The sequence below is a fragment of the Malus domestica genome, chromosome 03 (assembly GCF_042453785.1).
Source record: "Malus domestica chromosome 03, GDT2T_hap1".
Taxonomy (NCBI): domain Eukaryota; kingdom Viridiplantae; phylum Streptophyta; class Magnoliopsida; order Rosales; family Rosaceae; genus Malus; species Malus domestica.
Genome location: NC_091663.1, coordinates 20,371,198 through 20,443,286, shown reverse-complemented (window position 1 = coordinate 20,443,286; position 72,089 = coordinate 20,371,198). Strand labels below are relative to the sequence as shown.

General features: G+C 35.9%; 4 protein-coding genes across 11 annotated transcripts; 2 read left to right on the top strand and 2 right to left on the bottom strand.

Moving 5' to 3' along the window:
- Positions 1-345: 345 nt before the first annotated feature.
- LOC103427256 (early nodulin-like protein 18) lies at positions 346-4,498 on the bottom strand. Its single transcript, XM_008365323.4, has 2 exons — positions 3,995-4,498; positions 346-1,136 (listed from the first exon to the last, which is right to left on the bottom strand). The coding sequence occupies exons 1-2, from the start codon at positions 4,203-4,205 to the stop codon at positions 610-612; spliced, it is 738 nt and encodes a 245-aa protein (XP_008363545.3). The 5' UTR covers positions 4,206-4,498; the 3' UTR covers positions 346-609.
- Positions 4,499-26,491: 21,993 nt separating this feature from the next.
- LOC103426331 (stomatal closure-related actin-binding protein 1) lies at positions 26,492-38,059 on the top strand. Of its 4 annotated transcripts, none has more exons than XR_011579327.1 (13): positions 26,492-26,763; positions 27,200-27,497; positions 27,810-27,938; positions 29,414-29,506; positions 30,365-30,505; positions 31,016-31,084; positions 32,878-32,961; positions 34,410-34,590; positions 36,060-36,176; positions 36,344-36,490; positions 36,961-37,095; positions 37,447-37,596; positions 37,687-38,059. XR_011579327.1 is itself a non-coding variant. In XM_070819128.1 (13 exons), exons 2-13 carry the CDS (start codon positions 27,216-27,218, stop codon positions 37,729-37,731), a joined length of 1,485 nt encoding a protein of 494 aa, XP_070675229.1. In that variant the 5' UTR covers positions 26,492-26,763; positions 27,200-27,215; the 3' UTR covers positions 37,732-38,059. The 4 variants fall into 4 exon arrangements, 3 of the variants coding, with proteins under 3 accessions (XP_070675229.1, XP_070675230.1, XP_070675231.1); XM_070819128.1 differs by having other exon boundaries at positions 36,344-36,402; XM_070819129.1 differs by having other exon boundaries at positions 26,560-26,886; positions 36,344-36,402.
- Positions 38,060-40,775: 2,716 nt separating this feature from the next.
- On the top strand, positions 40,776-42,813 carry LOC139194468 (molybdopterin synthase catalytic subunit). Of its 5 annotated transcripts, none has more exons than XM_070819123.1 (2): positions 40,776-41,075; positions 42,040-42,813. In XM_070819123.1, the coding sequence occupies exon 2, from the start codon at positions 42,075-42,077 to the stop codon at positions 42,669-42,671; it is 597 nt and encodes a 198-aa protein (XP_070675224.1). In that variant the 5' UTR covers positions 40,776-41,075; positions 42,040-42,074; the 3' UTR covers positions 42,672-42,813. The 5 variants fall into 5 exon arrangements, with proteins under 5 accessions (XP_070675224.1, XP_070675225.1, XP_070675226.1 ...); XM_070819124.1 differs by having other exon boundaries at positions 40,815-41,060; XM_070819125.1 differs by having other exon boundaries at positions 40,853-41,075; positions 42,000-42,813.
- A 41-nt stretch (positions 42,814-42,854) lies between these two features.
- LOC139194467 (G2/mitotic-specific cyclin S13-7-like) lies at positions 42,855-45,287 on the bottom strand. Its single transcript, XM_070819122.1, has 8 exons — positions 44,851-45,287; positions 44,620-44,729; positions 44,347-44,508; positions 44,140-44,268; positions 43,788-44,036; positions 43,536-43,697; positions 43,245-43,426; positions 42,855-43,163 (listed from the first exon to the last, which is right to left on the bottom strand). The coding sequence occupies exons 1-8, from the start codon at positions 44,912-44,914 to the stop codon at positions 43,019-43,021; spliced, it is 1,203 nt and encodes a 400-aa protein (XP_070675223.1). The 5' UTR covers positions 44,915-45,287; the 3' UTR covers positions 42,855-43,018.
- Positions 45,288-72,089: the final 26,802 nt, after the last annotated feature.

Sequence of the window (72,089 nt, the reverse complement as noted above, 5' to 3'; positions counted from 1 at the left end):
TATTTGATGACTTTTCCAACTTATTTCAATTTTCGTTGAGTCGCACGCTACGTGTAAAATTTATGTAATACATGAGCGTTGACACTTTGATTTATCGGTCAACATTTATTTACTGAAATTTCGATGTCTACAATTATGTTGGAGATAAATCTTAATAATATTAAGCTTGTTATTTTGGTTATGTTAGTTGTTAGTTAGCTAGAGTATTCTGTTTTATATTACAAGTGTGTAAATGAGTTGTCTATATACTCCAGATGTAATCTTATTCATTTGTTCATTCAATGAATCATATTTTCCCAATAAAGATTACTTGTGCTCCAAGTAACAAGTTACTTGAGAACTAAGTGATTCCAACGATAATCCATTTACTTTCACAATAAGATTTTACACAAACCAGATCTAATGGATAGTATGCTCAGAGGCCAATGCTTTAACTTTTACCTACTAATTTGTTACAATAAAATAATCCAATGACTGAACAAAAGAAAGCACGCGCAGTATACAGAGTACACAAACAGCAAAAACGAAAAGGAAATGAAACTGAGAAGCAAAAAATAATCAAGGATATATAAAAAGTTGTTAAAAATTATCAGCTAGCAGCCTAGCAGATCACCAGAGGCAGCAGTAGAGAAACCCTAAAAAAATGAAAACCCTAAATAGCAACCCGTGCTTGTGCTTCACACAAAGTGATCCAGATGAATCTTTATCATGATCGCCAGTGGCAGTGTCATCCTCTTTGGGATGGTCGAAACTGGCGGGAACAATGGTATCTGGGACAGAACCATCATCATTGTCGCCATCACCTGCAGACTGCCGGCCGGGACCGCTTGCTGGGCTTGGGGACTGAACGGCTGGGTTCTGTAAACTCTTTGGCAAACCTTGTCCGTGAGAGACGGTGATCTTAAAGTGCTGTCCGTTCTTGCATTGCTCGCCATCATAATCCCCTGAAAAGAAATAGTTCATCCCTTCTCTTACCAAAGGCACTGCCACTGAGACGTCATGTATGGCCATGTTTGACGGGTCCGCGGCCGACCATTGCATCGTATCGTTTTCTAGAGCATCGTTGTAATCGCACAGCTTGTAGGTTGTCAAGTTATATGTTTGCACAACCGAGTGGTTGGTGTCCGTATTAAAAACTGCAAAACAAGTACGTCTATAATCAACACTTTAGTAACCATATATAAAGCTGAGCGAAGCTATATTAACTAGAATAATGTGCACGCTCTTTTTCATAACCAACGTTCAAATTTTCTCACAGTTAACTATTTTAGATTGAATTAGAATATTGTTCGAATAAAAGAAACACTTCAACAAAATTAATGCATAAACATATTATTTCCCGACCGAATACAATCGAAAGATTTTTGTTCTTGTTGTTCATATTTACCAGAATATAATATTCTTCAGGTATTATATGTTGCAGTTGCAGCCCTTCAGGACACTAATTGAATTATTATATGTTATAAATACGCATACCAAAGTGAACGTGTCAGCTCTGGATTACCAATGACTGTACACTCTATAAAACATCCTGTCTTCGTTTGCATATTCTATGTAACATTTTTACCAATTATGTTTTTGTTGAGTAAACCAATTTTTTTTTTAAATATTTTTTCTACTAAATCAGTTCCAAAAAATTTATACACACACACACACACACATATATATATATATATAGTTTCTACGTAAAGATCATCCTATTTTCAATGCATAGTTCTGAATTGTTCACTTTTTAAACTTCTTTCAAAAATGCCAATAATCGGCTAAACCAACAATTGTTTAGTTGTTAGATTGTCTCGGCATTTTCATTACAATTTTGACTAATGAGTCATGATTTTGTGTACATTTAGGATTTGAATGAGGAAAAATTAGTATCCGGTGTTACTAATGTTCATTGACTGAAACATTATTAGTTTTCAAATTTTGATTGAAATTCCCAGCATTAATGTGATAATTAATTTACATGTTTATTGCATTTTTTTAAATAAAAATTAATAATTGATTTAGGGTTTTAATACTCACACCTCTATTAAACTCCTAATTAATTTTCAATTCAAACATTTCCAAAATAAATAAATAAATTAGAATAAGTTTGTACCCATTAGCTTTTTTATAAAAAGATTCTCAATTTTTTAATATTAAATGTACCCATTCATATAATTTTTAATATAAAATTTTTTAATCTTAAATGTTCCCATTCTTAAATATACCATTTTTTTAATATAAAATGTACAAATTTTTTATATTAAATGTACCCAATTTTTTAATATAAAATCCATGAAAAAAATTTAATCCATTTTTAAATTTATATGTGTACATTCTTTTTTCGTTGATTTGATCTGTATCTATGTCAAGTTTAATCGAAGAAATTTACTAATGTTATTAAGCTTTATATCTTCTTCTTTTTTCTGTGTTTTGAAGAATGTATCCATGTTTTGGTACAATAATTTTTTTTTGTTAATTATGTATACACACACACAATATAATAGAGAGTATAATTTTTATATTTTATTATTTTTAATCCCACAAATTATGGGTTATATTTAAAATCTCATTAATATAAACAAATACAAATTTCAATTTTTAATTTTTAATTTAATAGTAACTTACACTATTACATTAATGTTAGGGACTTCAATCAAAAACTAAAAACAGACAGGGTTTTAGTAAAAAAATATTGATAGCTAAAGACCGCATCTAAAGTGTCCATTTGAATGATTATTTGCGAGACTAACTCTTGCATATGAACTTTAAATATGAACAATTCAATCACTAAAATGCATTATGAAAAATGAAAATAACTTTAATAAATGTATATATATATATATATGCACGAATATAATATATATAGAACTTTAATACTTGATTGGACCAGAATAATTTAATAGGTTTTGACTTGGTTAGTGAGAGATTTTTTACTGTCTCAAGAATACAGTGTGTTATATTACGGTCACTATATAAATTTTGAGATACTTGTTTTAAAAAATTAACAACTTAAAAATAAAATGTTCCTCCACTTATATAATGACATGTGATACCATTTATGTTCACTCACAATGAAAATTTTCTCTTGGTTGGGGGGATAATCAAAAGAACTGAAATCAAAGAGAATAAAATGGTGGTTGTACTAGTACACTAATGCATGTGCCATGTGATGTGTTGGCTAGTTGGTAGGGAACTAAAGGAAGGGCACAGGGGTTTCGGCCAACGTAATTACACAAGGTTTCACAGAAAAGTCTGTGCACTTGATTGCAACTCTAGTTTTGGCCACACGTGGAAGTACGCTACACATGGTAGTTTTGTTTAGGATATGCTTTTCTAAACGTCTCTCTTTGAACTTTGCTTTTTCCACTAACCTCCATGCTATTCTGGGAGAGCAACGTGAGGCAATTCCACTACCATCTTCTAGGGATCCGGTAAAACTTGATGTGGGATTTTAATTACGTTGCCCACCAAAATGGAATTGACTAGTTATTTTCTTAAAATAAAAATGAACTTTTTCAAAGATAAAAAAGATTCACAAAAACATTTCAACCTTCATAGACTTTACTAATTTTGGAGATTAGTAGAATAAATTTCTCAGGAAATAAAAATCCATTAAAAAAAAAAAGAAAAGAAATATTACTGTACAACACCTCAAGTTCTTTAATTTCTTCACACGAAATTTCGACAAACTAAATAAAGAAATATCTCAGAAAAAGAATACTCAAGAAACGATGAACGCATCCATGACTGCCTTTTATTAGTTATTGCAGAGAAATGCAAAAATAAACATAATTTGGGAATGATGAAATACTTTTTGAAGCTTTAACAATAGTTGTTAATATTCTATAATTTTCAATGGTGTTAGAAAAAATAAAATAAAATAAAATAAATCGTAGAGAGTTAGGAAAATTGAGATTAGGTAACAAAGGAGATCCATGGAAAGCAAAACAAGGGTGTCTAATTATGGAAGGAAAGAGAAAAAAAAAAAAGGAAGGAAGGTGGTGCTTACTTAGAAAATCTCCCAAGCTGAATGTCTTGGCGTCAGCCCATTTCTGATAGTTAACAGCTGCGTACCAACCGGAAGAGTCCCCCACTGTGTAATTCTTGTAACCTTCAACAACTGATATTCCTGAAAACGAAAACACAAGAGGAAGAAGAAGAAGAAGAAAACACAAGCTGCTGCAGCTGGACTTTCTCTGTAGGAATATTAATAACTCCATTATCCTTATTGGAGTTTGTGACAACTAACAGAGAGAACCCAACTGATGGATTGATTGGAAGATTGGAAGATTGGAAGCCAAGTGATGACTGACGATCGAGAGAGAGAGAGGCTAAGGTTATATTGAAGAATAAAGGGTATCGATTGTATGTAATGTTTGTCATGTTGCCAGCTAGCTACGGCCAGCAGCTGGTGCGTATAATTGTACGTATATGACCTTAACTTTTCTTGGAACTACCAAAAGGTTTCACTCTCTTGCCTTTCTGTCGGTTCCAAATTCCAATCTCAAGTCTCAAGTAATGCATAGTGCGATCTTGTTTTTGTTTATGGGATGCGTGAATAGCATATCTCATTTTACTTCTCACAAATTCTTTGATAATTGATATCCGTTGATCTTCTTCGATTCACCCGATCCGATGGCCAGAAATTAAAAAGGTGTGTGAGAAGTAAAATAGGGTGTGTGGATATCACATCCCTTATTTATTTGGATTCCAAGTGAAAAATTATGGCATAATTAACATAAACTTATATTTGACTTGTATTGTGTGGTTTTGAAAAGGATCCTCGCCGGATCCTTTTCCTAGGGATCTGCAGATCTTATAATCATGACCGTTTATCGTACATCATGAGATCAGTTTTCGTTAAGTACTATTTAAAATGATTTCTGACCGCACAATGTACGATAAACGGTCATGATCAGGTGATCCCCCGGATCTCCAGGAAAATGATCCTTTTCCTTTACTCAATCATGATAAAACTAGGGGTGTGCTATCCACGCATCCCTTTTTACTTCTCACACCTCTTTTGTTAATTTATATCTTTTGATCTTTTTCAACTCATCCAATCCAACAATCAAAAATTTAAAATGTGTGTAAGAAATAAAAAATAATGTGTGGATAACATATCCCTAAAATTATCCAAAGTTATTGTTGAGTTCATAGTAGTAAAATACAAGTTGAAAGACTATGATGTATTGACAAAAAGTAACTCATTTTTTCCCTCAAATTGTATATAATCGTGTGTGATTAAATAATAATAGGTTTTTATCATAGATGGTCCTTAAAATTGAAATCAATCAATGTAGTCCTTAAAAATAGGTGTCGCAAATCAATGTGGTCGTTCTTTTTATCACAACCTTAACCTTAAAAATAGGTGTCCAAAATTCTATTATGTGCTGATGTGGCACATAAATGGGTCATATAAATCCTTTTTCTTTTTATCACAGATAGTCCTTGAAATTGACACACCATCAATATGGTCCCTGAAATTGATCCACACCATCAAAATGATCCCTAAAATTGAAAATCGATCAATTTAGTTCCTGAAAATAAATATATGAAATCAATGTGGTCATTCCATCGTAATTATGTTAAAAAATTTGTTATGTGCTGATGTGAAACATAAATGGGCTCACAAGTCTAACTAAATAAAAAATAAATTAGAAATATGTCTAATAATTTAATAATTAATTAAAAAAGTTGTCAACCTAGAAACTCAATCCCGCATTCACCTCTGATCCCAACCCGACTATTCTACCTCCATCTATGGTAGCCTTTGTTGTCTCTTCTCTAGAGAAAATAAATAAATAAATCCTTAAGACACTCATTTCCACACTCTTCATCGAATTGAACCTGTATCGAGACTACCCTTGGTGACAACTTGGATTGGTGACAACTTTTGTGACTCTACGGTCAATATTTGGGTGATCGACAACCTCACAACCTTAACCTTGGAGAGCTTGTTAGGCGCTTCCCTGGTGATCTTGGTGACGCGGAGAATGGCAAGCTCTTCCTTAAGATAATCTCATTGTGCAAATAAGTTTTTTGGCAACTTTTTTAATTAATTATTAAACCCACATCAACACACAAAATTTTTGACTGAATTGTAACAGGATGACACATTGATTTGCAAACCTATTTTTAGGGACTACGTTGATTGATTTTCAAGTTCAAAGACCATATTGATGGTGGGTCAATTTCAAGGACCATCTTGATGGTGTGAGTTAATTTCAAGGAGCATTTGTGATACAAACTCTTATATCTTATGGGTCCCATTTATGTGCCATGTCAACACGTAACAGAAGTTTTGACGGAAGGACCACATTAATTTGTGACACCTATTTTCAGGAACTACATTGATTGATTTTTAATTTCAGGGACCATCTTGATGGTGTATGTCAATTTCAAAGACCATTTGTGATATAAATCCTAAATGAAAATGCAAATTCTGTAGTTTGATTAAATAGCTCATGTATATCTGGTCTTGATTCTGATTATATACAACTATGATTAGCTAGCGACTCTTATTTTTCCATTAAACAATTAACAAAGTACTACTGGTAATAATATCTAACTTAAATATTTAAGAGTATTTACTCTTTTAAAATGTGAATATGTCTTTAATATATTGTCCATACTTTAATTCTACAGTTGTTAGTCCATATCATATGTCAACGATAATAAAATAAATAAATCAAATTGAAAGAGTGGGTGGGAGGAGGCCTAGAGTGGTTAGTTCAGAGTGGAGATGTCGACAATGAGTAACTTTTAATATTTGATGGATCTAAATAGGTGGGGGTGGAAGGGTTGGGCTAGTGTAGATTATGGGTGGACGGGTGCTCGGTCGTGCAGGTCCGAATTGTGGAAACAACAGGGTTGAGTTCAAGATAGGGCTAAAATATTACTCTCAAATAGGTATAGGGTAGAAAGTAAACACAGGAGGTTAGATATTTTAGAGACTGTTGGGACCTGAAATCTTGGATTGGGCTGAGTTGGTTAACAACCTGGAAAGGACACTGCGAGTCTCAAACCAATGGTGAAGTGCTCAGTCTAGTAATGAGATGTTGATGGTTCTGTCAAGTCCTAGGTGAATTGGGATTGCTTAAAAAATAAAGATTGGATTATGGCTCAGTCGAGTCCTAAACAAAGTAGGATTGTTGGAGGATCAAGATAGGTTTTGATAAGGTTTGATTAAATTGCTTAATGATCAAAACTTATGTCTAGATAAATGAATGAATTAATCACATAAGAGTACTAGGTTCATAATCTTAGTTCAGGTCGAAGAGGGTGGGACTCAGTGGTGATAGAGTTTAGGTGGAAGAAGGATTTGTGAAGATAATTCTAAGTGTTTTTAGATAATGTGGAAGAATTGCAATACTATATGGACTCTACAACTTGGTTCTCTTGGGCATCAAGTAACTTGTCCCTATAAAATACAAGGGGATTTGCAATGTAGAGAGGACCTTCAACACAACACAAAAATCAACACTCTACGGAAAACAATTTCACACCTGTTTGTGAAAACTAACCATTAGCTCAAATTCTGACTGAATAGACGAGTTTGGGTTAGCAATCGACGGACAACAACTGACTAGACAAAAAAGGTTTTCCAAAAGCAACCATATTGTTGGACATGTATGCCACATCGGCACACTAATAGAAAACTTAACAGATTTTATGGTAGGGATCAAAGTGATGTGCGGTAGTCAATTTCAGGGACCACATTGATCAATTTTGAGATTAAGGGAAAAAATGATGAGTTTTGTAAATTTCAAGACCATTTGTGATTAAAAATACACATACACTCTATTTGGATAAGGTAAAAAAAAACTCGAAATTTGCTTTAGACTTGAAAATTTAGGACGGAAAATAGTTTTCCCTCATTTGGCAAACATGCAATGAGAGAAAAGGCAAATTCTACAAGGAAAAAAACGTGGAAATTGGGGATGAAGTTTCCCGAATTTAGTTTCCGTCTAAATAGGTGTAATTTCACAGTTCCAACTATGACAAGAATCACAAATTTATGGGGTGTAGTCAAATTAGGATTTGATAGAATTTGATAGGATTTTAATAGACTTTAAAATCAAAGTGTAGTCAATTAGGATTTTAAAAGACTTTGAAATTATTGTGTAGTCAAATTAGGATTTGAGAGGATTTTAAAAATACATTCAAATCTATAGGTAGTTAATTGAGATTTTAATGGATATTTTTAGATTGATTATAATATGGGTGTATTAAAAAAATCAAAGATTTGACAGAGTTGTAGATTTTGTTAGATTTGTGAGCAAAAATATATATAAGCAAGACAAAACAGAATCTCACCTCAACCCTAGGATATCATTTCAACCTCTAACCTTCTCTCTTCCTCCATATTTATTTTTTTATTCCCAGTTCTCTATTTTTTTTTACGAAATGAAACCTCCGGAGTTTCAAGCAAAGTTTCAGTAAAATAAGGACATTTGTCGAAACTAGGTTCTTAAGCTCATTTATCAAAACAAAGTGCTCTCTATGGCTATCAAATTTTCCTTGACCTCTCTTCCTCTGTTAGGAAGATAAGGACTAGACCATGACTTGTCTCCATACGTGGCAAATTCATAATGCGTAAAAAATTACGTAGTTTCACAAGCGATGAAACAAACTTAATTACAACTTCAGCATACATGAAAATAATTAAACATCCAAATATTCCCAGATCAAAGCATTTGTAAAGCAAGAGAAAGGATTTCATTCCGTGAAGTATTTGCATATTTAGCCTGATTAAATATCTTAAAGAAATTCATTTTATGTTGAATTGGTGTGTCTATATTGGTTTGGTGATGTTTAGAAATCGTAAGAAATCCAAAAAAATAAAAAATAAAAAATTCTTACAAATTCATAGAAATCTGTAATAGAAATCCATATTAATCTAACAAAATTCATATTGTTGTAGGCATAATTTATTGAACAATTATGGAGGCCAAAGAGAGGGGGTGCAGCAGCATAGAGATAGATGTGTAATTGTGATGTGTGTGTTATCTCATCCATTATGCATTTATTTATAGTAGTAGGGAAAGTAAATTTCTTACCCCAATAGGATTACAACTCTAATAAGATAATCTAGTCTAAGAGATATGGTAGAATCTGTTGGAAGTATGCCCACAAAGCCACTCATTTGATGTAATAGCTTTTTGGAATACTTATTATGTTAAACTTTTATATGTTTAATGGAGGGCAAATCTTATTGTTAATCACTGTTTATTGTATCATGTGTTTAAGCAATAAGTGAATCCAAGGAATGTATTTGTTCTAAGAGATAAGTGATCTAAGTGAGTTAGATTATCGAGACCTTTCTCTTATGTTCATTCCTAAAACGTTCCTAGCCATAGGATTGCCAATTGGGCATTGACAATCCGCTAAGGTTAGTATGTGTTATGTTGACTCAAGCGTGAGTATGACTAGTCTCAAGTGATTTGGTGTTGGACACTAAGACAGACACATAGGTGCTAGAAAGAGTAATCGAGTACACTGAACTACGATCAAATCAGAGTTCGAACATACATGTCATGTAAGAACTCTAAGGTTGCAATATGCAAAGTAGTCCTTTGACCTGAGGCATCATAGATGTCTAATGGTTAGGTCCTTGATCTTTGATCCTGTCAATGGCATTCCCTCGGAGTGTCCACGGCATTGTTGGGGTCAAGCTATCTAGTCATGTAGGCATATGAATGTACAACAAGGGATCTCTAACCTTCCATGGTGGAGGGAGAATACTCTAAGATATGATTCTAAAGTCTTTGGCCAAAGCAAATGAATATGACTAAAGGAAGGATGTTCCAAATCATATTCAAGGGAATCATATAAGAAAGTATCACATTGGATAGTAGACATGAAACAAACTATCACTTAAACTATGTGATTAAGAGTATTGTATTAGAGAAGGACCGTATTGCATTGTAGTTGTAACTGGATAGGTTCTCCAACCAATTCTACTTAGCTTGGGTAACCATGACATGCTGCTAGGCGTCAACCATGGTTTGTGGAAGCCCTAATGGTTAGCAAATACTAATCAATAAAAGGGAGAATTGAAATGTGGTTTCAATTCACAATCGATAGTTAAGAGTAACATCGCCCACTGCCTCGCTAATTAGAACCTAATGGATCGTACACCGAGTAAGGATGTATGTGAAGAAATCAAATGAAATGGATAAGCAATTAAATGGTTTAATTGAAGAATGGTCAAGATTAATTAATTAGTTAATTAATTATACGAAAGGTTCGTATTGGGCTTATATGTTGGTTTTGGGTTTCGGGGCCCAAAAGCGTTTTGGTCCAAAAGGCCCATTATGTTTAAGTTGTATGACAACTAAAACAAAATGGGCAAATAGCCCAATAACACCAAGGAGGCCGGCCATTAGGGTTGGATGGGCAAAGTTTGCTTAATTGCAAGTTTGCCACTCACCAAAGAAATGAAGTATAAATTCAACTTTATAGCTTCAAGGGTTTTCTAGTTGAAATTGGGTGAAAACATGTTCTCCATTTTCTTCCAAGAGGCCGGCCATTAAAGGAAGAAACATCTAGCAATCTCTTCTTCTTTTAATCATCCATATCATCTTCACAAGATACAACTTTGGTGAAGAGACTTAGAGACATCAAGCTTTTGGTGTTTTGGAGAACAAATCCTTTTTCCTCAAATCATCAAAGGAGCACTAAAGGGAGGAAAACACAAGAAGGATTCAAGGAGCTTGGAGGTGACTTGAAGGCCCTCCACTTGGGTGAATCCCTTGTGTAAACAAGGATGAGCTTCAAGGGTAAAGAATCACTAAATTCTTATTTCTCTTTAATGTTGTTAAAGAGTTTATTTTGGTTCACCATATACTAGGCTTTGAAAGTCATGGGTTTTATTGAATTGTTTTTGGATGCATGCCTATATTAATGAGTTAATAGTATGCATATGTATTCAAATGTTCATACTTGTTCTTAGCTAGGACAAAATTTTTCCTTCAAGTGGTATCAGAGCCTAGGCCTAGTTTATGGTGAATCCTTTTGGGTTTTGTGACTTTCATATTTTGTGATTTAAATGTTGTAAATGTTACAAGCTTTGTTCTTGCTTTTGAATTTATAAATTTTGCTAGAAAATTTAGCATCTCAAATGTTGTAGATGTATTTCATTTAAGCATGAATATTAGAACTAAAATTTGGTGCCATGTGTTTTGGGAAATTCGGCCAAATCCAAAGGGTGATTTTTTGGGTTCATGTTTGTCTTGTTAAAATGGTTTTAAAGTAACTTTTGGAACCCCTAAGTACCCTAGGATGTTAGCCATCTTTTGAATGGTGAAAAATTGAGTTTTGGTAAGTGAAAACATTCATGGAGCTATTATGAGTTTTCATGAGTGTTCTTCAATGTTCTTGAAGTTCTTGCCAAGAACATAAAGTTTTGAAGTTTTGATTCAAAAGTTCTATGTTTTTTCATAAAGTTTTGGTTTAAATTTTGATGATTGAGGTTATTGGTGAGATGTGATGAAATGATTTTAATATTTGTCATAATTAGTCATAGACTTTATTTTTTCAAACAAATCATCACTTTCATCCTTTTCCTCACCCACCAAAAACCACTAGCAAAAATTTTAGATTTTTTTTCAAATTTTTCCCAAATGGCCGGCCACCCCAAGTGGGGTTATTTTTGGGGCCTTTTGTGCAATTACATAAAGTTTTAGATACTTTTGTGTATTTGCATTTTAGCCCAAAAAGGTTTACGTTTTTACGTTGTGGCCCAAATGTTGTGGTCATAGTTTCCTTTTGGCCCAAAAGGATGAGAACAAAATTGTTTTGTCTCTTTAAATGAGAATTGGATTTTCATTTCATTTAGTTCCATTTAAATCAATTCTATGGATCCAAAAACCAATTGTTTAAAGTTGTTTTCTTAGTTAATTTGATTGATTAAGAAAAGGGTGATTATGAACCAAAGGCCACTATAATTGAGCTATGTGATTGGCCGATTAACATTATGAATGTTTGGGTTTTAGTAGTGTAGATTTGAATGTAATTTGATTAATTCAAGTTGTTGTAAATGGACATAAGTCCATCATTTGATTTGTGTTGTAAAAGGGCATAAGCCCTTCTTATTATTTCATGTATTCCTTTTTGTTTATATGTATGCAAAATGGAATAGTTGGGTCCAATGCCCAATAGGAAATAACGATTTAATTGGATTAAACGCGTAACTAAAATCAACAACTACCTACCTTAGACCCAAGGTCCAACACAAGGCTCGTGTTGGATCAAATTGAACGGTTCATAATCATCCTTAAACCTAATATGACTATAGAGTCCATATGAGGATGCAATGCATTTGTTAGTAGTTCTATATAGTCTCGCTTGTTTCTTCGAAATAGTGGGAGTATTATAAACTACTAATTCATATTAACTTGGACCAATGGTTGTGATAGGCCCAAGTTCTTTTAATATGATTAAAATGTTTTGATGTAGCCCAAAACTACTCCCTCAAAAACCGGATATTAAGTTGATAAGCGAGAGATGCTTTGAACATCTCTTCGTAGGCCTTCCACCGTGGTGGGCTCCAAGCGTTTGTGACTCATGCACCGGCTTCACCCTATCATGGGGGAGTACAAAGTATGTGCTTACATCCAGGAGGAGTCCATAAACATATGATGAGGTGAGTGTAGGCAACGAGGATAGCCGATATCATATCATTGTGAGGCTATTCTTGAACCCCTTCATGAACTAAGCATAGTGGGAATAACTTAACTAAGTGCAATGGAGCCGATATCGTATCATCGTGAGGCAACATTCTCTAGAGGCCAAACTAGATGGGTAATTACAAGAGCTGTAAATGAATAATGCGTTATTCTCTCATCATTATTTTTGCTAGCCGATATCGTATCATCGTGAGGTGGGCTTGGTAATGGTGAGTCTCCCATAACCCGCTAAGAGTTCAATATAACTCTCGAATTCTATTGAGGGATGTGGAATTTGCCAAAAATAGTGGGTGGTACTATTTGATTCAAAGACCCAATCAAATAGTTTTAACCAAACAATCTAATACGATTTCTGTTATGTTATGTAGTGAACGACATGCCTAAAAATATACCCACCATTATACTTGACAAAAGGGGCCTTAAGGGCCAACGTTTCCTTGCTTGGTATCGCCACATTGAGAATGTCTCAAAGGTGAAAGACATATTGTATGTGCTTAAGCAATCCCCTCCTCATGTACCTCCTATGAAACTAGCTTCAAAGGAGGAGTGTCAAAATTATGTTAGACACTATGAGGATGACTTACAAGCCAAATGCTTAATCCTTACTTCACTTAGTGAGGAGCTTATGAAGCTACATAAGCACATGGACACTTCCTGTGCCATGGTTGAAAGATTGCATAAGATGCATGACATTGAGACTAGTAATGTACGATTCTCAAATGTTTGTAGTCTAATGAATGCCAAGATGGCAAAAGGGACATCAGTCCATAAAAATGGACAAAAGATGGAAAAGATATTTAAAGATCTTAAAAGTTTAGGAACTTCCATCGATGGGAAAATGGCCCAGGACTTTTTCCTTGCATCTCTCTCGGATGATTTCACTAAGTTTATTGTAAACTATAAAGTGAATAGATTCGATCATTCTTTGAAAGAGATGATCGACATGTGCTGTAAATTTGAAAAAGGTTTCAAAAGGGACAGTGGGAGTGAGAATGCAATGATAAGGAAAAGGTTGCATAAGAAGAAGGCAAACAAAGGAACATGCTTTCATTGTGGAAATGATGAACGTTGGAAGAAGAAATACAGGGTGCGCATTGCGAGCCTTATGACAAAAACTTTTGAAGAGACTATTTCTGTCATAGAGAGTGCTCTTACAGTGAGCTCCAGTTCCTGGATATTTGATTCAGGCGCTAGTCAACATATCTGTAATACGATGCAGGGACTAGTGGGGAGCAGATCACTGAGCAATGGGGAGATAGTTGTGCGCGTTGGGAACGGCACTAAAATCTCTGCAAAAGCAATAGGCACCTACATGCTTAACCTACCCTCTGGGGAAGTCCTGGAACTTAAAAATTGTTTATATTTTCCTTCATGTATAAAGAATTTGATTTCCATCTCTAAGCTTTTACGAGATGGGCACTCAGTATTGTTTGACAAAATGAGTTGTACTTTATACTTGAACGGTCGTATTATCTCTCATGGTAATATGATAGAGGGACTTTTTCACCTAGAGACGAATAGTGGGTTGCACTGTATTGAAGGCGGGAATACCTCAAAACCCAAAAGGGCTAGAGAAGAAGTTAACCAAGAAAAGATGTGGCATCTTAAACTTGGACATGTGAACCTTGATAAAATTCGCAAGATGTCGAAAGACGGATATTTCCGCCCATTAGGTGATGACCGGATGGGTACTTGTGAATGTTGCTTGAAAGGGAAAATGACCAAATCTCCATTTACTGGAAAAGGAGAGCGTGCCACTGAAATTTTAGGGTTAATCCACACTGACGTATGTGGACCTATGTCTACTACGTCGAGAGGAGGCTTCTCCTTTTATATCACATTCACCGACGATCACTCTCGGTTTGGCTATGTGTATCTTATGAAGTACAAGTCAGAATCCTTTGAAAGGTTCAAAGAATTCAAGAATGAAGTTGAGAAGCAAACTGGGAAACAGATAAAGATCCTAAGATCAGATCGAGGGGGTGAATATCTGAGTAATGAATTTCTAGATTATCTCAAAGAGTGTGGAATAATATCACAGTGGACTCCACCGGGAACTCCACAGCTTAATGGAGTTTCTGAAAGGAGAAATCGAACCTTGATGAACATGGTTCGTTCTATGATGAGTTCCGCTGATCTACCAGTAACATTCTGGGGATATGCTCTATATACAGCAGCTTACTTGCTTAATAGAGTACCTTCCAAGTCAGTTTCACAAACGCCCTATGAGATATGGCATGGAAGAAAGCCAAGTCTTAATCATGTTAAGATTTGGGGTTGTGAAGCATATGTCAAGAAGCTTGAAGCTACTAAGCTTGAGGCGAGATCAGTAAGGTGTTATTTTGTGGGATATCCTAGAGAAACTATGGGATATGAGTTCTACCATCCTGACGACCAGAAAGTCTTTGTCGCCAGAACTGCTATGTTTCTAGAGGAACAATTCGTTCTCAAAGGAACTATAAGCAAAGAGATGGAAATTAATGAGATTAATAATGAACCACAAACAAGCACACGACATATTGACAACCCTGTTCCTAAACCCCTAGCTCCACGTAGATCTGAACGGGTTAATAAGCCACCTAAGAGGTATGGCTTAGACAATGACTTTGATGAATTGTACCTTCTAGGTGACAATGAAACAAATGAGGACCCTAGAGACTACACTGAAGCAATGTCCGACATTGATTCAAAGAGATGGCAAGAGGCCATGAAATCCGAGATGGATTCCATGTATCAAAATCAGGTCTGAACTCTTGTAGACCCTCCTGAAGGTATTGTACCTGTTGGGAACAAATGGGTCTTCAAGAGGAAGATAGGCGTTGATGGGAACGTGGAGACTTATAAGGCTAGACTCGTAGCCAAGGGTTACAGGCAACGAGAAGGGATTGACTATGAAGAAACCTTCTCTCCTGTAGCCATGATTAAGTCCATTCGGATTTTGCTTGCTATAGCTGCGTACCATGATTATGAAATCTGGCAAATGGACGTGAAGACGGCCTTTCTGAATGGCTACCTAGAGGAAGAGCTCTATATGACTCAACCCGAGGGTTTCGTGTCCAAGTCTGAAAAGACTAAGGTATACAAGCTTCAAAGGTCCATTTATGGACTTAAGCAAGCCTCCAGGAGCTGGAATATTCGTTTCGACACTGAAATCAAAACGTTTGGTTTTGCTCAAAACGAAGACGACAATTGTGTTTATCAAAAGGTCGTTGGGGAAGCAGTAGTATTCCTAGTGTTATATGTAGATGACATATTACTATTCGGGAATGACACTGCAGTACTTTCTTCTGTAAAAGTGTGGTTGTCCAAAACCTTCCACATGAAAGATTTAGGAGATGCATCTTATGTACTTGGGATAAAGCTCTATCGTGATAGATCCAGAAAATTAATTGGATTATCCCAATCTATGTACATTGATAAGGTGTTAAGTAGGTTCCAGATGGAACAATCTAAGAAAGGTTTTCTTCCTGTTGGACATGGAATTCATCTTTCTAAATCCATGGAACCTAAGACTCCTGAAGAGATACGGCAAATGAGTTATATTCCTTATGCTTCTGCCATAGGGAGTCTCATGTATGCCATGATATGCACGAGGCCTGATATCGTATATGCTGTGAGCATTACTAGTCGATATCAATCTAACCCAGGATCAGAACACTGGACAGCTGTCAAGACGGTCCTTAAGTACTTAAGAAGAACAAAGGACATGTTCCTCGTATATGGAGGAGCATCAGAGTTGTGAGTGGAAGGCTATACAGATGCAGATTTCCAATCTGACGTCGATGATAGAAGTTCCAACTCCGGATATGTATTCACTCTGAATGGTGGGGCTGTCAGTTGGAAAAGCAAGAAGCAAAGTGTAATTGCTGATTCCACGACAGAGGCTGAATATGTCGCTGCAGCTGAAGCCGGCAAAGAAGCGTTCTGGATGATGAAGTTCATTACTGAACTTGGAGTGGTTCCAACCATTACATCACCAGTAACTTTGTACTGTGATAATAATGGGGCGATAGCTCAAGCCAAGGAACCCAGGGCACATCAAAAGAACAAGCATATTGACAGACGCTTTAATATCATTAGAAGATATGCTGCCGAGGGGAAAATAAACATCCTCAAAGTTGCTTCAGCCGATAACGTAGCAGATCCACTGACAAAGCCAATGTCTCAAATCCAGCTTGACCGTCATATGGAAAAGATGGGTATAAGATACATGGGAAGGTGGCTTTGAGTGCAAGTGGGAGATTGTTGGAAGTATGCCCACAAAGCCACTCATTTGATGTAATAGCTTTTTGGAATACTTATTATGTTAAACTTTTATATGTTTAATGGAGGGCAAATCTTATTGTTAATCACTGTTTATTGTATCATGTGTTTAAGCAATAAGTGAATCCAAGGAATGTATTTGTTCTAAGAGATAAGTGATCTAAGTGAGTTAGATTATCGAGACCTTTCTCTTATGTTCATTCCTAAAACGTTCCTAGCCATAGGATTGCCAATTGGGCATTGACAATCCGCTAAGGTTAGTATGTGTTATGTTGACTCAAGCGTGAGTATGACTAGTCTCAAGTGATTTGGTGTTGGACACTAAGACAGACACATAGGTGCTCGAAAGAGTAATCGAGTACACTGAACTACGATCAAATCAGAGTTCGAACATACATGTCATGTAAGAACTCTAAGGTTGCAATATGCAAAGTAGTCCTTTGACCTGAGGCATCATAGATGTCTAATGGTTAGGTCCTTGATCTTTGATCCTGTCAATGGCATTCCCTCGGAGTGTCCACGACATTGTTGGGGTCAAGCTATCTAGTCATGTAGGCATATGAATGTACAACAAGGGATCTCTAACCTTCCATGGTGGAGGGAGAATACTCTAAGATATGATTTTAAAGTCTTTGGCCAAAGCAAATGAATATGACTAAAGGAAGGATGTTCCAAATCATATTCAAGGGAATCATATAAGAAAGTATCACATTGGATAGTAGACATGAAACAAACTATCACTTAAACTATGTGATTAAGAGTATTGTATTAGAGAAGGACCGTATTGCATTGTAGTTGTAACTGGATAGGTTCTCCAACCAATTCTACTTAGCTTGGGTAACCATGACATGCTGCTAGGCGTCAACCATGGTTTGTGGAAGCCCTAATGGTTAGCAAATACTAATCAATAAAAGGGAGAATTGAAATGTGGTTTCAATTCACAATCGATAGTTAAGAGTAACATCGCCCACTGCCTCGCTAATTAGAACCTAATGGATCGTACACCGAGTAAGGATGTATGTGAAGAAATCAAATGAAATGGATAAGCAATTAAATGGTTTAATTGAAGAATGGTCAAGATTAATTAATTAGTTAATTAATTATACGAAAGGTTCGTATTGGGCTTATATGTTGGTTTTGGGTTTCGGGGCCCAAAAGCGTTTTGGTCCAAAAGGCCCATTATGTTTAAGTTGTATGACAACTAAAACAAAATGGGCAAATAGCCCAATAACACCAAGGAGGCCGGCCATTAGGGTTGGATGGGCAAAGTTTGCTTAATTGCAAGTTTGCCACTCACCAAAGAAATGAAGTATAAATTCAACTTTATAGCTTCAAGGGTTTTCTAGTTGAAATTGGGTGAAAACATGTTCTCCATTTTCTTCCAAGAGGCCGGCCATTAAAGGAAGAAACATCTAGCAATCTCTTCTTCTTTTAATCATCCATATCATCTTCACAAGATACAACTTTGGTGAAGAGACTTAGAGACATCAAGCTTTTGGTGTTTTGGAGAACAAATCCTTTTTCCTCAAATCATCAAAGGAGCACTAAAGGGAGGAAAACACAAGAAGGATTCAAGGAGCTTGGAGGTGACTTGAAGGCCCTCCACTTGGGTGAATCCCTTGTGTAAACAAGGATGAGCTTCAAGGGTAAAGAATCACTAAATTCTTATTTCTCTTTAATGTTGTTAAAGAGTTTATTTTGGTTCACCATATACTAGGCTTTGAAAGTCATGGGTTTTATTGAATTGTTTTTGGATGCATGCCTATATTAATGAGTTAATAGTATGCATATGTATTCAAATGTTCATACTTGTTCTTAGCTAGGACAAAATTTTTCCTTCAGAATCCCACAAGGATATCCTAGATATGTTAGGATTTACACAATCACATTCTCAATCGTTCGCGCTCTGTTAACTCTCCAATCTACGACAAGATTTTTGGCTCCTGCATCATCTTCTTGCTTTGTTCTAGGCCAACACCTCTATTCTCTTGTTTCTTAAATTATTTTAGCTTTTCGGGTGAGATGCATCATGATAATCATAGATATCTATATGTGATTTGACATAATTTCGTATCACATACTTGATCGGGATATGGATGATAAGTGAACCGAATTTTATTGTACTACAATCAAGGTTGAAAAATTATCATGATTAGTTTATTTATATTTCTACTAATACGGGTAGCCATGATATGTTGCTAAGTGTCACTTATGATTTGTGGAATTAGATTAATTCATTAATTAATTTCTCTGACCACTTTAGTTAGAACCTAATAGGTCACACACCTATGATAAGTTCTAGTAACATCATACAGATGATGATAAGATATAATTAATTGTTAATTATATTGGATTAATTATATGGGCTTATTGCTTTATTTAATTAAAAGGGGTCAAAGTCACAAGTCCAAGAAGGCAAGTGAAAGTGGGCTTGATGCAAGTCACAAGGCCTTAGGCATCAAACCCTAAGGAGGTGCAGCTAGAGGTGTGTATGAATATACCTTGTGTTTCTCTCATATGTACTAATGCAATCACTTTTGTCCCTCAGAGAAAAGAGAGAAAAAATTTAAGCCGAAAACACTTATTTGCCGCCCAAACCCTAGAATTCCACTTTAGAGATATTGCTATCACATTTAAATCAATCACTCTGTCATTTGCTGGTAGTTTTATCATTGTGGTTACTCTTAGAGGCTTAACACTTGAAAGGCTTCATGTGATCAATCATGAAGAGGAAGATCCCAAGCACGAGGATGATCCTATAAAGCAGCACATGCTTGGCTAAGGTTCTTGTAACTAAATCTCTTTTCCTTTGTTCTTTGTTACATTATCAATTACAACCATCAGATACATAATTGGGACAATATATTGTGTGTTATTTACTACTTTCCGCTGCGTATTAATTTTTTTTCAATTACATTTGTCCCATGAATATGCCTGAAAACCCAACAATTCGATTCTAATTTCCCTCTTAATTTGTTATTGTGTTTAAGGATTATTTCTTGTTATTTAATATAGTTTTGATGTGTGTATTAATGTCTCAATTAAAATAATTTTTTTATGTTAGGATCAATGAATAGATCCCAAAGAAAATAAGTATGCGAACAAAATCCAAAGAGAAAGAAAGAGAACCCCCAAGAAATTGAAAATGAAAGGAGAGGAAAATGATTATTTTAAATGGAAAATAGATATGAAACGTGCTTTGGCTGACATACTTCGCTAAGAACGAAGATCAGGAAACAAAGGAAATAGTGTTTGTAATACTCTGAAAATTAAAAATATAGGAATATGTGGAGTAAATCGAGACTAAATAGATTTATGGTTATGAAAATTTGATTAGAGAAATTTTAGAATTTTGTTTCCGGGATTTATTATAATTTTCATTGAAAATTTTATCGATAAGTGGAAAAGACGAAAATGCTCCTTGTTGACTAAATGTTATTTTATGAGGACGTATTTTATCCTCATATATTTTATCTTATTTCTTGATATAATTGGATAGAGCTCGACCCTACGAAAGCATGGGCGAAAACCATTTGTGAATCGGAGTTGAAACACGGAAATTGGAGGCTTTGAAAGAAAAAAAGAAAAAAAAAAGAGGAGTCTAGAAGCTGCCAGATGGCAAGGTGAGAGAGGAGAAAAATGAGAGATGTAGGAGAGAAGAAGGGGGAGGGGGACCAATCAGGAGAAAGAGGAAATGAGGGGAAATGAGGGAGAAAGGGGTGAGGGAACCGGATCCCCTTCAATCCACCGACCTGACCCGGCCATATCTTCTGATTCCGGTCATTGTTGACAATGGGACCGGCGCCAAAATGATCCTTACTTTGAACCCAATCGTTCTCTCTCCCATTTCTACCCGAAAAACTGATGAACTTGGATTGATTTTAAGAGAAACGGCATTGTGGGTGCGATAGCTTTAGCTTCGATTCGTCAAAACCTGAAGCTAACTCTGACCATCACCACCACCAATAGTCTCCCATCAATGTCAGGAACAAACCCAAGCAATGGTTGGGACGTCAAAGTTTGTTTTGAGGTCGAATCGAGAACACCTATATCTAGGGTTTTCGACGGTCCAGGGTTGATTTCATGTGTTTTCCAACTGAATTGGACTTCGCCCAGGTATAAAAGTTGTTCCTCTCATTGAACTCTACTTGCCTGTAAAATTTGGTAATTTTTGTTGTTGTGGTTGTGAACTAAGAGTGAGATGGGTGATGCTTGAATTCAAATTGGTCAACTCTACACAATACAATAACATAAACAAAATAAATTATATTAGTTGTTATAAACTTTAAAAAGCCTAAAAGCCCACAAATACTTTTTTCTATGATGTGGTCCGGTTAGGTTTTAGATATTAGGAACCAAAACCAAACCGTTTTTTAAGCTTGTAGTTTAGTTTCAAATCAAAATCGTTTCAAAACCAAATTGTTCAGTGTGGTTCGGTTCGATCAATATTTTGATTTCGATTTTTGGTTCCAAGCCTTCACCCGGAGTTCTTATGGTTTTATTAGAGCTTAGAAGTCATTTTACAAAAATTTAAATATGTTCTTAAATTTATTTATTAAAAAGTGGACAAGAAAATATGACATGTGATTGGCTTTAGCAGAACTCGAAGTGCATTGGTAGGAACAAGGTCTTAAATATCGATATTATCGGCGATATTTTATTATCGTTTTTTTGAGAGGGGGATATTTTCACATGTACCCACCTTATTTTCGTCAATATATTGGGATAATATCGATAATATCGGGATAATATCGATAAAATAAACATAATACTTCAGTGTGTGTGTGTGTGTTGGTGTGTGTGTGTGTGTCAGTGTGTGTGTGATGGTGTGTGTCTGTGTGTTATGATAAGTTACATAATATAATATATAATATAAATCCCCAAACGGGCCAACTTTTGACAACTTTTGACAAGACAAAAAGTAGTGGTGGTTGGTTTCATACTCAAAACCGTGTGCCACTTCCAACTCTTTCACATTCGAAGTATCAGATCATCACACCTCTATTACACCTTTTCGTTTCTTCTTCTTCCCTTAGCCCTTTCAGAGCCTTTCCAAAGCCCTTTCAGAGCTTCAACACAAAGGGTTCCATATTTAAGGTAAGTTTACAAACTTATATTTATATTATTGTAATTTATACAACAACAAAAAATTTGTGTGGACCCATACATGTGATCTAAGAACCAAATAATACTTGCATGTTAATTTTTTGAAGTAATTAAGTAATGTTGTATAATTATTCCCTAGGATAATTTTAATATGTTTAATGTTATTTATTATTTTATTATTTTATTAATATTAGGTTTTATTATCAAATTGGATTATTATTCATTAATATTAGGTTTTTTTCTTATCAAATTAGATTATTATTCATTAAATTGGATTATTATCAAATTGGATTATTCATTAAATTGGATTATTATTAAATTGGATTATTATCAAATTGGATTATTATTCATTAATATTAGGTTTTATTTCTCCATATTATTTTTATAATTACTTAAATTCTTACAATCATTTTTTTTACTTCGTATTTAATTCTTCTAACTTTATTATTTAGGTTCTCTTATATAACCGTCATCACTACTATATTTTTTGGCCAAAAAATAATTGCCTAATTTCCAAGAAAAATAAATATAGGTACATTTAAGATGTATAGTGGAGTTACTAAACGTGATTCAACTTGGGAACATGGAGACCCAATAGATGGAAACAAACATGGCACAATTTGCAAATATTGTGGTCGGGTAATGAAGAGTGGCGGAGTGACACGACTTAAGTATCATCTTAGTTGATTAGATCCAGGAAATAATGTCTAACGATGCGATAATGTCCCTCCTAGAAGTGAAGGCATTCATCACCACATTATTAAAAAATAAAAAACACCAGAAGGAAAAGAAAACACATGGAATGGAAAATATTCGAGTTGGGCTACGAGAAGAAGTCATTGGCCAAACGGTTAACAGTGATGATGATGACGATGAGGACGAATGTGATGATAACATAGGACCTGAAGAACGACGCAATTTCAAACAAGCATTACGTGCCTCCAAACAGTCAGCATGGGAAAGAGAACACGTTCATAAAATTCCTAATAGAGCACAAGGTTTCGAGACAAGTAGTGGTGCACAAATGAGACGAGGAGCAAGTGTTAGAGAATCACAACCAACACCACCAATAGCCCCAAGTTTATATAAGTCATCCAAAGCACGTCAAAAGAGTGTTTGGAGTTATTTCACTGGAGGTAATGTGAAGGAGGGAATGAGGCGTCTAATTAGCAAGTTCTTTATCTATGAAAATGTCCCTGCTGAGAAGGCATCATCACATCATTTCAAAAATATGGTATTGGGATGTCAACAAGCCGGTGTTGGAGTACAACCTCCCACTCCTTATGAGGTAAGAAACAAATATTTGGAAATGGAGTATAAAGACATTGGCGAGTATGTTAACAGTTGAGGTCAAAGTGGGAAATTAATGGTTGCACAATCATGTGCGACGGATAGACTGGCCCGACCAGATTGTCTATCATAAACTTCATGGTATACTCTAAAGGAAAGACAATTTTTTTGAAGTCCGTTGATGCTTTAGACCATATAAATAACTACAAGTATATTTACAAATTATTGAGGGATGTAATCATGGAGGTGGGAGAGCATAATGTTGTCCAAGTCGTGACCGACAACGGTTTTGCATTTGTCAAAGCTGGAAAAATAGTTAATGAAGCATCATAATGTGTTTTGGACATCATATGCAACACATTGTATTGATCTCATGTTTGAGGCAATGGGGAAGAGAGAGAATATTGCTAATGTCGTAAAAAGAGCTAGAATGATCACAAATTATATTTACAATCACGGTTGGTTGTTGGCAAAAATGCGTGAATTTTGCAAAGGAGAAATTATTCGTCCAGCTACCACTCGATTCGCCACCAACTATATTGCATTAGACAGTATACTTAAGAAGAAAGCAGGGTTGAAGCAACTATTCACTAGTGACAATTGGGCCAACCACAATTTCAGCCGCTTAAATGCAAGTCGTATGGTGGAAAGTATAGTGCTTGATCATGCTTTTTGGACTCAATCAGAACATGTGTGCCAACTGTTTGAACCTCTTTACAAAGTTTTACGAATTGTTGACACAGAAGTGTATCCTACTATGGGGGCAATATAAGAGTTGATGCGTGTAGTGAAGGAGGACTTGGAAAGAAAACATGGTGCAAGGTGGGTCATAAAGATAATTGATAACCGATGGTATAAAACATTATACCACGATTTGCATGCATCAGGTATAAATTATGTCATAATTTGCAATTCATTTCTTTAGTTGCATAAATATTATTTTTCTTATTAGAGTATGTGTTTCTTTGAATAGCATATTATTTGAATCCTTGATACCAATACAGACCTGGTGTTGGAAATTATGGTACCCTTATACGTGCTATACATAATGTATACTCTAAATTAGACCATGCATCACCAGCAGTTGGCCAATTTGTAATGAGGTATACAATTACTTAAATTATAATAATTACATTGTTGGATTAAACTAACACGATTTATTGAATTCAGCTAACATGGTTTAAAGATATAAGAAGAACTTTTGGAGAACCAACATCAGTTGCTGCTCGAACAAAAATGTCTCCTAGTGAGTGTAAACCTAGTTCACTATCAGTTTATAATAGAATTTGTTGGAGTTATTAGACTTATCAACATTGTTTTTCATTATAGCTGAATGGTGGATCATGTATGAGATTGATGCACCAACTATGAGAAAGTTAACAATCAAAGTATTATCACAAACAGCTTCCTCATCTGCTTGTGAAAGAAATTGGAGTACATTTGCACTCGTACACACAAAGCAAAGAAATTGGTTGGCTCATAGTAGGTTGAAAAAATTAGTTTATTGCTACTACAACATGAAGCTTCAAATTCAAAATAAGGAAGTAGAAATAGATCATGTCGACCATGGTGATCCACTAGATGTGTTTGATATTGTTGTTGAAGATGATGACACAGAGGGTAACCAACTTTATCAATGGATTAGACATCTTCATTAGATGATGATGAAGGCAACCTAACTCTAATAGTTGCTGAAGAAGCACATAATGAAGGGATAAATGTAGAAAGAGTATTAGAGGAGGATGTGGGATCTAGCAGCGTTGATTCTTTCGGAGAACTTTTGCGCCCAAGACCAAGAAACACTGGAATTCCACCTTCTTCCAATCCTACCCAACCACAAGATCTTGCTGATACTAATGATAGCTCTAGTACAAGATTAAGAGACTAACTTACCACCGGAGGTGGGAATGATGAAAGATATAGTGGAGCTGAAGGTAGTGATGGATATGGAAACTATGTTGGACCACCTCCTGAATTTATGAGCCCCTTCACTGGTGAGGCAAACTTCACGCATGCAACACAGGATGAGGACCATGGCAGTAGGCGGGCAGGACCAAGAATTGGTGCCATAGGGAAGGACTATACTCATAGAGAAAGAGGCAAGGGGACTTTGTCAAGTCAAGAAGATGACTCGTTATCTATAACTTCGGACTCTGTTGGAGTGAGAAGTAGTAACTATGATTATACTCATAACCAACCATTTCCCTACCCTTCATATCCCATTCCTGTTGGGATGAAATCGAGCGACTTATGGAAAGAATCCAAGACTCAATCTTCAAATGATTTTGCTTATGGACAACGTCAACTAATCTCGAATCCATATGGATGGCATGTTAACAATTGCATGCAAAACTATTTTGGGGATTTATCATTTGATGACTACTCTTCACAATATACTTACTTTACACATAGAGATGATGAAGATAGTGAAAATTTTGAACCTTATAGGAACTCTATGTGGTACTAAGTCACTCATGTATCTTACCATGCAATGTATAAAGTGTAAAATATTGTACTAATTCATTATATATAAATGATTATGGTGTGTTTAAACTTCTTTAATTAATTACTACATATTTTCTACACTCACAATGTTTGCCAACTTGCTATATAATCAACTTAAATCAGTTAAATTCATCATGCAATGCATTTCCTTCAATTTTTTTATGATAAACTAATAGATAATTGACTAAATAAACATCCTGCAAAGTTTCAATAAAAATTTCCAAGTTTTTCTTACAATTTCCGTGGTTTTTATTCAATTTTTATCGATATCGATAATATCCCGATATTTCCATCGAAATTTTCGTGTTTTTAGACTACCGATATTTCTGATATCATCGATATTTTAGACCTTGGGTAGGAAGCACAATAAGTGGCATAGTGATAAGAGCGCAAACTGCGGCTCCCTAATAAACAAAAAATGTGGAAGATCCCGAGTTTGATGCTCTAAGTTGATAAGTCTGCTTGGCTATGATAACGACCAAGATGAAATTCCCGATAACATATTCAGGTCTGAAAAAAATAGATAACCATGATTTATGATCTGTTGTCATCTTTTATTAAAAATAGAAGTGCATTGGTAGGTGATGGATGTAAAAACAGATGAGAACACTATTGTATTTTGAAAAAAGACGGGAAGCCGGTTCAAAAAAGCCGTATATATTTCCCATTATTTTAGTGGGAAAAAATAAAATAAAAAGAAAGCAAACAGGGGACGGCCGTCTCTTTTCTTCGTTTGCTTTTCAAAAAAGCAACAAAAGTAGGCCCCATCCTTTCTATTCACTCTCTCTCTCTCTGTTTTTGTAGATTTTCAATTTGGATAACCAGAACAGGAGCCAAACCTGCATCTGATTCTGAATTCTGATCCAAGAATCTCTCAAAGTGGCTCCTTCCCATTATTTATCCCATTAAAGCTTCATCCTCTGTAAGTCCAAGTTTCCCTCTTTATCTTCATTCTTTTTAACAAACCAAAACCCACAACCAGTAATTAAAGGGTTCGCTAGGGTTTCAGCTGGATTGTCTTTCTCCAGGCACGTTGCTCAATTGGGTAAATCAGGAATGTTTTGTTTTCTGTCTTTGCTCATCCCTTTATCTTGTTTTGGATGCTTCTGGTTTCAAATAAATAGATAGATATTTCTTATATATTTTACTTTTTGGTTCAGGGTTGTGATCAGCTAAGGGTTTTGTTTTTCTTCTACATTTTCTGAGCAACTGAATGCATTATTTAGAAACTGATTACTTGAATTAGGTGGTGTAGGTAGATGGGTTCTGATCCACACTTGGTTTTAGGTAGGCAAAGACATTGTTTTTACAATTTCAGTGTGTAAATGTTAATGTGTAGCTTTTGGTGGTTGACACAGTAATTGGTCTGGAGAAATGACGAGGGTAGGCCGAGATTTTGGGGACACAATGCAAAAGGATGCTGTTCCGGCGGTGTCTGCTGATGTGGTTTTTGCTTCAAGTCGGTTTCCTAATTACAGAATTGGAGCTAACAATCAGATTGTAGAGGGAAAGGATGACCGAAAGGTACTGTCGATGAAGGAAGTTGTAGCCCGTGAGACAGCACAATTGTTGGAACAGCAGAATCGCCTTTCCGTCCGAGACCTTGCCAGTAAATTTGAGAAAGGGTTGGCTGCTGCTGCTAAGTTGTCTGAAGAGGTTAAATGCTTTCAAAATTATTGGTTCTTTGGTAGAAAGTTATTATCGTTTCTGACTGAATTGTTAATAGTGTATTATTTTTTCGTTTATGATGGAAATCTGATTTTGAATGCTTAGTATGTTTATTTCACTGTAGACTGTAGTTAATCTCATTCTAATTTTTTTTTCAGTTAAAATAATTTGGAAAAATTAGTGTTAGGAAATGATTGTAGGCAGTGCTTCTTTTGTTCCTGTTTTGAAAAATTTAAGCATTAACATCCAAATAAAGTGGATGATTGCGAAATTCTAAACAAATTCAGTTATTGAATACAGGCTAGACTCAGGGAGGCAGCTTCTTTGGAAAAACATGTCCTTTTGAAGAAGCTTCGGGATGCACTAGAATCACTAAAAGGACGTGTGGCTGGTAGAAACAAGGATGATGTAGTGGATGCTATTTCAATGGTTAGTTCATTTTTCTTCCTTTTCTTTTTTTAATTACTCTGAATTGTTCCTTTCAGAAAACTTGTTCCACTTGTCACACTGTTCGTTGGGCAATTATTGCTGTTATAATGTAAAACTTATGAACCTGGGTACCAAATGTTGTATTGACTTTTTGGCTGGACTTCTTGGTTGCAAAAGTATAGGATAGTGTCTGTTTGTACAAAAACCATGTTAAAAATCTACGACATTGCAATTTCAAGGGTAAAAGAATCTCCTTAAATTAAAAACGTGTAAGCCATTTCAAGTTTTCCCCATCTTGACCTTCATGACATGCACTACCAAGTGACCTTGTTTCATCTTTTCCGACTTTGTCTTAAAGGAACACCAATCGATTTCATGTGAACTTAGCGAATCTCAAAATTTTGTTGGAAAAGCAAAGCAAAGGCCAACTTTTACCATGGATCTTTCAACTTTTCAAACATTTCATATCACAGTTGTGTTACATGTTATTTTTGGGATTTCTGAATGTTCCTGTTTGAATGAAATTATCCGGAACTACCTGATGCAAGTGATAGATTGAAACAGTGGGCATACCTGATGCAAGTAATATTTGGTTAAGCATTTAGACCCAACTATTGTCAGGTTTTTTTTTTTTTTTTTTTTTTTTGAAGGGGGGGGTGGAGGGGGGAGGGGGAAGGGGGAAGGGTTGGAAATAACTGGTGGGGGTTGGGCTTGGGTCTGGACAAGTTTAAAACCTCTATATTAACTCCTGCAGTATGTGTACAGGAACATGTTCCTTTTTTATTTTTGAATTCCTGATATAAAATGTAATAAGACGTCATTATAATTTTTATAATAACAAGAAAAAGAAGACAAATATGTAACTAAATGTGAAGGCTTATCCACATTATGAGTGAGGGGGAGAGGGTGTGGGGAAAAACTAAAAAGCGAGCGAAGATACGAGAGAAGATTTATGGGAGTTTACATCCCTAGAAAGAAGCATTTGATGCCATTATTCGTATACCCCACTAATATAATAAACTAATAGTCTAATATGCTTGGAACTAATGGATGCTATCAACGTTGTGTATTGCAGAAATTGGTATAATTTCCCTCCCACCTTTTAGTTTCGCCTCTCTATCCAAGATGCTGCCAATGCATTCAAATCCCTAGAATTTAACTTATTTATAATCAAATTACATTATTACCGGTCGAATCAAATGATTCCATATGGAACGATATTAATCTATTTTATTAAAGGGTTATCAATTTATTTTTTGGACTTTAATACCTTCGGGCTTGTTGTCTTATGGAATTCAACTTTTCCAACCATGTTTTCTCATGATAGACTTTTATTTTCCATTTCTGAGTATGTTTATTCCTCTCAATAATGATTCATTTGCCCCACTGTTTTGCTTTTCTTTCATATAGTTATTATTTCTGCTGTCTTTAAAAAAAGCAAATACCGACTAAGAAGTTATGATTGCTTCTCTCAGGTTGAGGCCTTAGCAGTTCAGTTGACTCAAAGAGAAGGGGAGTTAATACAAGAAAAAGCAGAGGTGAAGAAGCTAGCAAATTTTCTTAAGAAGGTAATGGTTGATATAAGTTAAATGATAAGTCACTCAAATCAGTTGTCCAGCTTGTGGATTTTATAGGACAATTCTTTTGGAAGTTAATATTTGTCCTTACATGTCTTAGTCATTAAAAAGATGTAGGAATTTGGTAAATATTGATCCAACTTGTGTGGTAAATTCTCCTGTGTTAATGTTTGAGACTTGGGAGTACATTGTACATATCTGATGCAGTCTGATACAAACAAAGGAAGAAGAGGTCTAGTTGCTGCTTTCTGTATTTTTCCAGATTTGGCAACTTTAGAAATTCAAAAAATGTGGGGTCCTGTGCCATGGTGATGCATCTTGTATCACATGGACCAAGGTGCATTGATGAGTCCATTTTTAAAGAAGGATGGGTCTTATATGTTTGCTATTTTCGAACTTTTTAAACTCTACAGTCAAATTGGTTTTCGGTATGAGTCATCAGGTTAAAGCTAGACCTCTATTAGCACATGATATCTAAAGAATTCATGAATTCCTACACATGAATTTACATTTTTATCAAATAGGTGACTAGAAGTTTCTAGGACTTCCAAAATCTCTTTTTGAGTCGCAAGTAATTTTGTGGTCCATATATTGAGGTTGTGGGGACTGCTTATCCGGTTTTCTACTCCAATTCTATAAATGGACCGGTGCATTGTTGCATACCTCCACCAACACTCATGTCTGTAAGGGAGGTCAAGAGTTCGATATGTTTCACTTTTATTGTTGCTATAAATTACTCATCAATCATTTAGCTATATACCACACAACAATTGGTCTTTAAACATTTCTCATTTGTTTGTCTAATTACTTAAATGATTTTCCATTTTGAGTCTCTTTATCCCTTTGCAGGCTTCAGAAGATGCTAAAAAGCTTGTTGATGAGGAGAGAGCTTTTGCTCGTGCTGAAATTGAAAATGCCAGAGCGGCAGTACAGAGGGTGGAAAAAGCCCTTCAGGAACAAGAACAAATGTCGCGAGCTTCAGGAAAGCAGGTTTGTGCTACGTGTGAAAGAGAGTGAAGATTGATGAGAAGAGAATAAGAGAAGTTTATGGGAGTTTTCATTCCTGGAAAGAAGCATTAAATGCCCTTATTCGTATACACCTCTAATTTAATAAAGTAACAAGCCTTGGAACTCATGGATTTGGTCAATGTTGTCTATTACAGAAATTGGCGTAATTTCCTTCTTACCTTTAGTTTTCCACCCTCCCCTCTAATCAAGTGGCTATGTGTGCTTTTTACTGAATTTTTTTTTTGGGGGGCGGGGGGGTTGGTGGTGGTTTGGAGATATTTAGAACCTTGTTGGCATTAAATACATCAATGCTTCATTGATTGTTATCACTTTTCTTGACATAAGAATGACATTTATGGACATAATTGCATCTTTCATTTCATGTTCTATTTGCTATTTTATGTTGAAACATGTGAGTAGTTTTAGTGCATTATGTCTGGTGACTAGTATATAATTTATCTTGGACATGAGCAATTTTTGTATGCTATTTAGGACTTAGAAGAATTGATGAAAGAGGTTCAAGAGGCTAGACGAATCAAAATGCTGCATCAGCCAAGCAAGGTGACTTTTAGATCATTCGTATTGATTTTGTTTACAATTTTAAATGCAAGTATAGTGTTGGTTATTTTCATGAGGTTGTGTGGTTTACGTAATTATTCATTCTTCCTTTCTGCTTTATTGTAAAGAGTTTTTAAAAAGAATTCAAAACATTTGGTGCTCACAAGTTGCTTTCTTTGCATTTTCATTCAGAATGTCTTTCTCTTTGGTCTAAAGGTTCTTAGTTCTAAGTTCTGTTTATTTATTTTAAGTTGTAACTATATAATGATTAATTGTATCGGTACCATTTCTGGTCAATTATCTGTACATTAAAGGACATATAGGTTGATACTGTTCTTACTTGTTCCGGATGGTCAATTGTATTTATGGGATCCTTTTTATGTTCTGATTTTGACAGATTGAAAGTCGTACATACTTGGTATTTTTGCAATTTTTGAATGCAAATGTACATGATGCAGGGGAGTGTAAAAAAATGTTTTAAAGGTTAGGAAAAAGCTTCTGAGTTTTATAGATGCCATGAGGCTCAGTTATCCTGTTGATATTTACTAGGCTTGAGTAATTATTTTTCCTAAGGAAGGCCCAGTGGAAGCATGGCACTTAGTCTCTCAGTGGTGTTTTCTAATCTAAATAAGGAAGTTTACCTGCGGAAAGGTATAATTGTTATTCTGGAGGTGGAAATCTTTGCTGCTTCTTTTAAGTTTTGACAACCCACAATCCGTAAAACTATAAAAAAAATTTTAAAAAATTAAAAAAAAAAAAAAAAAAAAAAGTAAAAAAATGATTTTTTTGATTGATGTAGATTTGAGGAGATAGAGGCATAGGGCCAAAGGGGTAGAGAAAGACCTAGGAAGACTTGGAAAGAGACTCCAAGAAAAGACTTGGACTACTTGGATCTAACGGAAGACATGGCACAAAACCGAGTGCAGTGGCGTTCTAGGATTCATACAGCCGACCCCACTTAGTGGGATAAGGCTTTGTTGTTGTTGTTGTAATTTAGATTTGAGGAAATTACCCAAAGTCCATTCCGTTTTTACTGCCCTGTCTTCTCCTATGCCTAGGATATTAGGGAGTTATTTGCACAGTGTTTGCTTCGGTTTAGATGGAAGTATTATTTCCTTGTATGGATTTTATGGCAGAGAGCATTGTTGGTCTTGTGTGTCAGGCATTCTCCTTCGGTTTTAAAGCTAAGCTGTTTAATGTGTTTCAGAGTTTGGTTCTCACTCTGGGGCCTGGGCTTTACTGTCCACATTATTTAAGGATAGTTCCCTTCATGAATTGTTTTACACTGGAAAGCTGTAGTACTCTATAGGTTGGGATTGGGATTGCACTCGGTTGATTTTATTCTGAAGTTTTTGAATAACTGAGTATTGACAACTTCCCGATAATTCCTTGTACGCATATTGGTTTAGGTTTTTTCATTGGGTTCTTGTGTTTCTTCTGTTTGCTTTAAGTGTTTCATGGACCATTTTTCCATGCTTCCTGTATTTCTTGTGTTTTCCCTTAGTAAGTTTTTCTTATATAATAAATAAATAATAAAAAAACTACTGAACATTTTTTATTTTTATTCATGGATTACATGAGAGCAAGTTTTTAGAGACTACTTTTCTTTTTAATAATGAAACCACTTCTGCATAATGTTTGGACTTAGTGACTCTCGCTTGTTTCTTTATTTTTTGTTTTTACGTTTAATTTACTATTTAATACTTCTTGTACATGATTACTGTACACCCTTTTCTGGCTCTGTTAATAATCTTTACGTGTAAGAATATCTTGAAGGATTGATCATCGACTTGTAGGTAATGGACATGGAACACGAGCTTCGAGCATTGAGGGCACAACTTACGGAGAAGTCTAAGAATTCTGTTCGGCTTCAAAAAGAGGTTCGTTTATTATTCTAAGTGCTTTGCGTTTTTTGATATATTTGACTTTTGTGATGTTCTTTGATGAGTTTCCATTGCATAACATATGTCAATATGCTGATTCTGAGTGGTTCAAACTTCCATGCAGTTTTTAGTAGTAGATGTTAACATTCAGTTTTAGGCTTGCCTAGTCTTTTGGGTTCTGGGCAATTTGGATTTGCGAGATGAGGATCAAATATGGGTTTTATCTTATGTTAGTCTCTGATTATTTTAGTTCTTAATGCAACTAAATCCCTTGAGGTTTTAGGCAGCAAGAAGCAATTACTTTTTTGGAACAAAATATGAAGAAACCCGAAGAATAATTTTTTAGATATAAGAACACAAGTTGTTCTTTTCTTTTTGAGGAAACTTGATGTGAATTTTTTTAGTATAGTCTGGTTCTCTAGCAAAGCAATTAAGGATTTCTCTGTCAGCGAGTACTAAATGCAAAACAAAAATAAGTAGATCGTGAACCTCCAAATAGGATAGAAAACTTTGCTTATTAGCAAATTTTCTTTTTTTATTTTGTCCGCTTCATGTTCCAATTGAACTTGATTATATAATTAAAAGAATTATATTCGTAATTTTCGTCTTCTTTTGATTATATAATCGAAAGCTTCCCATATATTAATTGCCGAATAAAGCTAGAAGGAAACGGATTTTCTTGGTTCGGCATATTTCTGGTCAACCAGGTTTACATCAACTCTTGCTCCTTTATTAGATCAGTGTGGATTTATGAATTTAGACATCTAAAGTCTAGTAGTATCAGTACTCCTTCGTCATGGCAGAATTTAGAAATTTGGGACTCTAGTTAAAGAGTTTTGGTCCCAGGAATGCTTTTCCAGATCATATTTGGATCAGGCTTTAAATGGGCCCTTTTTTGGTTTGATGGGTTTTAAGTGCTGGTAGATGGCATAAAACAACTCGATAAGTGAGCTGAGACCCATCCCCAAGCTTCTGGAGTTATTTTACTTATTCTAGTAGCCCATGGTTGCCTACAGCTACAGGTCTTAATACGTTTATTTTTTTCTTTCTAAGATCCTAATACATATTGTACAGAAAGCTAGCTGGCAACACTAAGCTTGCCTGTGCTCTTTGATTTCTTTTTGGAAATTGTGTCTACACTTAATGAAATGCTAAAGTTCTTGCATCGATTATTAGTTGCTTAATTCACCAAGAAAATAAAGTAAAGTTCTTGCATCGATTATTAGTTGCTTAATTCACCAAGAAAATAAAGTAATCTCCTTTAATCATAGAAAATTGGTAAATTGGAGAATGAGTACTTAGTAATCACACAGAATATGTTCATGTTCTGAATGTTTACATAGCATGAAGTATCATAGAGTTGGGGATCGGGGGATAGTATGATAGTTGACTGATTTTTTAGCTTGTACACTTTATTTCTGACGTCTTCATTATGTATGTTTCAGCTGGCAATGAGCAAGAGGGGCTTGGAGAAAATTTCCGAATTATTTGAATTAGATGGCCCTGAAGTTTTAGGGTCATATTTGCGGATTCAGCCTTGCTCTGGTGATGCTCCAGAACTCTGTAAATGTTTGATTCAATGGTATCGCGTATCATCTCAAGGTGGCAAGAAGGAGTCTATATCAGGTATATAGTCTTTTTTATGCTTACTATTGACTTTGTGAAGAAGGGCATGATAATAATTGGTTCAGTGTTATATAAATATGGTGGTGTCACAAAATGTTCATTTGTATTCTTTTCATTTTGTTTGGTGTAGCTCCAGAACTTTCTTTAGTGTGTGTGCGCGCACTCTTGCATGCTTGCTTCTGTGTTTATATAATAAGTACATGAAATTTAATAAACCAATGCCAGGTGCACGTAACCATGTTTATCATGCAGACATGCATATACTTGATTGTCTTTGATATGTTTAGCGTTGCTTTATGGTTCTGGACTAATTGATTTGATTTGTGTATACATCTTTATTCTTAGTAAAGAGGAGCTAGCCTTAAGCAATCAGGATGGCCTCTAGTTTCAGATTATCTGTCAGATTTCTAACTAATCAATTGCGTCAATCATGTACTCACTCAATAACTATACTCAAGCTTATGTAGCATGCACATCACTAGCTAAAAAGTTCACCCTAGTACTGAATTTGGCTAGGCTTTGCCCAGTTTAGTGTTGGGCACTCTGTTGAAACCTTGATTTATCAGCTAAACTTCAATGGTTAACATTGCTGGATGGCATATGAGCTGAGGCCTATTTGCAACATTATTGTTCCAGTGGAAGAAATATTCTCGGCTTGTCTCTCTAAGCTTGAAGGATCGAAGATTCCTTTTACACTCTTTACCATGCAATGCTGCACTAAACTGCCTATTGTTTCAGTGTCATTGAAAGCTCCGGCAAAAGAAAAAAAACGGAGAATGACACTTGTTAATATTTGTTCGTTTTGAAGGTCATGATTATTTTTCTTTTAGGTCTTTTAAATATTGGGACTGTGCTTGTTGTAGGACAGATGGCAGGGACCCTTTTAATTTTTCATGAAGAGTGGCTGAATGGGATTCACGACCCTCTTTTATTGTTTAAGAATAGATGGTTGAGTGAAGTTTAAAACTGATACCCTTAATATTTGTGTGTAATTATTTTATACTTCACCATTTCATTAGATCTATTAATACTGATTGTTAATATATCTGTGTATTTGTTAAATATATCTGTGTATGTTTGTATGTATGAATGTGTGTGTGTGTGAACCATGTATTCTACCATATAGGAACTACAGCAGAACGGGATTCCTGCTAAGAAGGAGCTCGTATGTATATGTGTATATATATGATCAGCTTCGGATGAGGGATCCCTCAAATAAGTTGAGGACATCTTTGTAGGGCCTACTTCAATGATTTGAACAGGCTTGTTTTTATATATTCAAGACATCCCTTTCCACGTGTATGGACTATGTGTGCATCAATTATATTGAGTAACTTGGAGCACGTGTGACCAAATTTGGCCTAAAATGTGGATGAATTTCTTGCTGTTAAGATCTTTTTACAACCAACCCATAACCAATTTGCTGTCAAGATCTTTATTCATTTCTCATTCAACTTTCCCTGCACCAGGAGCTATAAAATCAGTTTATGCCCCAGAGCCTTTTGATGTTGGGCGAGTCTTGCAAGTTGATATTATTTATGAAGGACAGAGGCTAACGCTGACAACTGCTGGTCCCATTGATCCTGGTCTGGTTTACATAACTGATTTTTGTCTTTCATCAAGTTGAGATTTTGAATTACTAAGACATTGTGATAGCCGTTTATTTCATTTGTTCAAATCTGTCAACATGTATATCCTTTTATGATCTAAACAAACTGAATGGGGAAGGGGCTGATTTCTTTGCTATCATCAGCTGCTGGTTTGGGAAGCTATGTGGAGGCACTTGTACGGAAACATGATATTGAGTTCAATGTATGTTATGTCATCCAAATCTTTTCTCAGAATTATTGGTTTGTGCACCGTATTATATCTTCAGCCAACGTTCGTGACAAGAGTTCAGGTTTTATGCTTATATTATGAACGATTTTACTTATTTAGTATTATTATGGTAGATCTTTTTTTCAGTGTTATAGGAAAGTATCAGTTTCTTAAAAACTTTCCTATCAATCATGTTTGGACTGACCCTTTGTTAAGGTCATGTGAATTGCCCAGTCCATGTTGAGCTTTTCATCTAGATCAAATGCTCAAAGTTCCATATATGCCTTTTGGAGATTAAAATGAAAAAAGAATAAACATTTGGATGAAAGTTCGGTGTCACTATGATTTCCATCAACTTTTCAGTTTTCCTCTCTTTCTTGGTGTCTTAAATGGCATTTCTATTATCTAGCATATTTGCTGAACTGTGCAGTCACTGTTTTCATTTGTTCTTATTGGTAGCTGAAAAAAATAAAAGATTTAGTGTTATTTTCATCACCTACAATCATCCATTGCCCCCTTAGACGTTTCTTTTTCTTTTTGGTTGCTTTGCAGGTAGTTATTACCCAGATGAATGGGGTCAATCATCCTTCGGAATCTATTCATGTATTTCATGTTGGAAAAATGAGGATTAAACTTTGCAAGGGAAAAACTACAATTGCTAAAGAATACTTTTCTCCCTCAATGCAGGTATTAGAGATTTTTTCTTTGTTTTCCACTTAACCCTTTTAAGTAACCATACAGTTATTTGTTGTAACATTTACCATTCAATCTTAATCTCCCCGAGTCTTCTGTTGCATCTCATCATTAATGCATCACATATGCGGTTTAGGTGCTCTAATAAGCAAAGCCATGAGTGCAAAAATCGAAATGTACTTGTTCTACTAGCAATTTGTTTGTTGTCATTGCAACTGAAACCAGAATAGAAACTGCACTCCAATAGACAATGGGTTTTGTATTAAAACGTTAGTTGTGTTCCTTTATTTTTGTCTCGGTGATTTTAAAACATGACTGCGAATGCTGTTTGCTCATATGCTTTAGCTATGCGGAGTTAGAGGAGGTGGGAATGCTGCTGCTCAGGCACTGTTTTGGCAAGCGAAGCAAGGGCTTTCTTACGTGTTGGCATTTGAATCAGAACGAGAGAGGAATGCGGCCATCATGCTTGCCAGGAGATTTGCTTTTGATTGTAATGTATGTAGAGTTTTCTCCCTGCTGTTTCTTGGTCCCTTGTTATATATGATTGACGAAGAGATTATAAATATTAAATGCGTAATATGGCAGATCATGCTAGCCGGGCCGGATGACAGAACTCCCCTGGGAACCTGATGGGATGTCGACCGGTATCTTAGTCCCTAAATGTAATTACTGAGCTTCCTCTTGTATTATAAGTTTGTAATAGTAAAATGCGGCCTTGTTTAGCTGTGCGTGTAGGCGCTGACATGTTCATTTTTTCGTTTCGTTTTACGACATGAAGGCATTTTTTTTTAATTTTGCCTTATTGTTTGAGAGTGTAAACAATGCTCTTCCGGGCTTGGGATTGGGGGTTGATTTGAGTGCAACACCTTTCGTATGCCGAGTGATTGATGTAACATTTTGTTGATTGATTTTGGTAACCTGAGATTGGAAGCCCTTCATTAATGGATCTGTTTTGTCATATGATTTTGCTACTACAAAGTAGACTAAGAGGGGTGGGTTTGAAACTCAGACACGGCGTGGTCCAATATGTGGTCCAATATCCTAGTTGGTATGATGTCAGGTTTCTTCATATGCATCATAGGTTCAAAATTTCTCCCTCTTGTAAATTAATGTAATAGTTGCAAACATTTCTCCCTCTTATGTCTTCACTTTTCATATATTACCCTTGTCAACTTCTTGTACATTTTTCTTGCACTTGCGTCGCATTAGTCTCTTTAAACATCAAATCAACCCCTAAGTTGATGAGTTTTGTTTTGTCTGAGTAGTGCAGATGTGACTTATATGATAACCTATATAAGCGTCACATGCTCATCATGTCATCGTTTGATGAAGGATCAAACAATTAGTCTCACCAAATTAGACTTGGCAAAAGGGTTGTGTTTACCATGCTTGTATCAACCCTTATCTGTATGGATCATATCGTGTCTACTCATTAAGCTAGACGGTAGAAATATTCAAATCCAAACCCGACCCGCAAAAACAATAGGTAAGCTGATCAGGCATGTTCACCAATAAGAATGGTATATTACTTCAACGAATAATCAAGTAAAAATTTCGTACTAAATTATTAAACATTAGCATCTGATGATTCAACAATAGTACAATACAACTCTCTGGGAGCCTCAGATCATTTCTAATGGAGATAGTCAAAGGTTCAAAAGCTAAAAATTGACCTAATTTGTCTAGAAACTCATTTCCAACTAATGGGAGTTATAATTCTATGGAGCCCACCAACGCATTATTTGGCTCAAAAGGGCATCAAGCTGACCAAATGTAGCCCCCTCTTAACTATTTTTTAGAGCCCACCTCTTTAGTTACAATAATTTATTCAAATTCAACAGTTAGATTTGAAATCATCTAATGTTAGTTTAAATAAATTAACCAATGAATTTAAAGTATAAATGTAAAACTGATAAATAATTGAGGGGGTTATGTTTAGCCAATTGTGTTGGAAATAGTACATGAATATGAGTATAATTTGACACGTTCATTTAGGTTTTTTTTTATTTTTTGCTGGGCTATAATTTTGAATGGAATTATGTTGAGCTCTTTCAGTTGGAGATGGACTGAGATAACATAAAGCTGGCCATGACTTTCTTTTTGTAGGTAAAGTTACCGAAATAACCTTTTTGCTAATAGGTTGAAATGGGTTTGAAGTTTCTTTTTTTTTTTCATTTTGCACCACAAAATAATAAAAATGTGTTAATTTATGCATTTAGTGTAGACCTAACAATTTCATACATGTACCGCCAAGGGCGGAGCTAGGACTTTTTTTTCTTGTGTGGGCTAGCTGAAATTAGTACCACAAAATTATATATTCATTTTTTTTTTGCCTATATAAAATTATATAATAATCAACATGAAACAACAACGATGAAATATAAACTTTTCTCAAAATCGTAATCTAATCGACAAATTCAAGGACCAAATAAATAATTAACCTACTAATTAAATGAAGAATAGTAAATAAAGATATTAATAACATACCAAATATGACATTCATTGGAAAATCTCAACAAAAAGTAAGGAAGTTGCGGAGCTAAGGGTTTAGTGATTGATTAAAAAAAATCTTTTCTTTTTCTTGAGTAAGAAGCACAATGGCTAGATTGCATAGGGTAAAAAGTCTTTATTTTTTGTCATACGATAGATTTGTTAGATTAGATGTTAGATTAGAGAACCGAAGAGATTCAAACCCATGCCATGGTACAAAAGCAACACTCCTCCCTACCACTGTAAAGGATGGGGAATAGAGAGAACTCATTTTATTTTTAGCATAAAAGTATTATTTATTGCCGATCATGCACTAAGTATATGTTAAATATTAACATGTATTAAAATGAGTGGGCTATATAGACTACATGCATTAGAGTATCTCCAATGAGAGGGACTTTATATGGGACTACACAAGTAGTGGATATAGCCCAATTTAGAGCTCCGATGAATCTTTAGGGTTCTAAAAAAGAATCTCTCCCAATAGGAGCCTATATATCTTTCGGTCTCTATATGAGGCTATATATTTTATTTACGTAATAATTTAATTACATGGTAAATTTATTTTTGTCTTAACTTTTCTTAACTTGATTTTTGGAGTGTTATCTTAAATTTTAATTTATGAGCATTTTAACCTTAAAAAATTCAATTCCTGACAAAGTTAGATTTCATCACTTATGTACTGTTGTAGGCTCTCTTATCTCAATTTCATATGTTGGTTTGTTTCTGTGAAATCAGACAAGATAAGATTTCATTTCATAACAACCATTGGATTTGATTATCTTATCTCAATCTCATCATTTGGTTTATTTCTCTGATTAACACATTCTCTAAAATCAATCAAGATTTTCATTTCAGAACAATCATTGGATTAGATTATCTTATCACAATTTAGTTATGTTATTTGTCTATATTTTCGATATAGGTCTCTAAACTACCAATGTTAAATTTCATCACTCTTTTATGAATTTTTCATTCTAGAAAATTAAACTCAAGGCACTACATTTTCTTCTAATCAATCACACATAAAATAGTCGTTGTTTGTATATGTTTTCTTAATCAAACAAATGTTGAAAATAAACCCTTAAAATCGTAAATGGTTGAAAAATAAATCCTTAAAATCATGTTTGGGAATTAAAAATGGGGGTCAACGGGTTGATTCAGTGATCCTCACATGCCTATTTTGAAAATCGCCCTAAACCTAATAGTGGAAAATAATGGCCGGAGCCGTCTATTTTCTCAACAAAACAAAAAGTCATTTAATTATTGAGTAATGTTATAATTTTAATGTTTAAGCGAAGAACACGATTCGCGTTTGGATAATAGAAAACCAAAAATGACATGGTTACTACTGGCGTCGCCTTAAAGTCGTAAACAGACTGTTTACCGTCGTCAACCTCTCTCTCTCTCTCTCTCTCTCATCTCTTAGCTACTGAACTGCTCCAATACCATCCAGTTTTTCACTTACTGTGAGTATTCAGCAGGTACTGTTTAATTCGTAATTGGATCGGATTAGGTCGTGATGAACATTGAATCATTGATTTTCTGCTTTAATTGTGCGGCCCCATGAAGAGTTTGATTAGCTTGATTTTTATTTTACTTTATTTTTAATGTGAATTGAGTCTCTTGTTCTGCCATGCCATTAGCCTTTTACAGTCTGACTCTACCTTGCTGCAATTCCTAATTTTTGGATATAAGAAAACTCGTCAAATGTTGTGAAATTTTGTAATGGTTTCTTAGAAAGCTCAGGAACGACTGCACCTCTCTCTGAGGGTGAACTGAGCTTGTAGTGTTTTCGTGGTTAATTGAGTAGTGCACATTTGATTGATTTGGCATTTTGAGTACCTGGTACATCTACTGGGGAACGTCAACCCTTGAAATGGATTTGATTAATTCTGGGGCGCACTGGACTGAATGTTATCAACTGTAACAGAGGGATAACCATTCCAGTATTTTTAACACTACGCTATGTTTCCTTCTGTTTCATGTCGTTGGATTGATATTTAACCGATTTTCTGGTGAAACTTTACGGAAAACATATCATGCTGGTCTGTGACAAAAGATTGATTGGTGGGTTGTTCTGTATTATTTGCCTTCTTAACTATGAGCTCATTAGGGTTTCAAATTTACGTCACAAGTGTTTTCCCCTTTTGATTTGGTATCTCATACATGGATGACTTGATAGGGGAGAAAAATCACTGGGAACTTGAGTTTTTTAATTGTTCCGTTCATGGTTGATTCCTACTTAAGCTAAAACCTCCCCTTTCTGATAATTTACCAGAGCCATCAGGTACTGGAATTCTCTCATTGTTTATCTTTATGACAGATAGATTTATCACTTTGGTCTGTCTTTCGTTTATGATCGATAGCTTTATCATTTAGGTCTGTCTTTTGTTTATGATCAATAGATTTAAGAAATTATGAGATAAAAGTTGCATCGTTCTTCAGAGCTCGGGGATTCTGCATTTCTGCTCGAGTCCCAGATGGAGATGGAGATGGCTGATGAGGAGAAAAATCTAGTGGAAATCTTAGAGGAGGAGATCCAAATTGACATGGCCAAATATATCAACTATGTGAGTGCCCCACAGGCGGGTGCCATTGCAACATTTTCGGGCACCACGCGCGACACTTTTGCGGGCAAAACAGTCTTGGAGCTCAGATATGAAGCATATGTTCCCATGGCAATACGGTGCCTAAAATCCATTTGTTCATCTGCTAGATCATCCTGGAATCTCCTCTCCATTGCAGTTGCCCACCGCCTGGGCCCCGTTCCAGTTGGTCAAACAAGTGTTTTCATTGCAGTGTCATCAATTCATCGAGTTGATGCATTGGATGCTTGTAAATTTGTGATTGATGAGATAAAGGCATCAGTTCCAATATGGAAAAAGGAGGTTTATGCTAATGGAGAGGTTTGGAAGGAGAATTCAGAGTTCCTAGAGCGGAGGTTGGATCTCGGGAAAAAAGATGACATGTGTTATGAGAAGCAAGTCGAAGCTGATTCCGGAAGGCATAGCAGGAAGAGCTGTTGTGGGGCTAAGGTCAAGGTCACTGTCACTGAGGAAGGAGACGGAAAGTCCTAGAGCTGTTTGCAAGGCTTTTTCTATGTAATGCATTTTTACTCTTCAAATACTTGTATTTCTGGGTTTTGATTAGTTCTTCAGACTTCTCAATGTTATCAAGCAACGCTGGATTACAGACATAAATAAATGCGGTGACCAAAAAGTTTTTTTTTTTCCTAACCCTAACAGGGTATGCATCACAACTTTTACTCGAAGAAGAATCATTCATGAGCATAGAAATACATTAACAGTATTTTTGAGTCGAAAATATTACAATAGATTGCTGCAAGCAAGGATCATAACAACAAAATGATCTCAAAACATTGGTTATCCTACAGCAAGTGTTCAGAATACGATAATATTAATATTCAGAGTGGTTCGGCAGAAAGGCCACTGGCTGGTGAAAGAAGAGCAACCGCGCTACGCTTCGGGCTACAGAACTTCTTATGGACTGCCTTGAGCTTACTCTCTGCAGCTGCCGAATGAAGGGTTACCAGAACCTTTGCGCAATCCCTGTTCCAGAATTGAGAAAAGATCAATCCATGGTCATGGACTAAAAGATTATGAGAAAACCGAGAAAGATTTACTAAGTACTTGAGCTCGTCTTCTGAATATCCAGTGTAATGCTTGAGAGTTTCAGTCCATAAAGGGCTCTCGTCAAGGGTGCATCGAGCAGCATAAACAGCAGACGCAGCGATCATTGAAGGGCAGTACAGAATCATACTGGTATAGTCCATCAAGCTCAATTCAGCAAGAAAAAACACCATATTCTCCATCTACATTACATTAGCACAAACAACAATCAACTTATTAAAATCCCAATCCAAGGTTACTACGACGAACTAGGATGAAAAATCACATCATAAAAGTTTTTAAAAGTCTTACATCGTTATCAGATGGTCCAGATGCTTTGATGTAGCGAACAAGGAAGACGTAAGGTGTGGGAACTGTTAGACACCATCCCAGCTTTCCCAAGATTGCTTTTTCCATGACCAACACCTTTTCTTTACCATAAGCATTGTCTGAAATGCAAACAAAGTCATTAACCTGCACATTTTCACATTACCACAGACAAGATTAGGCAACGATACATAACATAACGTCGGAAAAAATACATAACAAAAACAATCACACTACCTCAGGCGCCCAAATTTCTTCGTACTTGCTTGCTAGAAGCATTGAGCTGATACCAACTAACTGAAGCTCCCTCCTCGGCACAAGTTGTACTGAAAGAAATCGATCTACAATGTTTACGGTAAGATAGAGGGTTTCTGGCGTGAGTTCAAATTTGTGATGAACTTCTATCAACCAGTCTACAAGGATTGATCTCATCTTGGCATTTATTTCAGGCTGTAAATCCATGTACTCATGAACGCGGTTCTCATCCTGCATCAGAACGAACCATCCAATGAGAGAGAGGGGGGGAAAGAGAAGGATGAGTGAGCTCTGATTGATTGAAAAAAGGAAAACAGAAAGTTCAAGTAAATACTTGTGAGAACTTGTAAAACTGGTAGATATCATCCAAGTATTCTACTACTGCCAACTCGTTATCAGCATCAGCTGTATCGATGTCTAGTTTTAGATCCTGTAGCTTACTAGTCAGTCCAGAAGCAGCAGCCTGTGGGAAGAGAAACTGAGTGATCGTATACAGAGCGAGCAAAAGTAACGAAAAAGGTTGTCAAAAGTGCAAAATTACTTTGCTTCGGGCGCTGAGAGTTGATGTGAAGGCCCTGACACTCTTCCTTGAGGCCACCCCGTGCCTGTTGACACCACTAATCTTGTCATTTTCAACCACTGCCACAACCTTGGTTGCATTATCGAATTTGGATTTCCCATTAACTGGTTGTGTGATGGGTTTCTGAAGATTAAACAACGGAACTCAGCATTTAATCAATTGGAATTACAAACTCTAAAACACAGTTAAGATTGACAAAAGAAATAGAACTAAAAAGATGGGTAAGGTTATAACCTTGGTCTTATCCGGTGCTGCTGCGGGGGCTTGACCATGGAGGTTACCAATATCTCTAAGAACCTGCCTATTTTTCCCCTCTGCTGCCACCTTCTTCTGCTTACCTCCCTCTGAGACATTTAAACATGTGAGCAAAACACAAAGGAACATGGCCAGGGAACGAAAGAAATCAAAACCGTGATTGACAGAAGAGAAGAAGAGAAGAGATTAAGGAAGGTCGTGGTACGGCACCTTTGTGGGGTTGTTGTTGTTGCTGTTCTTGTTGAGGCACAACAGCGACGGCTTTCGAAGCCATTTCAAGATCTTGAATTTCTTGACCGTTACCACCAAAAACTCCACCCAGACTCGAAAACAAGGACGACAGAAACACTTGGAGACGACTGCTGCGCGTCTCTCCGTCTTCTTCGCCGTTAATGGTCGCCACCTTCTCCTCCACTTCTCGACTATCTGTTTCTTTTCTCTTTCGTCTTTCGTCTTTCGTCTTTCTCCAAGTTTTGTCAGATTGTGGTTGTCATGGTTTCCTTTTGAAGCTGCTGAAGCCTGAACCGACGCTTCTCCCCAACGGTCTTATTCTCATCGAATTAAGGCCCTTGGATTTCTGCCCCCGTCTAACGGCTACGATCCCCTTAGCCCTTGCTGCTTTCTCACTTTTCTCTCCTTTTGAGTTTAGAATTTTCTAACCGTTGGTAGGATTAAGATGGTAACGGTAACCCCACTCCCCAGTGTGCGTGAGTTTTTTTTTTTTTTTTTTTTTTTTTTTACAAATTCCAATGAGTAGAAAAGGCACATGTCGTCAGAAAGCCCAAATACAGCCCAAAGGAAAAAAAAAAAAAAAACAACTGAATTTTCTCTGGACATCGATAAAGTTGGCTAGTGCTGTTAACACAATATTTTTCACATTTTATTCTTGTTAATTTTTATCTATTGATATTCTTTAATTCATTTGATTCGACGTCGAAAATTGAGAGGGTGTGCTAAAAGTAATAACTGGTGTGTGAATTACCCATAAACTATTGAGTTAAATTTGGTGAAAAAAAATAGAAAACGAATGAAAAGCTCCAAAATTGGGCTATATTAATCTTAAGGACAAAAAGTTGTCATAATTCCCAACATATCCTTGGAGCTAGAATTCTTCAAAGCAGTTCGTATGTTTTCTATAAAGCAATGCAAATGGGAAAAGGATCAAGCCCGTTCATCGTACATCATGCAGTCAGTTTTCGTTAGGTATTATTTATATTTAATTTAAAATTTAAAATTTAAAATAATTTCTGATCGCACGATGTACGATGAACAGACATGATCACGGGATCCCTCCGAATCCCCAAGAAAAGAGAAGGAGACAGCAAGATGAGAAGGAGACAGCAAGTGTCATTTTTAGAAATAGTACAGTAATTGTAATTTTATGTAAAGAAGTTTTGTAAGCTAGAAGACCTATTTGTGTATAAATGAGGGCTTTCCTTCAAACACCAGAACACACACACCTACACACAAAGAAAACACAAGCATACAGAGCAACCAACCTCCAGCTTCTAGCCTTCTTGTAAACATCCTCTGTGAACTTTTATTCTTGTAAACTTCCATACTTTATAATCATCTTTTGTATATCAATACAAAAGTAAGTGTACATTGTCACACCCGAATCCAAGATTAAGTCTAAACCCCGATTAGGACGTGATTCACGCTTTAATTAAATTACCTAATCTAAAGTAATTAGAATGTGAAGATTGAAATAAAAATATATAATTATAAATAAGAAGAATCAGTGGAAACATGAACTCTTTTAAAATATTTTTACATTCGAAATTACAACTTTTGGGACTACTCAATAACACAAATAGTTTCTTATTCCAACAAACAAAAAACAACAAAAGAAATCCGAAGACGAAGAAAGAAAGCAAAATAACAAAAAGAAGAAGAAAACATCCAAACTGCTTCATCTATTTATGTATACACATTGTTGCACACTTCACTCAATATACACAGCTAGTTCTCCGGTCCATGACCTCCACAAATTTAATTAGGGTGGAAAAGCACAGTAGGGACCTAGACCTTCAATAAAAAATGGAGTTTAATCAATAATGCAGAAAGAAAGAAAAAAAAATAAACATGTCACTTAATCCCCTAACTTGAATTATTAATCACTTAAAACTTGTATGTCCTATAGCTATTCTAAGTGAAAAGATAATCAAAATCACCCAAACCCAAAGTAATCCTAAATTACCCATTTTTGCTAGTCGTCTTGCCAATGTCTTTGTCACCAGTCCCGAATTACTCTAACAGAACCTTGTGCATATGGCCTGACCTGGAAATCTAGTACCTACCAAAAATCGGCTCAACTAGATAAAAATCCTAACCTCTATCCGAAATTCCAACCTTTTTTTTTGCATCAAAACTATTTAATCTCACAACATAACAATCATATTTTCATTTGATCTTTCCGTTCGACAATAAAAAGCAAAGAAATTCGAATATGCATTCAAGCAGAAGACAAATTAATTTAACAAGCTCAACAATACTAGCGAAATACTATTCACAATACGATCGATAGTCTGCACATATAAGAAATAATTGAAACAAGACCATATTCTAAATCACATGTACATCAACATTTTCTGATTTATGTACAAGGAATTGGTATGCACTACTATTAGAAGCATAACCAATGAATATACAATTAATGATTTTTGGACTGATCTTAACCTTTTTAGGATCAGGGACCGCTACCTTAGCTAGACACCCCCAAATTTTGAGATATTTATAAGAAGGTCTATGACCTTTCCATAACTCATATTGTGCCTTATCTAATTTTCTATGAAGTAGTTTGTTCAAAATATGATTAGCGGAAAGCAACGATTCTCCCCACAAATCCTGGGGTGTTCCAGAGCTTATCAACATAGCATTTATCATTTCTTTCAATGAATGATTTTTGCGTTCAGCAACACCGTTCTGTTGAGGTGAATAAAGAGCGGTAATTTGATGAATATTTCTTTTTTTGAGCACAAAACTCACCAAAAGGTGCTACATATTCACCACCTCTATAGCTTCTTAAAATCTTAATCCTTTTGCTAAGTTGATTCTCAACTTCACTCTTATAGTGTTTAAACATTTCTATGGCTTCATCTTTGCTTCTAAGCAAATATACATAGCAATATATATTGTGCAATAATCAATAAAAGTAATGAAATACTTTTTACCACCCCTAGTTTGCACAAATTTTAAGTCACAAATATCATTGTGAAGTAAATCTAGAGGTTCTGTATTTCTTTGTATAGAATGAAATGATGTTTTAGTTAATTTGGCTTCTACAGACGTTTCACATTTGTGATTTGCATGAATGTTAAACTTAGGCAATAATTCCATGTTAACTAATCTACGTAACGTATCATAATTCACATGTCCAAGTTTACCATGCCAAACATTTAGGGACTCAAGAATATAAGCAGAACTAATTGTGTTCTTATTATTAATAGAAGGTACAATAGTCATTACATTCTTCTTGAAAAGACCATTATTCAAGTACCCTTCCCCCCTCCCCCACATACATACATCCCATTCTTAACAAGTACAAATATGTCAACCTCAAAGACCAATTTAAATCCATTCTTGCTTGACAACGCTCCAATGACCGAGTTTTTCCAGATATCAAGCATATAAAACACAAAATTAAGAGTAAGTCATTTTTCATTTTCCTTAACCTTCAACTTTAGAAATAGATGAATTTCCTATGAACAGTTGTTCTCCTTGGCCCACTTGTTCATATGTTGTAAGCATTTTTCTATGACTGGTTTGGTATAGGATATCGAATTGAAATCCTTGTCCCGATTCCCAAACCAAGATTTTCGGGATTCCCAATTTCAAGACCAATCCCAAACCAAATTTTCAGGAATCCCGAAATAATTTTGGGCTTTTGGGCATTTGGGCTTTTCAGCTTTTGGGCTATAATAGTGGGTTTTTGCACTGTGCAGTGTGCAGAATAGGCTGAATAGCTAATCTGCATAACTTGAGGCTTGCCTGTAGAAATAAAATCAAACCATAATAGTGGGTCTGCGTAGTGTGCGGAATCAAGTCATTCTGTGTAGAAATAAAATCAAACAAAAATCCTTGTATATAGCCTTTTCTACTACACATGCATGCAACAAAAATAAATTAAGTAACAAATCCAAAAGCAAAAAATTAGTTACAAGCCAAGGTTTCAAAATAAATTAAGTAACAAACCCAAAAGCAAAAAAATTAGTTACAAGCCAAAGTTTCAAAATAAATTACGTTACAAACCAAAAGTAAAAAGAAATGCTTAAAGTTTATGAAGATTGTTAGCCTCTTCGGCCCCTTGATCTTGTTGATGGTTGTTCCCCTTGATGTTGATGGTTGAGCCCTTCCCCTTAAAATGGGTGGTCGTGGAGGTAGTGGTTGATTTTGACATTGTTGAAGTTCAACTTGAGGTGGTCGAGGAGGTGGAGGTGACATTTCATTTTCTTGTGTTGTATTCTCCTCACCTCCCAAATTAGCTGTGCCTACAACAATAAACTACAAATCATTTAGATTGAATTATTGTCTAATAGATAATAAATACTAAGAAAATAAAAGAGGAAATTAAATTGTTTACTTACTTCTTTCTAAGCGTTCAAGCTCTTTGTAGAAATAGGATTCATCGAGTATAAGCTCCTTATAGAAACAAAATTCATTTCCTCTAAGACAATCACTAGTACACATTAAAGCCTCAACCGTTTTAGGTGTTAAGGAAGCTCTAAAAGGATAAACAACTTTCCCACCAAGACTAAAGGCATTCTCACTAGCAACGGTGCTACTAGGAAGGGCCAATACATCCTTAGCAACTTTACTAAGAGTTGGATATTGACCACTAATTCCTTTCCACCAATCCAAAACATTGAAACCCTCATATGTTAGGCTTTGATGTGGATCTTTGAAGTACATATCTACTTCATTGGCTATCTCATTTTGTTGTGCCTCCGTTCTCTTTCGTTGGATCTTCCTTGTCATCCTTGAAGCAACATCAATATCTACTATCACACCCCCTATCATCTAGTACAACACTTGATATTTGCTCCACATTTAAGGTAGCTCTACTACTAGTACTACTACTAAGGACCACTCCCTTCTTATATGCATTATACAACTTGGTTACATAGCCTTTAAACCTTACTTTCTCCTCCCTTATTTTGTCCCATCTATAGCCGAGCTCTTCTAGATTTGTCTCCAACATTTCATATTTGTACCTCGGGTCGAGTGCTTGGGCTACAAAGAGAATAAGATTCACCTTTTCAATGTCACCCCAATATTTGTTAAACTTGAGCTTCATGGAGGTAGCCACACTTTGCAAAGTGGCATTAGAGGCGTTTAAATTTTGTTCCTCTATCTCCACTTGCAAGGCAATCACCATGCTAAGTATTAAGTGTGACGTTGGAATAAGTGTTGCACTCAATGTCAAGGTGGCATTATAAAATTTTTTGAGAAAGTGAGCAAAACTCACTGACCTCTCCCAATCATCCACCTTCAGAAGACCCACCCGCTTGGCCTTTGTTGTCACCCCATCAACCTCTTTCGAGACCTCCTTTTAAGGTAAGTAATAAAAGAATGACACCCAAATGCCATCTTAGATAACACTTCTTTAAACTTGAAAGCACTATTAAGTATTTCATACATGGCATTCCACCTTGTGACAATATCAAAACGGATACTTGACATCCTATCAAATCTTAACAAGACACAATATTAAAAGACTCCAACCTTGTCGGAGATGAGTGTATAAACTTCACACAATTTCTTATGGCATTAATCTCACAACTAAGCTCTGCCATTCCTGTTGGAAATGTGCCCTAAAACCAATCATATGATGATACTTTACGAACATTTCACAAAGTTAAACTAATGTAGTTTAAATATAAAGGGCAAAGATTATTGTTTGAGCCGTCTCATATAAATGTTATATGCTTAAACGATAAGTCCAAGGAATATGTGATTGGGAGAATGCAATCTAAAGAAGTTAGATTCATGAGACCATTCTTTCGTAGACACATCCTAAACGTTCCTGATCATAGGATTGCCAATTGGGCATTGACAGTCCGTTAAGATCAGTACGTGCTATGTCTTCTCTCAGGGAGAGTGACTAGTCTCGAGTCATTGGTGTGTGTGACATCAAGACAAGTACGTAGGTGCTCAATAGAGAATGAGTTCACTGAACACGATCAACGAAGAGTTCTCATATTCATGTCACATGAGAACTCATGGTTGGGATAATGCAAAGTAGTCCTTTGACCTGAGGCATCACAGTTGTCTTGTGGTTAAGTCCTTGATCTTTGATTATGTCAAAGTCACCCCATCCGCGGGTGTCCACGACATCGTTGGGGTTAAGCCACTTAGCCATGGAGGCAATTGAATGCGTAACAAGGGATCTTTAACCTTCAAACCGTTTGGGGGAGAATACTCTATGATATGATTGAAAATCTCTGATTAGAGTATGAATGAGATTTAGGAAGGCGTTCCAAATCACATTCAAGGTAATCATATAAGTAAACGAATCACATTGGATAGTAGACATGAATAAACTATCAAACCAAACAATGTGGTCAAGAGTATTGTATTAGAGAAAGACCGTATTGCATTTGTAATCCTAAACTGAATAGGTTCTCAACCTCTTCTGATTAGCTTGGGTAACCATGATATGCTGCTAGGTGTCACTCATGGTTTGTGGAAGCCCTAAACATGTATAATCACTAAAGGGAGAATTGAAAGTAAGTTTCAATTCACAATCGGCTTGAAAGAGTTCTAATCGCCCACTGCCTCGCTAAAAGGAACCTAATGGATCGTACACCGTGTAAGGTAAAGATTGAAGAAACAACGGAGATGAGTAAGAATAATTAAATGGTTTAATTATTTATGGCAAGGATTAATTAATATGTTAATTAATCAAACGAATAAGTTCGTTAAAGACCTTGGGATAGTTTTGGACCTTAAGGCCCAATGGGCTTCGAACGTCAAGTCCATTGACTTAAGTTGTATGACAACTTAATGAATAATGATTCACAAAGGCCCAAATATTCCAATGAATCCCTATGGCCGGCCATTTAGAGATGGAGTGGGTTTTGGACTTATTTACAAGTTTGCCACTCCAATGAATTAAGGTATAAATACGACTTTATAGCCAAAATTCATTTAGGGTTTCTTTTGGAGAAATGATGAGAACACAAAGCTTTATTTTCTCTCTAAAGAGGCCGGCCACCCTAGAGGAAATTAACTAGCAATCTTGCTTCCTCTAGGTCACTCATTTCTTCATCAATCCATCCTTGGTGTGGAGACTTAGAGGTTCTCAATTTTGGGAACTTGGAGAAACCTATTTCATCCATCCAAATCCATAGATCTAAGATGCAAGGAATGAAGGCCCTCTCTTTGGGTGATTAGCCTTTGCTTATGCAAAGAGGAATCTACAAAGGTATAATTTCTCAACTCACTTTGATTTGAGTTGAGTCTTGGTTCACCAATCTACTAGGCTTTGAATTTCATGGTTAATGTTTTGTTTTTAAGTGCATGCAAGCATGATTCCGCCTTTTAATTGTTAATAGCATGCTATAGATGTTGCTTAAATGAACATGTTTTTACAAATATTTCCTTCAAGTGGTATCAGAGCCTAGGTCTAGTAGTTGGTGAATCCTTTTGGGTTTTGTATTTCATAGTTTTGATTTAAAAGTTGTAATATGTTACAAGCTTTATTCTTGTTTCTTTGAATGTAAATTTTGTTAGAAAATTTGCCATCTCAAATGTTGTAGATGTAGTTCATATGAGCATGAATATTAGAGCTAAAATTTGGTGCCAAGTTTTTGGGGATTTTCGGCCAAATCCAAAGGGTGATTTTTTGGGTTCTTGTTTGACTTGTTAAAAGTGTTTTAAAGTGACTTTTGGAACCCTAAAGTACCATAGGATGTTAGCCCCATTTTGAAGGGTGAAAATTTGAGTTTTATTGCTTGAAAACATTCATGGAGCTCTTGGTGTGAAAATTACTTGACACACAAATTAAACCCTCTTTTTGACAATTGTAGTATAGATGTAAGTAGGGTATCGTTCTAGGCCGGGGATTAGGAGGGATTGCTAATCTATTCTAAATTAATTCAAAAATATTAAACAAGACTAGGCTATAATAGTCAAACTAGGCTAAAAACTCTAATAACTCGAAACACACGTAGAATGACTCAAAATAATGGAAACAATCAAATTAGACACTAGGAACTGCAATGGACGGAAATTTAATTAAAAGACTAACAACAATGAAAACTAACTAAATAATATAATTTAATAATGGGGGGTTTGGTTTTGACGAGAAGTAAATTAAACTTAAATAAATTACAGAATTGACAAAAACATGAAATTAAGGTGAAAGGATAGGTGACGGACTAGCTAGAGGGTTCTTCTCCACACATGACACATATGCAACCTAAATTGATTTTCAGTTGTTCTTTCAATAAATTGTAAATCTCAACGCCCCAAATTAACCGTGAATTGCACTAATTAACCTTCAGTTTTTCCACAAGTTATTGGGTTGGATGATTGCATACGACAACCCAAAACATTCCCTACAAGTTCCCTACATGAATTGCATAATAGAGATACAAGCAAGAATCATTAAGTTCTATGAAAAACATAAGCATTGACGAGACACTCGTTACTATGATTTGCATGAAACTTATGCCAAGAATTTACTTAACGTGATTGTGACTAGCAACCTTCACTACTTGTGAATATAAGTTCATAACGATTAGGTGAAACTCCCTTATATTCTAGCGTCAAATTCATGCATGTAAATTAAGTATGCATTCTTAATCGACATACAAAAATAAGTTATCAATTAAGCAGTTAAGCAAATTAAATCACAACTCAGAAATCACAACTGAAGGTAATCAATTCATATTACAAATATATTCATGGCTTTGAATTAACCTCTAGCCAAAATAAATTTAGTTACACATTATTAAAACAGAAATAAAATAGAAGTTTGGAAAGATTTAACCGAGAGAGGAGAGTGCTTGCTGCTTCTGTCTGTCTTCCTCCCCGAGGCTCACTGCCCTCCCCTGTCACGCTGCGCAAAGCAGTTTTTTATATGTTCTTTCCTCTGAGCTCTCTTGGCTGTCCTCACCTCCCTCTCTTCCTCTGACTTGCCCCTCCTATTTTTCCGTTTTTGCTGCTGTCCAGTCCTCCCTATTATTTTTCTGTCCGTTCCCTTCTCCCACCTACTGTCTCCCCGTACTGCCTTTCCTTTCTCCCTTCTGACACGCTGCCTAGGGCAGCTCTCTTTTCTGACCTGCCCTTTCAACCCCCGCGTCAGTCTCTTCTCTCCCCCAATTATTTTTCTGTTCCGCGCCTGACCTTCTCACGCTGCCCAAAGGCAGCCCTTCTTATTTCCCCCTTGACCTCCTTCCGTGCTGCTCTCTATAACCTCCTCCTTTCACTTCTTATTTTATTTCTATCCTCCCGCTGCCAGCCTTCTCACCTGCCTTCCACTCCCTTTTGTCTGCTCGTTTCTATATCTCTTTCCTTAATGCCATGTCCACTCCCTCTGCCTTTTCTTTTTTTTTTTATCTTTCAACTCTACCATTCCGTGTCTCTATTCCCTCTCCACTTTCCATGCTTTTCTTTCTTTTCTTTATTTTTCTCTATCAGTCCATTATTTCTGTGAAAACAATGCTAACACAAAATTAATTATACATTAACACAAAGTATAGTAAATTGCTACAATTTTAATATAAAAACATCACAAAAACTCTAGAAATGGATGGTATAAATGCATGAAATATATGAGTGATCAAATACCCCCAAACTTACATTTTTGCTAGTCCTCGAGCAAAACAAAGAAAATATGAAAAAGTAATAACATGAAAAACATTAGCTTCCCTCTATGTGACCCTCATAGAATTTCATTCAAGAAAACAAATCATCAAGAACCATAGCTAGCATCAAGGAACTAATCCAAGTTCATCTTCCTTATTCAAATATTAGCAGTAATCTTTGAATCATCATTGAAGTGTAGTGTGTGAGATAGCCATGCTAATGCAATTTCAAAATTTTTATATTTTTAAAATCATCATATGCAAACTAGCAACCTTCTCACGGGATATGCACTCAATCACACATGTGTTTAGTTTTAATGTGTTTCGCTCAAAGAATCAAATGTGAAATTTCTACCATAAGCTTGCATAAAGATCACTTCTCCACAGTCATAATTGCAAAACTTAAATCAAGAGGACTTTTATTGGATGTAATGAGGTTTAGGAAGAGGGTTATTGAAATGAAAGAATAGGTAAACACAAGTTCCAAGCTGCATTGCAAGCAATTCTTTTGTTTAGATTTATAAGAACTCAATCTTTCCAGCGATTCTTCTAGCACCTCCAACCACACCCTTAACTGAAACTTGAAAAACTTTTTATTTTCTTTGTATACAATCTTTCTTTTTCTTTTCTCTTTTTTTTTTTTTTTTTTTTTTTTTTTTTTTTTTTAAATCAAACATGAAATACCCCCACACTTATTCTTTTGCCAAACACCTTCAAAGTACTTCACAAACATTTCTCATAAGACATTCTCACATTGCTCACTAGCTTGCTTGGAAAGGGTAAGGAAAAATGTTTCAGGCATAAGGGTAGACATATCTGGTGATAAGAAATAAAAGGCTCAACATACACGGCTCAAATTGGCAATCTAATGATATCATTTTTCTTTGGGAAACATGGTTATTTGGGCCATAGTGGTAAACCTAATGCCTTTATCATTTCCAAGTTCATGCAATCAATGACAAACATTTCGAAAGATCGTTACGCAAGTTCTAGAGATGTATCTCACATAAGTTCATCACACATGAAAGAATAGGAGTGTATGAAAAATGCACACACTTTCAATCGGCTCAAAAACTCACATAGGATGTATATGGTCACTAAATTCACATATGAAGCTTTAAGTCATGCTTTAGTTTCACATTAACAAGGCTATGTGCATTTGGTTTTTCAAAGATGGTCAAACATGTACAAAACTAACAAGAGAATTAGGAATTTCACAAAACACATGTTAACTAAGATCTTGATAATCATGATTCAAATTTGATCCAATTATATCATTGGGTCGGGAAGCTAACAAAAATCTAATTCAAAACAATAAGGGAAACAAGACAATATTTTTGGATTTTTAAATTTTCCAATTTTTTTTTTTTTTTTTTTTTTTTCACAGAAAACAAAACTAATTAAGAAAACAAAAAGCAACAACACAGAAACAAATGAAACCAGTTTGTAGTCGAAGGTACAAAAAATTTCAAGTTGGTCATTTTTTTATACTCTTTACCCCCAAACTTAAACTAGACATTGTCCCCAATGTCAGAAAACACTATAATGCAAATAAAAATAAAATAAATAAATAATAAAAAACAAAATAAAGCAATTGGACTGAAAACTTCCCTAGTTTGCAGTAAAACCAAGCGATGACCCCCAAGCTAAAATTCTGCAATCAACTTCAAGGGTGGAAATAACCAAAAGTTCCTGCAAAGAAAAGAAATAATTCAGTTAAGTAACACAAGAAAATATAAAAAAATTGCAAACGAAAAATTGAAAATCACGATAAAAGACAATGAATAGAACTAATAAGTGATCATTGGTCGTGCTTGTTGACTTTCCACAGCTTTCCTCTTGAACGGGGTGACACTTAGGTTTTTACTTGCAAGTGATGATTTGATGATATTGTACGGCGAAGCTTTGCTCTTTGGTGATGTTGCAGTTCCTTATTTGTTCTCCAAGCAGATGTGGCAGCTTCTCTAGTTCTTCAACTCAGACTCCTTGTGCTGGGTTGATTGTGCAAGCTGCATTCTTCTCTGCTTGTTTCTTCTGCATGACGGGCGGGCACGAGGGAGAGGTGTTGGTCTGTTTCTTTCTTCAATCTTTCCAAGTGCCCACCTCTTGCTCTCTTTCTCCTTGTCCTTAGTTGAGGATGAATCAGCACGTTGTCTCCACATGCTTCGAGGTATCATCTTCACTTCCCTTATAAGTGAGAAACAAAGCGAAAGCACAAGATGATGAGTACTCGAGAGCAAGGGCTGGCTGGAGAAAGGACAGGGAGAAAGCATGATATGAGATACTCTTGCTTTCAACCTTCATGATATGAAATACTTTTGCTTTGGATGGGTTGTTTGCAGGGGTATCCCAGGGGATGAAAAATACAGAGTGACTTGAGAGGGTTTGTTGGAAAGCCATTTCAGAGATGAAGGAGTGCTGAGAGGGTGTGCCTTTGCGGTGGAAGGCGAAGGTAGATACTTATAGGACTTTTCTTCACAACCGGAACTATTCTCTCACTCATTGTCGGCAGCCGGTGGATGGATGAATAGTACATATTACGCGCTTTCTGACAAAGCTGCCCGTAATTTCCGCAAAGCTGCCAGTTGCATGTGACGAGTGACAACACGTCTGGACAAATTGATCTTTTGAAATCCGGGGTTCGGCTCGTGGTTTCTGAGCAAGCCCAGCCTTTAAGAAATGAAACGCCTCTTTTGAGAAAAGAATCCGGCTTTTGAGAACGGAGCCCCGACTCTTCGATTTGCGAGAGGACGCCTCTTCAATTTCTGAGGAGCGCCTCTTTGATTTCTTCTTTTTATAGAGGCGTTAATTTTGTTCCACAACACACTTGAGCTCCCTCCTGTAAACACTCCCTTCTTGCACTTGTTTAATCTTGATCAGTCATCCTCTCTTCTTTCTTCACCACCTCTGAAAATGTCTGGCCCTTCCGATCGTCGTTTTGACTTGAACCTTGGTGAAGAGGCAGCTCCGCCTTCACCAGACAACATATGGCGCCCATCCTTCATATCCCCTACCGGTCCCCTTACCGTGGGGGATTCGGTGATGAAAAATGATATGACAGTTGCGGTGGTGGCCCGGAACCTTGTCACCCCCAAGAGATAACAGACTGCTCGCTAGACGGTCTGATGAATTGGCGGTTAAGGAGTCTCTGGCTCTTAGCGTGCAGTGTGCGGGTTCTGTGTCCAACATGGCCCAACGCCTATTTGCTCGAACCCGTCACGTTGAATCGTTGGTGGCTGAAATACAGAGTCTCAAAGAGGAGATTAGAGGACTCAAGCATGAAAATAAACAATTGCACAAGCTTGCACACAATTATGCCACAAACATGAAGAGGAAAATTGACCAGCTGCAAGACACTGATGGTCAAATTTTACTTGATCATCGGAGGTTTGTGGGTTTGTTCCAACCGCATCTTCCTTCGTCTTTTAGGGCGGCACCGCGTAGTGAAGCTCCAACTGATCAACCTCCGATACCACCTCCTTCTGTGGCCCCGCCGACTGCTGAAGCTCCGCCGACTACTGAAGCACCACCTGACCAATGAATGCTATTAGTTTACACATCATTGTAAAATATTTTTACTTTAATGTTTTTTTTTTTTTTTTTTTAAGTGTTTTTTTTTTTTTTTTTTTTTTGTTTTAAATGTAAATTAATGTAAAAAGACTTTGGTTAACCTTCCCCCACACTTAAACTAAATAACACAAACTCACAGAAATCAACCAACTAACACAACTAACTAAACAAAACAAAATGAAAGCAGTAAAGATAAGGGTGTAAGAATGCAAATCTGATTGGGTTAGCGATTCCAAAGTCTCCCTTCGTTGAATGCTTGGGTTGCCTCCCAAGAAGCGCTTGATTTAACGTCTTTAGCCGGACGAATCTTTCCTTTAAACTCCACTCGGCTCCAAAGCATGGAATTTATCTTTTAATGGGAGGTGATACTTGAAATGATTCGGCAATGGTTTAAATTCAAGAGTGGGTGCCTGAATCATCAAAATCAAAAACATGTTAGTATAAATTAAAATTAAAATTGGAGAAGATGGCTTACTTTCTTTTTCCGACACAAACTCAATGACAAACACCACATTTTTGAACATTTCCAGGACTTTGAACTTGGCCAGGTTTACTATGATGGTTGTGGCTTGTCCCGTGTCATCAAATTCAACTGCTTTGGGCTTGATTGTCTCATGCACAGCCTCTTGGATGTATTCTTGATATGCTTCAGCCACTTCATTTTCTTGAATCCCTTTTCTTGGTGTGCAAGGTTCTTTGAACGTTTCAATACCATCGGGAACTTGTTTTGGTGCACCAAGAATTGGGATATCACTTTGCACCTTTGGAAGAGCTTCCACAATGTCTTTTTCACTCTCTTTGATATTTGGAATAAAAAACCTGCAAGGACAAAGGACATTCGGTGGAATAATGTTAGAATGAAGTGAATTTAGAACTTCCTCACCTGAGTTGGATGACATAGGGATTTGAGGAGCTTGCAGCAAGAATTCTTCTAAACTGCCCAGGTCGTCCTCCTCCTCTTCTGCTTGCAGCAGCAATTCATCCATGTTCGGGCTGTGTTTGGATGGTTCTGGGACAGCTTCATCCTTCATGTCACCTTCCAAAGTGATAGCATCGTGGATTTCAAAATCTTCCTTCGAATTTTCAACAGTTGAGCTGGAGAGTTCACTTTGCTCTTGAATTTGTACCATGAATTCCATAATCTCTCCCATTTGACTCATCAATTTATCCAACTTCTTGTCTTGATTTTGTTGGTCCTGCGTCAAAGAGGTTAGTACTTGAAGAATTTGATCACTATCCATGGACATACTTGAATTTGATTGGAATTGTTGTGGGGTATGCGGTGGTGGCTGCATAGGCGTTAAATAAAACTCCTCAGATTGCTGCCAATATCCATCTTGTTGAGCCTCCTTGGCTTGATTTTGTGAGCCCTGCACCAAAGAATTTAATTCATTAAGAATTTGATTATAATTTATTGACGAACCTGAGTTTGATTGAGCATATTGCATAGGTTTTGAATAGAAATCCTCCTCTTGCTGCCAATATCCCTCTTGTTGGAATTGTTGAGGTTCCCCCCACATATAATTTGAATGATCTCTCCAAGCCGAATTATAAGCGTTGGAAAACATGTTGTTGCTTGGTTGATCATAGCCTTGATAACCCCAAGCATCTTCATTGGCAGAAAATTGAGGACTTTGATATCCTTGCCCATAGGGCACATCAAGTGTAGGGACACTTGGCATTGTGGTCCGTTCGGCATTATGAGTCAATTGAGCAGTGAGCTGTGCCAATTGAGCTTGAATGGTCGCAAGTGCCATGTCTTGCTCCATTTGTACCTAAAATCAAAGAAAGAAAAATAAATCAAATATCAAAAGTAAAATACACAAACACCAATATAAACATAAACAAAAACAAAAATAAAGGGATTAGCAAAGTTGCTAATCCCCGGCAACGGCGCCAAAATTTGGTGTGAAAATTACTTGACACACAAATTAAACCCTCTTTTTGACAATTGTAGTATAGATGTAAGTAGGGTATCGTTCTAGGCCGGGGATTAGGAGGGATTGCTAATCTATTCTAAATTAATTCAAAAATATTAAACAAGACTCAAGGACACAAACTAGGCTAAAAACTCTAATAACTCGAAACACACGTAGAATGACTCAAAATAATGGAAACAATCAAATTAGACACTAGGAACTGCAATGGACGGAAATTTAATTAAAAGACTAACAACAATGAAAACTAACTAAATAAATTAATTTAATAATGGGGGGGTTTGGTTTTGACGAGAAGTAAATTAAACTTAAATAAATTACAGAATTGACAAAAACATGAAATTAAGGTGAAAGCATAGGTGACGGACTAGTTAGAGGGTTCTTCTCCACACTTGACACATATGCAACCTAAATTGATTTTCAGTTGTTCTTTCAATAAATTGTAAATCTCAACGCCCCAAATTAACCGTGAATTGCACTAATTAACCCTCAGTTTTTCCACAAGTTATTGGGTTGGATGATTGCATACGACAACCCAAAACATTCCCTACAAGTTCCCTACATGAATTGCATAATAGAGATACAAGCAAGAATCATTAAGTTCTATGAAAAACATAAGCATTGACGAGGCACTCGTTACTATGATTTGCATGAAACTTATGCCAAGAATTTACTTAACGTGATTGTGACTAGCAACCTTCACTACTTGTGAATATAAGTTCATAACGATTAGGTGAAACTCCCTTATATTCTAGCGTCAAATTCATGCATGTAAATTAAGTATGCATTCTTAATCGACATACAAAAATAAGTTATCAATCAAGCAGTTAAGCAAATTAAATCACAACTCAGAAATCACAACTGAAGGTAATCAATTCATATTACAAATATATTCATGGCTTTGAATTAACCTCTAGCCAAAATAAATTTAGTTACACATTATTAAAACAGAAATAAAATAGAAGTTTGGAAAGATTTAACCGAGAGAGGAGAGTGCTTGCTGCTTCTGTCTGTCCTCCTCCCCGAGGCTCACTGCCCTCCCCTGTCACGCTGCGCAAAGCAGTTTTTTATATGTTCTTTCCTCTGAGCTCTCTTGGCTGTCCTCACCTCCCTCTCTTCCTCTGACTTGCCCCTCCTATTTTTCCGTTTTTGCTGCTGTCCAGTCCTCCCTATTATTTTTCTGTCCGTTCCCTTCTCCCACCTATTGTCTCCCCGTACTGCCTTTCCTTTCTCCCTTCTGACACGCTGCCTAGGGCAGCTCTCTTTTCTGACCTGCCCTTTCAACCCCCGCGTCAGTCTCTTCTTTCCCCCAATTATTTTTCTGTTCCGCGCCTGACCTTCTCACGCTGCCCAAAGGCAGCCCTTCTTATTTCCCCCTTGACCTCCTTCCGTGCTGCTCTCTATAACCTCCTCCTTTCACTTCTTATTTTATTTCTATCCTCCCGCTGCCAGCCTTCTCACCTGCCTTCCACTCCCTTTTGTCTGCCCGTTTCTATATCTCTTTCCTTAATGCCATGTCCACTCCCTCTGCCTTTTTTTTTTATTTTTTATCTTTCAACTCTACCATTCCGTGTCTCTATTCCCTCTCCACTTTCCATGCTTTTCTTTCTTTTCTTTATTTTTCTCTATCAGTCCATTATTTCTGTGAAAACAATGCTAACACAAAATTAATTATACATTAACACAAAGTATAGTAAATTGCTACAATTTTAATATAAAAACATCACAAAAACTCTAGAAATGGATGGTATAAATGCATAAAATATATGAGTGATCAGCTCTTATGGGTTTTCATGGATGTTCTTCATTGTTCTTGATGTTCTTGCCAAGAACAAAAAGGTTTGATGTTTTGATTCAAAGTTTTGATTTATTTCATAAAGTCTTTGTTTTGTGTTGGTGGGTGTGACTTATCTATCATCAAAACATTTATTACTTTTGAAAGGTGATAGAAATGGTGATGAGTGTGTAAGAAGGACTTCTCTTACACACACACACCACTTGCATGGCTTTATTCACATCAACCTATTTCCACTTGCATGGCTTTATGACTTAGTTGAAAAATTTCCAAATTTTTGTGGACTTATCTCCACTCTTTTTTTTCTCCCTAAAACCGGCCACCCTATTAAAATAGGGTATTTTTGGGGCTTTTATGCAATTACATAAAGTTTTGATACTTTTGTGTATTTGTATTTTGACCCGAAAGTTTACGTTTTGACGTTAAGGCCTAAAAACGCTAAAGGACAAATTGTTTTGCTCCTTTAATGAAGTTTTGAATTTACTGAAATTTTTGGGTTCTAGTTGTAATTACATGAAGTAGTTGACTTTTGTGTTTTTACAAAGTGACCCCAAAAGTTTGTGTTTTTGCAATATAGCCCAAAAGTTGTGGTAATTGCATTTTGGCCCAAATTAGGTTGAGAACAAAATGGTTTTGTCTCTTTAAATGAGAATTGGATTTTCATTTCATTTAGCTCCATTTAAATCAATTCTATGGATACAAAAACCAAATGAAAATGTTGCATTCAAATTTAATTAGTTAAAGTGTTAATTAATTAAAGGGTGATTATGAACCTAAGCCTACGATAAATGAGCTATGTGAAAGGCCGTTTCAAATTTGTTTGAACCATGGGAATGTGTAGATTAGATTTTGGTTGTAATTTGATTTGATCAAATGTTGTAAAAGAGCTTAAGCTCTTCTTTACTTTAAAGTAATTTGAATTATGCAAATGTTGTAATGAGCATAAGCTCACCTTTACTTTGAAGTACTTCTTTCTTGCTTTATTTGATATGCATGAAAATGAAGTAGTTGGGTCCAACGCCCCTAAGACAACACGCCTTAATGTGATTAAACGCGTAACTAAAATCAATCACCATCCCTAGACCGATATTCAACACCTCGTGTTGAATCTAAACAAAGGTTCATAGTCATCCTAAGGCCCTAAGGCAACTATATAGTCCATAAAATGAATGCAAAGTTTATGTTAGTAGTATCATATACTCTTGCTTTAAAAACCGTTTTATAAGCATAGTGGGAGTATTATATACAACTAAAAACTATCAAATGGACCAATAGTTGTAATAGGACCAAAATTGTTTTAATATAGATTAAAATGAATATTTATATGTGATGAGACCTAAAACCCTCAACCAAATCATTATTAAGTTGATAAGCGTGAGAGTGCTTTGAACACTCTTTCGTGGCCTTCCACCGTGGTAGACTCCAATCGTTTATGACTTGTACACCGCCTTCACCCTATCATGGGGGAGTGCAAAGTGCATGCTTATACTCAAGAGGAGTTTATTTAAAACATTTGATGAGGTTAAGGTAGGCAACGAGTGTGGCCAACATCGTATCATCGTGAGGTCATACTTGAACCCCTATCTAAACCGGCATAGTGGGAAAGAACTTAACTAAGAGAAATGGTGCCAACATCGTATCATCGTGAGGCATTGTTTTCTAGAGGCCAAAAAGATGGGTAATCACAAGAGGTTGTTGTGAATGAGTAAGCGTACTCTCTCATTATTATTAATGCTAGCCAACATCATATCATTGTGAGGTGGGCTTGGTAGTAGTGAGTCTCCCATACCCTACTAAGAGTTTCCTCCAAAACTCTCGAATTCCAATGAGGGATATGGAATTTGCCAAAAATAGTGGGCGGTGCTATTTGATTTAAAGACCCGGATCAAATGGCTTAAAAATCAATCAATTTATATTCGTTATGTATTTGTTTACCAATATATTTGCAAACGCTATCCAAAACTTGACAAAGAAAAGCCGAATGCTTTAGTTTCCGGACTTGGTACCACAATCCCAAAGATTGTCTTAAAAGGATTGCATATGTACCTAAGTAGTCTTATCCTCACAATCTTCCTATTGATAATGTATCATTAGAAGAATATGTTAGAAAAAGTCTATCATAAAGAGGACAACACTTTTAATGTCATAATTCTTCAATTACAAATTGTTGTATGAAGAAATAAGAGTTGCTTTGAACAACCCTTAGTCAATGCAAACACTAGTGCTTGTTTTCTTTGTTAAATGAACAAAGAAACTTGAGAAGAAAGCACAATGGCATGGACACTTTATGTGCCATGATTCTTCACTTACAAATTGTTGTATGAAGAAATGAGAGTTGCCTTGAACAACTCTTGAAAGTTCGTAATTATGTTTAGAACATAATGGTTGGTTGACAAAAATAGTCCATCAACATGGACTTATGATGATTTTGAATCATTGAGTGTTGAAGTGATAAACCACTTAACGAGACGGAAACTAGGCAAGGACTTCACTTTAGTGTCCCTATCCTAATGGTTCACTAAGTTTATTGTAAACTATATAGTGAACAATAACCACACACTCTCCAAATCGTTTGATGTGTATAACACAATTGAAATAAGTTTCAAGAGAGATAGTGGGAGTTTAGGGACCATGACCATTGTAGTCAAAGGAGAAGTCAAATGAAGAAGATAAAATTAACTCCAAGGGAACAAACTTTCTTTATGAAAGGATGGACATTGGAAGGGGTATTTGCAAGAAATGTCTTGCAAGTGTCAAGAACACACCTTTCGAAGGTGTTGTAAATTGTTCTTGAATAGTTCAAAATAGTTGGTTCTTCTACTTGAATGCTTGATTCCGTATTAGTAACTATGTTTTACAATCGTTGTAAAAGTGTGACTAATAAGAAGTAGAAGATATATGAGAGAAGAAAAATGTGCTTCACATTCGGAACGTGAATAAAATATAGATCTCTGCGAAAGCAGATAGTACTTACTTCCTCATATGAACTACCAAAGAAATTGGAAAAACCAAAGATTGTCTTTACATTCCAATTTTAAGGAACTTAATTCCGTCACTATAGTAGAGATGGATGAATGTTTTGATTGACAAAACATTGTTCTTTATTAATTAATGATTGGATTATTGTAATCTAATTGATTGTCTCTATAGTAGAGATGATATGGTAGTGTTAACTGTTTAGAACATAATGATGCTTAAAACCCAAAAGGTTGCAAGGTAGTGACTAATCCCAACTGAGTTGTGATACCTCTAAAACATAAATTACGAGTTGGTCATAGATGGATGCTTTGGATCGTTAGATCCAGATCCAATACCTTCTTGTTAAAATTGTATAGAGGCAAAATGTTTGAATCTTTATTCTTTTGGAAAGAATAAAGAATCACAAAGTTGTTGAGGTTAATTCACTTAGATGTTAGTGGCACATGTCCACAACATAATACTACTCATGTTGTATAACATTCACCGAAGATCACCCTCGGTTGGACTATAGTTTATTTTAAATAAACACAAGTCCGAATACTTTGCAAAAGGTTTCAAAGAATTCAAGAAATGTAAGTTGATGAGTAAGACGTCTAAAGTATTTACATCCTTAGATTTGATCCAAGGAATGGTAACACTTTAGAATAGTTTTCTTGAAAGATATCAAGGAAAGAAGCATCATATGATAATGGATTTCTCCATAAGGAGAAGAACAAACTTGAATAAAATTTAGTTCATTGGATATTATTAATTACCCATATATAGGATATATACTTCTAAGACAATATGATTGTCAATTAGAAGATCTTCCAAAATTTTCATAACTCCATAAGATGTAGTTGGAAAGAAAGACAAATCTCAAGCATGTTAAGATTTGGGGTTGTGTGCTAATAAGCAATATTTGTTTGATAACAATCTTGTGGGATATCCTTAAATTAACTTTTGGATATCGCTTCTATAAACCAACTAACAAATGTTGTTTTGTTGGGTAGTTCATTGTAGTCTTACAATATGATTTGCCTAAGAGCAAATGAATGAAAGATAGAACTCAAAGAATGGGTTCTTTGAGAGACAAGATTATAATCAACAAATATAACAACCTAGTTCCTATACCAAAAGCTCCAAGGTAGTCGAGAAGGATTTATAAACCGTCTCAGTTGAATGGTTTGAACTTTATGAATATGTCATAGAGTTGCACCTCTTAATTCGAAAGAAATAAGAATGAAAATCCTTATGACTACATTGAGTGTATATATGATATATACTCAAGGAAATGATAAAGTACCATTTGACCCGAAATAATGAAACCTTCATAAGCTAATTGGTAGCTTAAGGTGACTACAATCAAAGAGAATGGGTGACTTTGAAGAAACCATTTTTGAGATAGTCTTGGTTTCAATTAATTCGAAGATTGCTAGCTACAACTAAATGGTGATTCAATGTTTGGACATAATATGAGTTTTCGAAACCATTATTAAGATAGTCTTGATAATATATGTCTAAAACTATAAATCACAAGACATGTAAGTTGTAGAGATCCATCCATCATGAATCTTAGCAAGCTAGTGGGAGCTATAAGCATTTTATGAGAAAAGGATCAAATCGTTTGATTTCTCATAAAGATGTAAATGAATCTTTTGTTTACTAGGTTTACAAAAGATTAGTGGGAGTTAATCATATTCCTAAAATTTAACATATATATGATATATTAATTTTGGAAATGAAAAGAATACTTCTTCGTTAAAGTTATGACTTTAAAACATTATATGAAGATAGAATGTATATAGGAGACATAGTCTATATACATGGGATGGAAATCTATATTGATAGATTTTAGGATATAATTGGATTATATCAAGCCCTAAATATAGACAAAAGATGATAGGAAGTTTCTCATATGATGATGAACTTCAATCAAAAGGACAACTCTAGTGAGACTAAGAAGTTGCTCTTCTCGAAGAGAACGTACTCTTTGACTCCCAAAGAAATAATGAGTAAATAGAATCCTTTATGCGTAAGCAGAAAGGTGATTTATGTATTTCATATTGTATGAAAAACATTGATATGAGTTGTACCTAGAAAGGTACAAGACGATATCAGTACAAGCCCAGGATCAGAACCATGACAACTGTCAAGTGAGTCCTTAAGTATTTAAGAAATACTAAAGGATAGATTCCTCAATAATTGAGGAAGAATTAGAGTAACGTAATGGAAGCGTAAATGTATTAGATTATGAATCTAATCCATCATTGGATGTTTCTTCATTATGAATGAAGAGATAAACAGATATCTCTTTATTATGACTAAAGAGATATTTGGATGGAAACATTAAAGTAATGACTTTAGTGTGTTCCATTATGAATGCAAAATATATTGCCATATAGAAGCTTACAACAATGTTGTTTGGATGGGAAAGTTCATTTATGAACTCTCTATTCGGTTCCAACCAGAAAGTGTATCTAGTGTATCGACACTATGACACTAATGGGGCGATAGCTCAAGCCAGGGAATCAAGGTCTCATCAAGATCCAAACTCATATGAGAGACTGAACCACATGATTGAGAATCATGTATAATGGTGACGTCGTTATTCTCAAGGTTGCTTCTATGGATAACATATAGATATCCATTGTCTAGGCCTACTACTCAGCCATTTATGAAATGACTACAGAAGAGGTATCATCACTGATGACCAAGCTGATTGACTCTAATGCAAGTGGGAGATTGTTGGAAATGTGCCTTAAAACCAATCATATGATGATACTTTACGGACATTTCACAAAGTTAAACTAATGTAGTTTAAATATAAAGGGCAAAGATTATTGTTTGAGCCGTCTCATATAAATGTTATATGCTTAAACGATAAGTCCAATGAATATGTGATTGGGAGAATGCAATCTAAAGAAGTTAGATTCATGAGACCATTCTTTCGTAGACACATCCTAAACGTTCCTGATCATAGGATTGCCAATTGGGCATTGACAGTCCGTTAATACCAGTACGTGCTATGTCTTCTCTCAGGGAGAGTGACTAGTCTCGAGTCATTGGTGTGTGTGACATCAAGACAGGTACGTAGGTGCTCAATAGAGAATGAGTTCACTGAACACGATCAACGAAGAGTTCTCATATTCATGTCACATGAGAACTCATGGTTGGGATAATGCAAAGTAGTCATTTGACCTGAAGCATCACAGTTGTCTTGTGGTTAAGTCCTTGATCTTTGATTATGTCAAAGTCACCCCATCCGCGGGTGTCCACGGCATCGTTGGGGTTAAGCCACTTAGCCATGGAGGCAATTGAATGAGCAACAAGGGATCTCTAACCTTCAAACCGTTTGGGGGAGAATACTCTATGATATGATTGAAAATCTCTGATCAGAGTATGAATGAGATTTAGGAAGGCGTTCCAAATCACATTCAAGGTAATCATATAAGTAAACGAATCACATTGGATAGTAGACATGAATAAACTATCAAACCAAACAATGTGGTCAAGAGTATTGTATTAGAGAAAGACAGTATTGCATTTGTAATCCTAAACTGAATAGGTTCTCCACCTCTTCTGATTAGCTTGGGTAATCATGATATGTTGCTAGGTGTCACTCATGGTTTGTGGAAGCCCTAAACGTGTATAATCACTAAAGGGAGAATTGAAAGTAAGTTTCAATTCACAATCGGTTTGAAAGAGTTCTAATCGCCCACTGCCTCGCTAAAAGGAACCTAATGGATCGTACACCGTGTAAGGTAAAGATTGAAGAAACAACGGAGATGAGTAAGAATAATTAAATGGTTTAATTATTTATGGCAAGGATTAATTAATATGTTAATTAATCAAACGAATAAGTTCGTTAAAGACCTCGGGATAGTTTTGGACCTTAAGGCCCAATGGGCTTCGAACGTCAAGTCCATTGACTTAAGTTATATGACAACTTAATGAATAATGATTCACAAAGGCCCAAATAGTCCAATGAATCCCTATGGCCGGCCATTTAGAGATGGAGTGGGTTTTGGACTTATTTACAAGTTTGCCACTCCAATGAATTAAGGTATAAATACGACTTTATAGCCAAAATTCATTTAGGGTTTCTTTTGGAGAAAGGATGAGAACACAAAGCTCTCTTTTCTCTCTAAAGAGGCCGGCCACCCTAGAGGAAATTAACTAGCAATCTTACTTCCTCTAGGTCACTCATTTCTTCATCAATCCATCCTTGGTGTGGAGACTTAGAGGTTCTCAATTTTGGGAACTTGGAGAAACCTATTTCATCCATCCAAATCCATAGATCTAAGATGCAAGGAATGAAGGCCCTCTCTTTGGGTGATTAGCCTTTGCTTATGCAAAGAGGAATCTACAAAGGTATAATTTCTCAACTCACTTTGATTTGAGTTGAGTCTTGGTTCACCAATCTACTAGGCTTTGAATTTCATGGTTAATGTTTTGTTTTTAAGTGCATGCAAGCATGATTCCGCCTTTTAATTGTTAATAGCATGTTATAGATGTTGCTTAAATGAACATGTTTTTACAAATATTTCCTTCAATTCCATCCTTAACTATCAAATTGAGGATGTGACAAGCGCACCTTATGAGAAAGTGAGCCCCGTCAAGTAAAAAGTACCATTTGACTGGAGTTTTCTTTTCGTGTATGCAATAGCGGTATCATTTGCACTAGCATTGTCAACGGTAATGCTAAACACCTTGTCTATGCCCTAATCATTCAAGCAAACCTCTAGACATCTTCCAATATCATCACCCTTAAGAATTAACTTGGACAAAGTTTAGGATCCTCTTATGTAACCCCCAATTAGTGTCCAAAAAATGGGCTGTGATGACCATGTAGTTTATCTTTTGAATTGAGGTCCAAGTATCGGTTGTAATACTCACTCTCAACCCCTCAATCACACTTTTTATTTTTGCCTTCTCTTCAAAATACAACTCCAAAACCGCCGCCACCACCTTATGCCTTTTAGGAAGTTTGTACTTTGGATTTAAATCACGAATAAAAGCTCGAAAATCTTCTTGATCAACCACTTTAAAAGGCATTTCCGCTATTATAATCCACCTCACACATCTCCTATCAAGTCTTCTTTTATTGAAAGTGTGAGTGACAATCGAAACTCCCATCCTCGCTTGTGTCAATGTAGGTTGGTTTGGATCCACATTCTCAAAAAGACTAGAACCCAGGCATTTCCTCAAATGCTTAAGAATTCCCACCATCCCGTGAGTTCTAAGGTGTGCTGGTACTAAGAGTTTGCAATGCTTACATTCGGCCATGAACGATTTCTCCTCATTATTATCGGTGATCGTTACCCTCTTAGCATCATTCCACGCCGGACTTGGACCCTTTCTCCTATTACCCTTTTTCCAAGGAGGACCCTCCCATTGCCTCACTACTTCTGTTGGAAGTATGCCCACAAAGCCACTCATTTGATGTAATAGCTTTTGGAGTACTTATTGTATTAAACTTTTATATGTTTAATGAAGGGCAAAGCTTATTGTTAATCACTATTTATTGTATCATGTGTTTAAGCAATAAGGGAATCCAAGGAATGTATTTGTTCTAAGAGAGAAGTGATCTAATGAGTTAGATTATCGAGACCTCTCTCTTATGATCATTCCTAAAACGTTCCTAGCCATAGGATTGCCAATTGGGCATTGACAATCCGCTAAGGTTAGTATGTGTTATGTTGACTCAAACGTGAGTATGAACTAGTCTCAAGTCATTTGGTGTTGGACACTGAGACAAACACATAGGTACTCGAAAGAGTAATCGAGTACACTGAACGTCGATCAAAAGAGAGTTCGAACATACATGTCATGTATGAACTCTAAAGTTGCAATATGCAAAGTAGTCATTTGACCTGAGGCATCATAGATGTCTAATGGTTAGGTCCTTGATCTTTGATCATGTCAATGGCATTCCTTCGGATTGTCCACGGCATTGTTGGGGTCAAGCTATCTAGTCATGTAGGCATATGAATGCACAACAAGGGATCTCTAACCTTCCATGGTGGAAGGAGAATACTCTAAGATATGATTCTAAAGTCTTTGGCCAAAGCATATGAATATGACTTAGGAAGTTTGTTCCAAATCATATTCAAAGGAATCATATAGGAAAGTATCACATTGGATAGTAGACATGAAACAAACTATCACTTAAACAATGTGATTAAGAGTATTGTATTAGAGAAGGACCGTATTGCATTGTAGTTGTAACTGGATAGGTTCTCCAACCAATTCTACTTAGCTTGGGTAACCATGATATGCTGCTAGGTGTCACTCATGGTTTGTGGAAGCCCTGAAGATTAGCAAGCACTAATCTTAAGGGAGAATTGAAATGTGGTTTCAATTCACAATCGATCGTTAAGAGTAACATCGCCCACTGCCTCGCTAATTGGAACCTAATGGATCGCACACCACATAAGGATGTTAGTGAAGAAATTATATGAAATGGATAAACAATTAAATGGTTTAATTGAAGAATGGTCAAGATTAATTAATTAGTTAATTAATTATACGAAAGGTTCGTATTGGGCTTATATGTTGGTTTTGGGTTTCGGGGCCCAAAAGTGTTTTGGTCCACAAGGCCCATTATGTTTAAGTTGTATGACAACTAAAACAAAATGGGCAAATTAGCCCAATAACAAGGAGAGGCCGGCCATTAGGGTGAATGGGCAAGCTTGCTTAATTGCAAGTTTGCCACTCACCAAAGAAAATGTTATAAAAGCAACTTTATAGCAATTTTCTCATTAGGGTTTTCTAATAGAAATTGGGTGAAACATTTTTCTCTCTTTTTCTACATAGAGGCCGGCCACTTAGAGGATTTTTACTAGCATCTAAAATCTCTCTAAGTCATCCATATCATCTTCACAATATACAACCTTGGTGAAGAGACTTAGAGACATCAAGCTTTTGATGTTTTTGGAGAACAAATCCTTTTTCCTCTAATCATCAAAGGAGCACTAAAGGGAGGAAAACACAAGGAGGATTCAAGGAGCTTGGAGGTGACTTGAAGGCCCTCCACTTGGGTGAATCCCTTGTGTAAACAAGGATGAGCTTCAAGGGTAAAGAATCACTAAATCTTTACTTCTCTTTAATTTTGTTAAAGAGTTTATTTTGGTTCACCATATACTAGGCTTTGAAAGTCATGGGTTTTATGAATTGTTTTTGGATGCATGCCTACTTTAAAGTGTTGATAGCTTGCATGTGTATTCAAATGTTCATACTTGTTCTTAGCTAGGACAAAATTTTTTCCTTCAAGTGGTATCAGAGCCTAGGCCTAGTGTATGGTGAATCCTTTTGGGTTTTGTGATGTTCATATTTTGTGATTTAAATGTTGTAAATGTTACAAGCTTTGTTCTT

Coding starts and splice junctions, on each gene's coding strand:
- LOC139194468 (XM_070819123.1), top strand. CDS start 42,075: ATGGAGATGGAGATGGCTGATGAGGAGAAAAATCTAGTGGAAATCTTA.
- LOC139194467 (XM_070819122.1), bottom strand. CDS start 44,914: ATGGCTTCGAAAGCCGTCGCTGTTGTGCCTCAACAAGAACAGCAACAA. Junction 44,509..44,619: donor CAGCACCGGATAAGACCAAG/GTTATAACCTTA, acceptor TTTAATCTTCAG/AAACCCATCACACAACCAGT. Junction 44,037..44,139: donor AGTTTTACAAGTTCTCACAA/GTATTTACTTGA, acceptor GTTCTGATGCAG/GATGAGAACCGCGTTCATGA.
- LOC103427256 (XM_008365323.4), bottom strand. CDS start 4,205: ATGGAGTTATTAATATTCCTACAGAGAAAGTCCAGCTGCAGCAGCTTG. Junction 1,137..3,994: donor CAGCTTGGGAGATTTTCTAA/GTAAGCACCACC, acceptor CTTGTTTTGCAG/TTTTTAATACGGACACCAAC.
- LOC103426331 (XM_070819128.1), top strand. CDS start 27,216: ATGACGAGGGTAGGCCGAGATTTTGGGGACACAATGCAAAAGGATGCT. Junction 30,506..31,015: donor CGCGAGCTTCAGGAAAGCAG/GTTTGTGCTACG, acceptor TATGCTATTTAG/GACTTAGAAGAATTGATGAA. Junction 34,591..36,059: donor CAAGAAGGAGTCTATATCAG/GTATATAGTCTT, acceptor TCCCTGCACCAG/GAGCTATAAAATCAGTTTAT.